The sequence below is a fragment of the Pleurodeles waltl genome, chromosome 10 (genome assembly GCF_031143425.1).
Source record: "Pleurodeles waltl isolate 20211129_DDA chromosome 10, aPleWal1.hap1.20221129, whole genome shotgun sequence".
Classification (NCBI taxonomy): Eukaryota; Metazoa; Chordata; class Amphibia; order Caudata; family Salamandridae; genus Pleurodeles; species Pleurodeles waltl.
The window spans coordinates 32,114,446-32,186,340 of NC_090449.1; the positions used below are offsets into that span (position 1 = coordinate 32,114,446).

The 71,895-nt window shown below is 44.7% G+C and overlaps 1 protein-coding gene across 1 annotated transcript; it reads right to left on the reverse strand.

Moving 5' to 3' along the window:
* Nucleotides 1-10,353: 10,353 nt before the first annotated feature.
* LOC138260982 (myosin-4-like) lies at nt 10,354-37,001 on the reverse strand. The gene is made up of 40 exons (XM_069209550.1): nt 36,893-37,001; nt 30,782-31,000; nt 30,553-30,696; nt 28,137-28,293; nt 28,019-28,046; nt 27,801-27,918; nt 27,601-27,693; nt 27,454-27,517; nt 27,186-27,284; nt 25,887-25,990; nt 25,638-25,776; nt 24,278-24,396; nt 24,013-24,162; nt 23,746-23,916; nt 23,355-23,661; nt 23,179-23,258; nt 22,940-23,027; nt 22,730-22,847; nt 22,382-22,505; nt 21,577-21,713; nt 21,238-21,493; nt 20,918-21,160; nt 20,636-20,812; nt 19,868-20,013; nt 19,491-19,581; nt 19,003-19,392; nt 18,790-18,916; nt 17,104-17,222; nt 15,851-16,047; nt 15,580-15,763; nt 15,329-15,494; nt 15,060-15,184; nt 14,659-14,967; nt 14,365-14,568; nt 14,147-14,272; nt 13,797-13,967; nt 13,605-13,709; nt 13,298-13,393; nt 11,195-11,329; nt 10,354-10,481 (listed from the first exon to the last, which is right to left on the reverse strand). The coding sequence occupies exons 2-40, from the start codon at nt 30,983-30,985 to the stop codon at nt 10,461-10,463; spliced, it is 5,832 nt and encodes a 1,943-aa protein (XP_069065651.1). The 5' UTR covers nt 30,986-31,000; nt 36,893-37,001; the 3' UTR covers nt 10,354-10,460.
* Between the last annotated feature and the right edge of the window lie 34,894 nt (nt 37,002-71,895).

Consider the following 71,895-nt stretch of genomic DNA (forward strand, 5'->3'; position numbering starts at 1 on the left):
AGTGTGCTCTCGTTCTTTCGCGAAGGTATGCAGCTGAGTTGTCTTTCACGCTGAATATCAATATCCATTGCTTTTCTCCCAGAAAGGAGAGAATTCAGTCTCCTTGGAAATTGTTAGAAATGGGGTCTTTGGTTGGCAGTCAGGTTACCCCCTGTCCAAGCAAGCACACTCACTCTAGTCAGGGTAAAGGAGAATTACACTCAGTTAACCCCGCTCACCCTCATGGTAGCTTGGCACAAGCAGGTACGCTTAACTTCAAAAGCAATATGTAAAGTATTTGTACTAACACACAGAGTAATACAGTGAAACACTACAAAATGGACCTCACACCAGTTTAGTAAAATAGGTAATCCCCCCGTAAGTGGGTGTTGCGTGTTGTTTCTCTAGCCGTGATGCGTCGATCTCCCAGCCCTGGTGCAGGTGGAGCGTTGATTTCAGCTGCAAAGCCGTCGACGCGCCGTTTATCAGCCTCGTTGCAGAAGATGCATTAAAAATTTACCTGCACTGTGTTCTGTGCGTGGATTTTCAGCTCTTGCCTGCCAGCTTCACCTTTCATGGGCCCAGGGACTCGATAGGGCACCACTTGGCAGGGCATAAGTCTCAGCAGAGAGTCTGGGTGGTGACAAAGGAAGTCTTTGATGGCCCTGAGGCTTCAACAACAGGAGGCAAGCTCAATTCAAGCCCTTGGAGATTCTTCTCAAGCAGGTATACACAAGAAAGTCCAGTCTGTGTCCCCTTTCACAGGCAGAAGCAGCAACCTCAGGATAGCCCAATGAAGCACAGACACAGGCAGGGGCAGCACTTCTCTTCAGCTGTTTTCCGTGGCAGAAGTTCCTCTTGATTCCAGAAGTGATCTAATTTTCAGGGGTTTTGGGTCCACTATTTATAACCCTTTCTGCCTTTGAAGTAGGCAAACTTCAATGGTAAGTCTCTCTTATTTGCAAGATCCTGCCTTGCCCAGGCCACGCTCCAGACACACACCAGGGGGTCGGAGACTGCATTGTGTGAAGGCAGGTACAGCCCTTTCAGGTGTGAGTGACCACTCCTCCCCTCCCTCCCAGCACAGATGGCTCATCAGGATATTCAGGCTACACCCCAGCTTCTTTTGTGTCACTGTCTAGAGGAGAGGTGCAAACAGCCCAACTGTCAAACTGATCCATACAGGGAATCCCAGACAGGGAATCCACACAAAGGCATAGTCACTGAATGGTTTAAGCAAGAAAATGCCTACTTTCTAAAAGTGACATTTTGTAGGAAGTTGGCTCTGTACACATGTAGTATTTTGTGTGTATGGCACCCTGAGGGGGATGCCATGTCGACTTTGCCTTTTTCTCCCCACCAACACACATAATCTGCAATGGCAGTGTGCATGTGTTAGGTGAGGGGTCCCAAAGGGTGGTACAACACATGCTGCAGCCCTTAGAGACCTTCCCTGGTCACAGGGCCCTTGGTACCACTGGTACCTTTTACAAGGGACTTATCTGAGTGCCAGGGGTGTGCCAGTTGTAGAAACAATGGTAAATTTTTAGTAAAAGAACACTGGTGCTGGGGCCTGGTTAGCAGGGTCCCAGCACACTTCAAGTCAAGTCAGCATCAATATCAGGCAAAAAGTGGGGGGTAACTGCAACAGGGAGCCATTTTCCTACATCATTTCAAACACACAATCTACAACAACCTTTACCAAAAGATGTATTTTTATATTGTGAGTTCCGAGACCCTAAACTCCATATTTCTATCTGCTCCCAAAGGGAATCTGCACTTTAATAATTTTTAAAGGCAGCCCCCATGTTAACCTGTGACATAGATAGGCCTTGCACAGTGAAAACCAAATTTGGCAGTGTTTCAATGTTAGGACATGGAAAGTACATTAGTATGTGCCCTACCTTAAACATACACTGCACCCTGCCCATAGGGCTACCTAGGGCCTACCTTAGTGGTGCCTTACAAGTATGAAAAGGGAAGGTTTAGGACTGGCAAATGGATACACTTGCCAAGTCGAATTGGCAGTTTGAAATTGCACACACAGACACTGCAGTGGCAGGTCTGAGCCATGTTTACAGGGCTACTCTTGTGGGTGGCCCAACCATTGTTGCAGGCCCAATAGTAGCATTTGATTAACAGGCCCTGGGCACCTCTAGTGCACTGTACTAGGGACTTAGTTGTAAATCGAGTATGGCAATCATGGAAAGGCAATTACAAATACATTTTACACAGGAGCACTGGTACTTTAACACTGGTTAGCAGTGGTAAAGTGCCTAGAGTATCAAAAACAGCAAAAACAGAGTCCAGCACACATGAAGAACCTGGTAAGCAGAGGCAAAAAGTTACGGGAGACCGCGCCAAGGATGCCAAGTCTAACAGAAATCAAAAGGTTTCATTTAAATGGGGAGGTGGAGTGTTGTTCTTTCCACCCAGAATAGTTTGTCAGCAATATTTTCTGGTTCAAAAGAAAAACAAAAAGTTCAGACCTGTAATAAACCTGAAGGAGTTGATCCACTTTGTAGTGTTTCACCATTTCAAGATGGAAACAGTACTCTTCTTGAGGTTTGTTACAGATAGGGAATTGGGTGCCACACTTAGATCTGAAAGATGTGTACCTGACAGTTCCCATATTTCAGGGGCACAGAAAATATCTTCAGTTTCTTTTGAACGGAAACCTATACAGATTAATATCCCTTTCTTTTGGGCTGTTTTCTGTGTTTGGCTCCTAGTGCTTCACCAATACTCTGAAGCAAGCCTCATCCTTCCTCAGAATAAAGCAGTGACGATTGGTTGTGTACCTGCGCTAAATAATATTCTTCAATCAGGAGAAGGATCTCTTGGTGGATTAGGTGCAGAGGGCAGTGGACCTTATTCAGAATCTAGGGTTCATAGTGAATGTGGAGAAGTCAGATCTGCCTCCTTCCCGAAGAATAGACCTTTTGGGCCCTCCTAGTAGACTCGAAGAAAGGCATATTGATGATGCCAGTGGTAAAATTAAAGGGGATCAGGAAGGAATTAAGATCGGTTCTGGTTCAGTCCCATATATCACTGTGACATTTGGACAGGATAATGGGTCTTATTGGCTTCCGTCATACTGACTTTTCTCTAGATAATGGGACCTTCAAAGTTTAAAAATAAGACATTTGCAGAAAGGGCTAGGATAGTCTTCAATGGTTACTTTAAATGCAGAGTCGAATGAAGAAGTGTCTTTGTGGCTGGCCCATATGGACGACTGAAGCAGGCAGACAGTTTTTCCCTCAAACTCAGATCTTGTATTGGAATCCGATGCAAGTCTACCGGGATGGGGCAGAAGGAGGGGCACCTTTTGAACTTGAGGAAAATTGTCCATGAAGAAGTCATCAATGCACATAATCTGGTTAGAGCTTCTTTCAGGTTCCTTTGCAGTTCAAAGCCTGGTAAAGGGCAGAGTAAAGTGTGCAGTGCTCCTCTGGATGGATAGGATGACTGTAGTCCAGTATCTCAACAAGTGTGGGAGGACAAAATCAAAACCATTAGCAGAGTTAACAAAAGCACTGTAGGAAATCTGCCTCATGCAGGGTATTTTGCTGGTGGCCAAGTACATTCTGGGTTTAGTAAATGGAATGCCAGATTATAACTCCATGAATTTGTTGGACAGCAGCGATTTGAGTTTGAGCTATCAGGTATTCAAAACCTTGGAGGAGAAATGAGGACATTTTTCTATAGATCTCTCTGCATCCAGACTGATGACTCAGTTGGACAGATTTTTAAGTTGGAGACTGGATCCAAATGCCCTGGCGATGGACATGTTTCACCATGAGTGATCAAGGGATGTTCACTACGCTTTCCCTCCCTTTGTCGTGATAGCAAGAAGCCAGGAACAAATTTGCAGACTATGAGCAAGGGTAGTGATGGTGACACCTCTATGGAGGATTCTGCAGTGGTACCCAACTCTATTGGAACTGTCAGTGGAGTGCCCTTCTCTGCTGCCAGTCTTCTAAGGGATATTGAAGAATCATTTACGGTAGGTACATGTGATGGTGTCCTGGAACAAGCTAGTTTTGGTGGCATGGAATCTTTCAAGATGTTTGCAGATGTGCCAGCCATTTTTAATGAGGCTTCATAATACATTGAGGCATAATAGGCCTCAGGCACCAGGGGTTTCATGAGCCCCCTGCTTTTAGCCGCTACGGCTATGTTCTTGAGGGGCCTCTTTTGTCTGCAACTCAACAAAGGCTAATAAATAACTTGAAAGGGCGGGTGCATGAGTGAGTGAAAGTATTCATGGATGGGTGGGTGTGTGAGTGAAGGGGATGGGTGAGTGAAAGGGTAGGTGGATAGATGAGTGAAAGGATGAATGAGTGAAAGAATGGATTGATGAGTGAAAGAGGTTGGATGAATGGATAAGTGAATGGATCAATGGATGAAAAAGTGGACAGGTGGATGAGTGAAAGGGTGAATGGATGATGAGAGAATATGGATGCATGAATGAGTGAAAGAATGGCTGTAAGTTGATGGATGGATTGTGTAACAGGTTGGATGAATGGATGTATGGATAGATGAATTGAGCAACGGGGTGGATGGATGGACAAATTGAAAGGATGGATAGAATGAATTAGTGAAAGGATGGATGGATGATGAGTAAAACGACATATGCTGGGGCCTTATGAACCCCCAACTTTAACAGCTACAGCGGGGTGCAGTTCTTGATGGGCCTCTTCTGTTTGCAACTTGGCAGACAAAGATGAGTGGGTGATAGGATGGATGGATATAGGTGAAAAGGTGAATGGACAGGTGAGTTAAAGGATGGTCGGGTAGATAGATGAATGAATGAAGAAATTGATGTAAGAATGGCTGAGTGAAGAATGGAAGGATGAGTGAAAGGGAAGATATATGGATGAAAGGTTGGATAGATGGCTGTGAGAAAGAATGGATGGATGAGAGAAATTGAGAGAGGAGGGGTGGCTGAAAATATGGATGGATGAATGAAATAATGGATGGGTGAGTAAAAGGGAGGTCAGATGGGTTAAGGGATGAACGGGTAAATGGATGGATAAGTGAAAGGATGGATGAGTGAGTGAAAGGGAGGATGGATGGATGGCATGAAAGGGTGTATGGGATGAGAGAAAGGAAAGATGGATGAGTAAAAGAAATGATGGATGAGAGAAAGAATAGATGAGTGAAAGAATGGCTGAATGAGTGAAAGAGGTGTATGGACAGATGGGTAAAAATATGATGGGATAGTGAAAGAATGCAAAGATAAGAGAAAAGGAGGGTGTATGGATGGATGGAAGGCGGGGTAAAAGGATGCGTGAAATGGAGGGTGAACGGATGGACTGATGCATGAAAGCATGGATGGATGAGAGTCAAAGGATGGATGGGTGAGTGGATGGATGATGGATAATTGAAAAGGTGGCTGGATGGAGTGAAAGGATGGATGGATGGATGAGTGCAAGGATAGAAGGCTGAATGACTGAGAGGATGGAGGAGTCGAAGGGTGGCTGGACAGATGGATAGGTGAAATGGTGGATAAATGATAGGTTTAATGGATAGGTTTGGAGATGGAAGGATAGGTTTTTATATGGATGGGCAGACAGAATGGTGAATGACTGAATGATGGATAAAAGAATGAATGGATGACAGAATGTAAAGGTGTAATGGTAAATATCAGCAGGTGGATGGAAGGACGAATTAATGAATGCTTGAAAGGAAGGGAAAAGAGAGCTGTAATCGGGAAAGTTGTGATGACTTCCTTTTTTTGCTTGGTGCCTTAAGTACTTTGGTTCGAAGTGGAGGGTATTTTCATTCTCTGGCTACTCCCTTGTATGACACCATTAAAGCTTACAGATCAACTAGGAACTTTGAAGTATCTGGTGTCTGGATCCTATTTCAACAACTGTGGTGGGGGTGTGTAGGAGGCTGGCCTGTCTTATAGTGAGTACCTTGTGGTACTTACACCTTGTGCCAGGTCCAGTTATCCCTTATTAGTAGAATAGAGGTGTTCTAGCAGCGTAGGCTATATATATCTATAGCAGAGCAGCTTAGGCTGAACTAGGAGACATGCAAAGCTCCTACTATACCACTTATATCATATAGCACTATATCATAAGAAAACACAATACTCAGAGTTACTAAAAATAAAGGTACTTTATTTTAGTGACAATATGCCAAAAGTATCCCAGAGGATACCCTCACTTAGGAGGTAAGTAATGTACACAAATTATATGTACACAAACAAAAATCAGGTAAGTAACAGCAAGAAAAGTAGTGCAAACAATGTAGAATCACAATAGAATGCAATAGGTAGAAATAGGCCTAGGGGCAACACAAACCATATACTCCAAAAGTGGAATGCGAATCACAAATGGACCCCTGGTCTATGGTAGGTTGTAGAGGGTCGCTGGGACTGTTAGAAAACACTAAGGGTGTCCAAGATACCCAACTCCAAGACCCTGAAAAATAGGAGTAAAGTTACCCTACTACCCCAGAAAGACAGTATAGTCGAGATAGGGGATTCTGCAAGAACAACAACTGCCAGCAAAACACTGAAGACGGATTCTTGGACCTGAGGACCTGCAAAGGAAGGGGACCAAGTCTAAGAGTCACACAAGTGTCCGGGTGGGGGCAGGAGCCCACTAAACCCCGGATGAAGGTGCAGAAAGACCCCAAACAAGCCTTCCTAGCTGCAGTAGTCGCGGTTGAGGATTTTGGGTGCTGCTGGGGACCAGGAAGGACCAGGATGTGGCCCCTTGGAGGAGGAGATAGAGGGGGCGCTCAGCAACTCAGAGAGCCCCCGCAGGAGCAGGCAGCACCCGCAGAAGTTCTGGAACAGGCACTTAGAATATCTGAGGACAGCGGTCGACTCAGAGTCACAAAGGAGGGTCCCACGACGTCGGAGTCCAACTCAGCGAGTTGGGCAATGCAGGACGGAGTGCTGGGCACCTGGGCTAGGCTGTGCACAAAGGAAGTCTTGGAAAAGTGCACAGAAGCCCGAGCAGCTGCAGATCATGCATTACACAGGATTACTGTCTGGCATGGGGAGTCAAGGACTTACCTTCACCAAATTAGGACAGAAGGGCCACTGGACTGCTGTAGACACTTGGACCCAGCTCCTGTGTTCCAGGGACCACCCTCGTCGGGATGAGAGGAGACCCAGAGGACCAGTGATGCAGAAGTTTGGTGCCTGCGTTGGCAGGGGGAAGATTCCATCGACCCACAGGAGATTTCTTCTTGGCTTCCAGTGCAGGGTGAAGGCAGGCAGCCCTCAGAGCATGCACCACCAGGAAACAGTTGAGAAAGCCGTCAGGATGAGGCGCTACAATGTTACTGGTTGTCGTCTTGCTACTTTGTTGTGGTTTTGCAGGCGTCCTGGAGCAGTCAGCGGTCAATCCTTGGCAGAAGTCGAAGAGGGAAGTGCATAGGAACTCTGGTGAGCTCTTGCATTCGTTATCTGAGGAATAGCCCAGAGGAGAGACCCTAAATAGCCCACAGAGGAGGATTGGCTACTGAGAAAGGTAAGCACCTATCAGGAGGGGTCTCTGACGTCACCTGCTGGCACTGGCCACTCAGAGCTGTCCATTGTGCCCTCACACCTCTGCATCCAAGATGGCAGAGGTCTGGGACACTGGAGGAGCTCTGGGCACCTCCCCTGGGAGGTGCTGGTCAGGTGAGTGGTCACTCCCCTTTCCTTTGTCCAGTTTCACGCCAGAGCAGGGCTGGGGGATCCCTGAACCGGTGTAGACTGGCTTATGCAGAGAGGGCACCATCTGTGCCCCTCAAAGCATTTCCATATGCTGGGGGAGGCTACTCCTTCCCAGCCCTTCACACCTATTTCCAAAGGGAGGGGGTGTAACACCCGCTCTCAAAGGAAATCCTTTGTTCTGCCTTCCTGGGACCAGGCTGTCCAGGCCCCAGGGGGGCAGAAACCTGTCTGAGGGGTTGGCAGCAGCAGTAGCTGCAGTGGAGACCCCAGAAAGCAAGTTTTGCAGTACCCTGGCTCTTCTTTTGGAGACCCGGGGATGCATGGAATTGTCCCCCCAATACCAGAATGGTATTGGTGTTGGCAATTCTATGATCCTAGATATGTTACATGGCCATGTTCGGAGTTACCATGGTGACGCTACAAATAGGTATTGACCTATATGTAGTGCACGCGGGTTTTGGTGTCCCCACACTCACAAAGTCCAGGGAAATTGCCCTGAACTATGTGGGGCACCTTGGTTAGTGCCAGGGTGCCCTCACACTAAGGGCCAGATGTAGCAAAGGGTTTTACCCATTCTGTGTCTATGGGAAAATGTGTTTATACATATGGCCCTAAGTAACTTTGCACCTAACCTTCACTAAGTGAGGGTTAGACATATAAGTGACATATAAGTGACTTATAAGTTACTTAAGTGCAGTGTAAAATGGCTGTGAAATAACGTGGACGTTATTTCACTCAGGCTGCAGTGGCAGTCCTGTGTAAGAATTGTCTGAGCTCCCTTTGGGTGTTAAAAGAAATGCTGCAGCCCATAGGGATCTCATGGAACCCCAATACCCTGGGTACCTAGGTACCATATGCAAGGGAATTATAAGGGTGTTCCAGTGTGCCAATGAGAATTGGTAAAATGAGTCACTAGCCTGCAGTGACAATTTTAAAAGCAGAGAGAGCACACACACTGAGGTTCTGGTTAGCAGAGCCTCAGTGATACTGTTAGGCACCACACAGGGAACACATATAGGCCACAAAGTTATGAGCACTGGGGTCCTGGCTAGCAGGATCCCAGTGACACATATCAAACACACTGACAACATAGGGTCTTCACTATGAGCACTGGGCCCTGGCTAGCAGGATCCCGGTGAGACTGTAAAAACACCCTGACGTATACTCACAACCAGGCCAAAAGTGGGAGTAACAAGGCTAGAAAGAGGCTACCTTCCTACAGGGTGTTGAATACCTTAGCTTCTTAGCAGTGAATCAAAAGTCCTACAGGACTATTAATGGTGTGCGATTTCAGTGGGACATCAGGAGATTGATGGAAAAACTGTTGGGGAGCATCCATTAGTATCTACACTGCTTAGAGATATTAGATATATGAACCCCCTAAACCTAGGTACTCAGTCATGTGGGGTGTTAATCTGGTGTTACGTTTTTTGACTAATGGGACGATAATGAGGTTTAATCAATGTAATGGTTATCGACTTGGTGACTGTTGTGTTTATTTTCTTTTAAAAGTGTCTCTGATGTTAGAGCTTTATACAGTATTGGTTTGTTGTTCAGTCCAGATGGAGTATGCTTCCACATTACGAGGAGAACTAAGAATTCTTCCTCATTTGTGGAATTTCTAAGCTTCGGGTGCATCCTAAGCTTTGTGTGGTAAGGTGCTTTTCAGCGATATATTTATTTGAGCAAATGAGTAGGGAGCGCTGCTCCCCAGGTATTAATAGCCTTAAGAAGATCTTTTCCTCCAGTGCCTTCTACTACTCTGAGTAGATTGGTCAATGCATTATAGACCAGGTAGGGTAGATACGTGTTCTTTTGGTGCTTATCCAGTTAGAGGGGACATGGCTTTGTAGGCTTTCTAAGCAGGAGCTAGACTGGATGACATCTTGAAGCTTGCAGATTGCTCCAGGGTATCCAAATTAAAAACTCCCTAGTGCAAACCAGTTGGTCATGCTGTTATGTTTGTTATTAATGTACGTTGAACATCATAATAGGAAGTCTCCTTTGTATGTGATAAAATTGCAGATTACCCTATCCAGTACGGAAGGAGAGTCCTAATTTTATTAAGGCAGCGGAGGTGAGTATTATCCCACATGTTTGTTTTCCCTCCCAGGGAATGCCTGATTAATAGAGACGCTATTTTTGATTGTTTTCAGTAGTCCCTAGAATGCCTAATCACCCAACAATCTGAAGGCCTGGCTCTGGTGGGAACTGCCCAGAAGGACTAAATGGACTCTGTCTCCTGAAGTCTGGAGGGAATGCGTAAAAACCAAGATGTGTTTATGTGGTTTGTGCTGGGTTTCCTTTTGATGTTTTTGATTTTGCGTTTTACTCATGGACTATGAAAACTTTCCTTTGGGTACATGTCGACAAAAGAGGAATCCATCATATGTAGACCACTATTCATACCATGTGGGGCTGATTGTATATTTATTTGTAATTTCCTGTATTTTTCTTGAGGCGGGCAATAGTAGCACACTCAGCAGGGCAATGTATATTTCTCAGGGACTCCTGCTAGTATTCTTTACTTTGAGTTTTCTCTTCCAGCGAGCAGAACTGATTCAGATACCAAACTAAATTGTAGGTAGCATTTCAGTTGTGGCCTCCTTGAATTGACTTGCCCCTCCAACAGTACGTGGTGTGACAATTACCATTCAGAGAAAAGCGAGAGACAGTCAGTGAGACAGTAATGTTGTAAAAAATAGCTTTATGGTTACAGAGGGAGACAAAAAATTACAGGGAAGATTTTTATTCACATTTTGCAAATTTCGGAGTCCTCCCTGGAGCATACTCTTGTTCATTCCTCACTTTCGGTTTTCTAGAGAAAAAATAATAGGTTGTTTTAATATAGAGAAAAGCGCTAAAATTTCATTAACTATATTACCATTATCCATTTTGTGCCAAGTGCGGCGTGCACGCCACAAATCAACAAGCATAACAATGAACAATCTCGAATACGGAGGCAGTTTTACAAAGCCATTTTGCGATCTTAAACAGTGTGATGCACGAAATCATAGGGCTTGTAACTGCAAAGGTGTTTTTACAAACACAAGAGGTGTGCTGTCCCTTGCAGAATTTTCAGCCAAATACAGTGTTTGCAAACTGCGACCAGCCTAATTATTATTTATTAGACAGACTGTGATGGATTCCCTTCCCCTTCTCCCTGTCACCACAGCGAACAGTCAACTGGCTATGCGACCTAATAGTACCTAGTGCGCCACCCATTCTGCATTCACATTGAGAAACTAGTTGGCATGCAAAGTGCACATCCCTAGTTTGTGAATAGTGTTTTGTAGATTTGACCTCTATGTCCGAAAACATCTCCAGGCTTTTTACACAAGTGGTCCAACTTATTAAACGGGAACAATTGCTGGAGTTGCCACCTCCTCACCTAGTGAAACGTTTCCGTGGCACTCAGTTGTTTTTTGCCTCTCGTTTTATTGTGGAAATCTTAGGCTGGATTAAATGTTATTTAGTAAGAGAGACAAATCACGGAAGAAACCAGGACCATTTCTGTCGGGTGTACCTCACCTTGCCTCCAACGTCACGGCTCTTGGTCCTGAGTTTATTGACCTGGGATTCGGCAATGTCGGCCCTTTCCTCGGCTTCTTCAAGCTCGTGCTGCACCTTTCTGAACCGAGTCAGATGCGCGTTTACTTGCTCTTCCTAATGTTAGGAGAAAAACATATTAAGATAGTTTTAATGCATTGAATTAGCTTCATTTTTTGTTTTCTTTTTTATGTTTAAATGTGTGAAATGCGAACTAGGTAGTATTCAGTTTTAAGTTTTTTTTCCCTATTTTATCAGTAGATCGAATTAAAACAAACTGGGACATCCCCTTCTGCTGCCTAATAAAGAGATAAGGACAAAACGCAGAAAACCCTCCAAACTAGTTTTTACTTCTTTTATTCAAGTTTGTCTTTCAGTGGAGTACACGCAAATGCCCAAAAGAGTCACATTTCACTTTCACTATCCACTTGTGCCTTAAATATGTCTTTGGACGCTATCCAAGGTAAAGTACACAAATATAAACATGGCCGGCGTCAGCCGTTGACTTGTGATCACTCGGAAGTCCAAATCTGAACATCACTGTCATCGGACCTCTTCCTCTCCTGGTTTGTCAATTGCCGACAGTCTCTGAGAACTACCTTAGATTTCCCCCTGCATTTACCTCGTTGTGCTATGGGATTCCTTATTCGTGACCATAGTGTGGTTCTTATCACTCAGGGAGACTGTCCTTGGATTTCTTAGTGAATGGAAAGCCCTCCAAACTTAGAAGCAACCTTTGGTGACTGATCTTTGCATAGCCCAGAACTGGGAGTGACAGTCTGTCTAGAGTACTTCTAACCATGTGTTTTGGTTCTCTAAAAAAACATGACCTAATAACAACAGAAGTGCTGATGTAAAATAGAAACATACAGGGCCATTGCATCTACTGCTAGAAGATTGTACGAAAAATGACTTCAGTAGCTGTGGGCAACACATAAGCATATGCTCAAGTAGGGGGTTGGAGGCAGAGAGTGTTTCAAATGCAACCATCCCTCACAGGAGAGATCAGATTGACGCCAGGCACAAAACCGATTGATGAATTACTAACGGCAGTCATTTACAACGGAGAATCAATCACCAACTCTTCAGTTAACTGTTGAATGACCAATGCCACATAACTGTTGTTTTAACTATTTCCCAAAATGTGGATGGAGGTCAGTGTTTCTCTCCATGCTGTAGCGCTCTCTCTGTATCACACTTTTGAGCAAGTACACAGAAAACACCATGATTCTGTTCATTATGTAAAACATCCCCACCAACAGTTTTTGGCTCATTAAGAGAGGATTAACTCTGTCCAGGTCTTCTTCTATTAGCCATTTTTTTTTAGAAAATAACTTCCTCAACCTACACAAACGAATATGCAGGACAACTAACTCGCAAATGCCCCGTTTCTCTTTCAATACACCTGTGTAGAAATGTGCTTAGTAATCTTTTGCCTAGGATGCATTTTGCAAAGGATGACCTCGAGTCTCCCTTCAATGATAACATTAAGTGGAAACATCTCTATTTAGTATTTGAATGATTCTTAAAGGCAATCCCCATGAGTTCCCACCTGCAGGTACTACATTTTAACATGGCTGCCAGTTTTGTAAAGCATGATATTATATTTCCCTCTCTCTCAGACATTAAAATAGCCTATGTTCTATTTGGCTAATCTAAGAGATTGAAGGTGAACCATTTCCTGTCATATTCCAGTTATATATTGTCTGGAGTCCATCAAGACTCACACCTGTGTCCCTTGCTTTTTATTATCTACCGTCCTTCCTAAAGGCATCTAATACTTGCCTGCCCACTAAAGAATAGTAGATGGCCATGAGCTTTGTCGTACCGGATGCTCGAAAACATAAATACTGTAACTCATCATTAAAATCACTGGGATGTGTTTTGTTTAAAGTCACTTACATCGAAGCCATAGTGAGGTGTTTCTAACTGAATGCCCCTTCAAGTTAAAAGAAAGGGTTCTGTAGTTTGGACAGTGTCTCACAAGATGACTCTGTCTCATTCCGTTCATTCAAAACTGGGCAAAGAGTACAATGTTTTTCTCACAATGATATATGTTTGAGGAAAGTATTATGCACAACTCACAGACTCTTCTGCCTGCCTCTTGTAGGCTTTAACTTTCAACTGCAGTTTGTCAGCCAGATCCTGAAGTCTCAGAACATTCTTCTTATCTTCTTCGGACTAAAAGTAAAAACACATAAATATGAGAAAATACATTTAAGGTGCTATTGCCATATTTTCAAGCGAGTGTATACAAAAATGAAAAGTGAAGAAATATTTTCTTTAGTTTACTGTGTAAAATACACGCACACACACACCTCATTGTTTGCCTCTGCATACTCCCGTTAATTGCTCAATAAACCATGCATATTGAGTGAAATTAAACACATACCTGATATGTTAGTTCTTTAACTCTTCTCTCATACTTTCGAACACCCTTAATGGCTTCTACTCCACGTTTCTGTTCAGCTTCCAGCTCGTTTTCCAGTTCATGGACCTAAGTGGAGAGTTAACATAATTATATTATACTGTCACGGCTCCTACCAGACAACCCTGTTAATGTGAGCAGTAGGGTGTAACTCACTCTGCTCTCCAGTTTCTGGAGTTGCTTCTTTCCTCCCTTCATTGCGAGCTGTTCGGCCTCATCCAGGCGATGTTGCAGATCCTTCACAGTCTGCTCCAGGTTCTTCTTCATCCTCTCAAGATGGGCACTTGTGTCCTGCTCCTTCTTGAGCTCCTCAGCCATCAAAGCAGCCTTCATGAAAGCATGCACATTAAAGACGTTTTATCTAGAGTGTCATACCACTTACGTTAAGTGTTAACATGGAATACAACGTCATACTTAAATATTATGGATATGTCTTTTACATTTCATTAAGGGGTGTGAAAATGCACTGAATATTTAGACTTCTGCAACTTCAACAAGAGCCTTACATCGGTGATTGCCTTCTTGGCTTTTTCTTCTGCATTCCTGGCTTCCTGGATGACTTCTTCTACTTCATTCTGAAGCTGGCTGTTGTCACTCTCAAGCTTCTTCTTGGTGTTGATTAGGCTTGTGTTCTTAAGTAGAGATAGAAACAGATTCCACAATGTAACAAGTTCCTTATCTTGTATTCATATATAATGAATGATTTCCCAATAGAGAGTAGTACCTGAGAATGCAGAAGCTGTAGACGTTCGCTGGCATCAAGGAGTTCCTGCTCAGCAACTTTGCGAGATCTTTCTGTCTGTTCCAGTGCAGCCCTCATCTCTTCAATTTCAGCCTGTTGTAGGTTGTTTCTGCGTTCAGTGACAGCCACCTGTTCTTTCAAGTCGTCTTGTCCTCTAGTAGCGTCATCAAGATGAAGCTGGGCATCCTGTGGGGCACATAGCATTTTTTGGGATACAATGTAAATGTTTTGTATAAAGAAACATAAAAGTGCAGTCTAAGCTTGCATCAACTGTACCTTAAGTTGAGCTTGTACATTCCTGAGTTGCTTCTGTGCTTCTGCAGCTTGGCGATTGGCATGGCTTAGCTGAATCTCTATTTCATTCAGATCTCCTTCCATTTTTTTCTTCAGCCTCAGAGCATCATTCCTGCTTCTGATCTCAGAGTCTAATGTACCCTGTAGAGAATCTACAGCTCTCTGGTTGTTCCTCTTCAGCTGTTCAATTTCCTCATCTTTCTCTGCCACCTTCCTGTCTACCTCTCCCTTGATCTGGTTCAGCTCAAGCTGGATTCGCAGGATCTTGGCCTCTTCATGTTCCAGGGATCCCTATTATAGAAGAAGGGTAAGAAAAACATTGTATTAAAACTAACCAAACACAGTGCACAGCAGAACATATTTAACATTGCCTTTTTACATACTTCAGCTTCCTCCAAGGCAGCGTGGAATTCACTCTTTTCTTGCTCAACTTGTTTCTTTGCCTTTTCCAGCTCATGAATGGCCTTTCCGGTTTCCCCAATCTGTTCAGTAAGATCTGAGATCTCCTCTGCCAGAGATATATAAAGGATGGCATAAAGTTTCTAAAATATGTTTTCTGACACCAGATTAAGTGGCAATCGTTCTATGTATCTATTGTGCTTCACTAATATGGGTACTTTTTTTACTTGAACCACGTTGAACAGATACTTACGTTGCAGGTTCTTGTTTTCACGTTTTAAGGTTTCAAGATGATCCAGAGATTCCTCATAAGCATTTTTCATCTTGAAGATTTCAGTACTCAAGGAGCGGGCATCCTTCTGAGATGCTTCTAATTCTGCCTGAGCTTCCTCAAACTTCTGTTTCCAATCTGCCAGAACCTGTTGAAGAGAGTTTACATTTTCAACACAAAACATAATTCCAGGAAACACGGATAATTTGGTAAGAAGATTTGTGTCAATGTACCTTATCAAAGTTCCTTTGCTTCTTATCGAGAGCTGCAGCAGCACTGTTGGCTCTCTCCACATCAACCATGAGGTCCTCCACTTCAGACTGTAGTCTGTGCTTGGTCTTTTCCAGAGATGCACACTTGGAATTCACAGCCTCAACCTGTTCTTCAGCATCCTGCAATCTTTGAGCCAGCTTCTTCCTTTAATTAAGCAAGAAAGCAGAAGTATTATTGACAATTTCCATCCATTTCACAACAGCAAGTATCGCCTCCCCCAACGCAACATACTTGGCCTCTTCCAGTTCTTCTGTGCGCTGGATGGCATCTGTTTCATATTTGGTCCTCCACTGAGCAACTTCTCCATTGGCTTTGGACAATGCACGCTGGAGTTCAGCCTTGGCTTCTTGTTCTTCTTCAAATTGCTCACGGAGCAAATCACAGTCATGTCGAGCAGATTGCAAGGCATGTGCCAAGGCATTCTTGGCCTATAAACAGAAAGCTTTGTTAGCGTGTCTCATCATTATTTAATTTGTGTTTTATCAATAACTTCACTGAATAGGCACTCTGTGGTCAAACTGTGACTCTGTCAGTTTGTCACCATCCACCAGCTAGGCCAGGAGCTCCTTGTGTGTAGCGTTGAACAGACTTGTGTGAAACCGTTCGATGTTTAGTATCTGTCTAAGCAGTGAGGATTTTGCTTGCTAGTGCAAGGACTGTACTGGGAGTGCATTGAGGTTTTTGGACAAAATGCTATGAAGAGGGTCGAATAGAAATGTTTTACAAATTTAAAAAATGAGGACAACAGTGAGTGGTGTAATATTTACAAGAGTTGACAAGTCAGGCACTGTTAGAATAATTCTTGTTCTGTGTCTCTTTCACCAGTATAGTTTCACAGCAACTGGAAAGTGAATTGTGCCCTTTCAGTGAAGTAATAACTGTGAGGAAGTGACAAAATGACAAGGACTTTAAAAGCAGTCGACAAAGACTTGCATTTTTGGCTCAGAATTTGTGAGGAGAAGCATATGTTGAAGGAGGAGTGTTTACAGTGACCAAGTGGAAATAATTATTTTTCTCTCTGATTAGTCAAAGAATGTGACAAGTTCATGTATATGTGTGAAGAGATAGACAGAGCTAGAATGAAGAACATCTATTATACACACACACCAAATGTAAAGCGTCATAGGAAGTAATGTCATAGTTTGAACCACATCTCAATATCTACCTAGACCTATCAAACTCTATTGTAATATATTGTACTGATCTATGTTGATTAATAAAGTGCTCGGTCTCACTGATTTGACTTTTGCTCAAGCTCATGCATAATCTTCATTCTTTGCAAACATTGTTGAGTTAACAGCTCATTTCGGAGCTGGTCGAGTAGTTTTGGGGAACTTATTAGGTACTTTGCTTCCAGTTTTTATCTGCGTATATTCCCATAATATGAGATGCTACAAACACCTTTAGTATTCTGATACTACTCTCAGCTGTACAACATGATGTCTGTTCCCAGAAAAGTGCAGACAAAATAAAGAACAAGATACCTTGGTTTCTTCTTCCAGTTGTCTCTTCAGTTCCTCAGTCTGCTGAGTGAAGGCCTGTTTACCTCTTGTCAGCTGAGAAATCAAAGACTCTTTTTCTTCTAGCTGGCGAGAGAGTTCACCTGATCGGAAACAAAGTGCCATATTATGGAACTGTCCTTATTGTTCATGAACGTAGAATGATCGTGAGCCAAGGCAGTAAAATTGTGTAGAAAGTGACGTGCATTTTGAGACAGAAGGCAAAAGTGACATAAAAAGCCATTGTTTTGTTTCCTTTAAAAAATTGTGTTAATATTAGTTTAGTCTATATTTAACAGTTATTTGCTATTTTTTGTCTGAGCAAGAGGAAGGCAATCACACAATCATGTGATTTTGAATAAGTTTGTCTAGGAAACGCAGGTACAGGGCCAGATGAATGGGTCTGGCAGCAATTATCTGCAATGAAGTTCTGTATTTCATTGTTAAACAGCTAATTGTGCTTTGGGTTTGAGTGAAATGTGTATAATATTAAGGTGGACATTCTGTACATTTTGTAAAATTTGTCATAAGTGTAGCTTCTCACCATTTCATTGATTTTCTCAGCATTACATCAACACATTTATTATCTATAATTTTTCATGAAGGGCCAGATGTACTAAAATTAGTAATAGCAATTACCCAATAGCAACCTTTTGCAAATCACTGGTAGGTGGTCATTAGTATTAATGTACTAAAGTTATAGCTGGCCCTTATTTCCTGAGTAAAAATTCATAGTGGGTCGCTAATAAACTTACCTTATGAATATTAATCAAGTAGTTCACAATTTGTTACCTACTAGGGGGTCACTGCCATCATGGGGATGGTGGCCTAATTGGGTCAGCAGACCACAATGTCTGTGATTGCTTTCAAATAATGAAATCTTTTTTTGAAATGCAGCTCATTGTCTTTAGAGGAAAACGGGATGCGTTAAAAAAAAAGGAAATGTTTCATTTTTATTTTTTAAAAGTAGGCAGTGGTCCGTGGCACAGCAGCCTTCTCTTAAAGAATACTTTTTTAAACATTATTGAATGGGAAAGTCATCCTAAGGGGATTCCTCCCCATTTTCGAATGGGTTACCACCAACTTTCAGTTAGTGGTAAAGGATGCATGTTTTACAACAGCATTTCGGTCGCAACATGTTAGTTCATACTGTTCAGTTTCCTATTTAGAAGAGATGCCCTGAACACGTGTTTTCCATATAGATAATCTGCTTTTGGTCGCAAACCCAAACTGTGATTCTCTAGAATCACAGTTTGGTGTGTGTACATTTAAAAAACTAATTTTTCAGTGGCAAACGGCCCGATTCTGTAAATCGACCCATTTACGACTGAACAAATGCTTTGTACATCTGGCCCTAAGACCCTTCATTACCATTTTAAAGCCATGAAAATCATTTTAAACATAAAAAGGAGTTAAACATCTACTGGGTGTCGCCCAGATATTTGGGTCACTTTTATTTTCTAATTAATGAACCGAACTGAATGGATATTAAAATTGAAGCAATACTTGTGTGAAGTCTACTTTAAATTAAGAGACTCTTTTAGATAGGTGTTCCTGAAAGTAGCACTGTATTTAGCAGGATTCTTATTCACATACTCCTGTCTTTTATTATTGTAAATGTTTATAGAAATTGTAGTTTCCTCCTTCAAACTTTGCAACTGTAATTCATACCATTTTCTGTCTGAAAGCGTGCCTTCTGGGTAGTTAGGTCATTAATTATGCGTTGATGCTCATCATCTTTTGTTTTAACTTCGCTGAGTTGGTCTTCCAATAGGCGGCTCAGCTTTTCAAGGTTGGCCTGTGGATCAAAGATGCTATTAGTGGTAGAGTCTGTAATCAACTTGTTGCACAACATGTTGCTTCTTACTGAATGAAATTGCTTACCTTGGACTTGGAAACATTCTCCATGTTGCTGGCAAGGTCATCGATTTCCATCTTGAATTCGCTCTTTTCTTTCTCCAGCTTTTGTTTGACCCGCTGCAGATTGTCGATCTGTTCCCCAAGTTCTGCAACACTGTCAGCATGCTTCTTGCGAAGGGCAGCAGCAGTAGCTTCATGCTGAAGAGTAGACTCTTCCAGGTCTCTCCTCAGTTTCTGGAATTCTGCTTCACGTTTTTTGTTCATTTCAATCTGGGCTGAAGTGGCTCCACCAGCTTCTTCTAGTCTTTCACTGATTTCTTCAAGTTCCCTGGAGAGATCAGACCTCTGTTTCTCAACCTTTGCCCGAGCTGCTCGCTCAGCTTCAATTTCCTCCTCAAGTTCTTCAATACGGGCCTATAAAGTAATAGTATTTCATTTGTTATTTGACAGTTTTAACCACTACTGGTCACTGTAATAGCAAGTCAAATGGTACTTTCAACAAAAATGTGTACCTGAAGCTCTTTGATTTTTTTCTGTAGCTGTGCACCCAATGATTGTTCATCTTCAATCTTGCCCTGCAATTGGCTCAAATCGAAGTCTTTCCTATTGTATTATAAAAATGTTTATTAGGATTTCAAGTGATGCAATTATCCTGCCATGTTAACACATATAACACATTTGATTAGTCTTCAGGGTTGAATATGCTGTTTAATAGAACAAAGCAGAGAAATGAGTCAGCTTATACATTATCTTCAACTGTTTCTTTTCCAATTAACATTTCCAAATGTACCTAAATATAACTCCTAAAATATAGTATAGCCACATGGAGCAGACACAATTCCTTTTTCTTTACATCATATTTCATCAAATTGGTCTCCTAAATACGTACTTCTTCAGTTTTTCTTCACTTTGCTGTTTATCATTCTCAAGATCCATCACAGTTTCCTGAGACAGCTTCAGGTCACCTTCAAGCTTTCTTTTGGCCCTCTCAAGGTCCATGCGAAGTTTCTTCTCTTGTTCCAAAGAGCCTTCAAGCTGAGGATTTTAAAACAAAGGATATATCACAGAATTTCGACTCACACTGACAAGTAAAATGTTCTCCAGATTGCACAATCCACAGCAATAATAATTCATTGAGTGATGTTGTTTCCCAGTAAATCTTATTCAAATGCATATTTGGGACACTGCATGTTTGCTGAGGCGATTCCACTTGAAATATGCATTTGTAATAGAATGCGACCGTTTTGTCTGCTGCTTTGTGAAGCTGTATAATTTTATAATGTGACATAAATCAGTGTCTTTTTCATGCAGCTCAGTCAGAGAACACTAAAACGTAAGCTTGGTCGGATTCCAACAATAGAGTATTTTGGAGGAAACCAAGAATTCAAATAGACCATAATTTTAGTTGCAAAGTAAGTACATTTATGTGTTTCATCATGAAGAATTCAATTGTTTGTGGAAAGCCAATATTTTCACCTACAACTTTGCCAGCGTTAAAAGGTCATTTCTATTCTATGGTTTTGTGACTGATGTCTCTGTTGTACACTTTCTTTCCTGTTAAATGTGCTAGACCCATTCACAGAATTTAGCGTTATGTGGCCAGGGACATGTCACAATTTCCTCACATGTAAGCTTAATAATTTTTGTTAACACTTACATCATCCACTTGCTGTTCAAGCTTTGTTTTGGATTTGGTCAGAGAGCTGACTTTGTCTTCTTCTGCCTGAAGGTCATCCAGGGTTTGCTGATGGGCCTCCTGGAGAGCTTTCTTCTCCTTGGAAACCTTTGAGATGTTTTCATCAAGAGCTGCCATTTCCTCTGTGAGGTTTTTAACCTGGAAACAGATAGATATATAGTTGTTATCTAGAGGGACCTTAAATAGTCCACTGCATTTATGTACTTGTAAAATATACCTTTAATTGAATTGTTACAAAGTTACCTTATTCTCCGTGGCATGTTTTTCCTTCTCTACTTTGGCCAGCGTGAGCTCAAGGTCATCAATATCTTTCTTCAGCTCAGAACATTCATCCTCCAGTTTCCTCTTCTTGGCTGTCAGCTCAGCATTACTTTCTTCTTCATCTTCAAGTCTTTCTGTCAGCTCTTTCACTTTAGCTTCCAGTTGGATTTTATTTTTAATCAGACCTTCACATCTTTCCTCTGCATCTGCTATGTTTTCACTTTCCTGAATAGTTATGGAAAATGTTTAGTTTCAAATATTTCATGGAAATGTAAGACTTTTAAGTATTCCATTTTACGTACCGACTGAACTTGTAATGCCAGATCATTCTTCTCCTGCAGAAGGGAAACCATTTTCTCCTCCAGTTCTTTCTTTCTTGCTTCAGATTTTACCAGAGCTTCTTTTGTCTTTTCAAATTCTTCTTTCATGTTTGCCATCTCCTTTTCGGTCTCAGCGCTCTGCAGAAGTGGCTTAATCTTAAAGTAAAGCTTCATCCATGGCCAGGTTTTGACATTCATGAATGATCTGACGTTGTATTGGATGACCAATATGGCTTCTCTGTTAATGGCAAAGAAATTATATTGTTAGGCACAGTGCATCTCATGAACCGGTCTTTATTTATTTACAAAGACTACTAATACCTTCTTTCCATCATTTTCTTGAATTCGACTCTCATAAGGTACCCTCTGCAGGCCGCCTGGGTGCGAGTGATGAGGTCAGCCAGCTTTTCATCTCTCATCTCCTCTAGGGTACCCAGGAGACCGGCTTTGAAGAACACCTTAAAGTAACAAGAATATTATTGATAACTGACTTCCTCTTAGTAAAAGACACACAATCTCTGTATTTTAATAATGTTTTAACCAGGGGGTGAAAATGTTGAGGTTTCTTTTCTAGCTGATTTGTTTAATTGATATATCTAATCACTTATTCTACAATTTGGAAAGGAACCAATAAAGTAACAACAATTACATTATTATAATAGGAGCAATGACAACACTGTTTGATGATATTTTTTCTCACCTGTCATACATCCCAGACAGAAGACTAATGGCCTGATTTAGTTTTCAGCGGATAAGTTACTCCATCCCAACAGGGATGGATAGCCCATCCCCTCAAATACAAATCCCTTTATATACTATGGGATTTATAGACTGCTGGCTTCACAATACCAAGTGTGTTTGTCTACTGAAGATGGAACATATTGCCCTGACCCAATACAAAATGTTCCAGCTCATCGGATGGAGCAAGATTCTCATATATGACAGATTTTCAGATTAATAACTCTACTGCTGTCCTCCAAGAATTGGAATGTCTGACGTCTACTGCTTTGTTTTTGCCACACCTTCCCTCTGACAGCAGTCACCACCCATGCAAGAAATATTAGCCCCTAAAGTATTTTGGAATTCTCTTCGGTTAATATTTTTATTTAGCTGCGTCATTTTGTACCTTAGTATGTCCAAATCTGTACTGTGTATGGTCAATATCGATGGAGCCCAACAGTTTCTCGCAAGCCTTCTTGCTATCAATAAACGCACCATCTGGACAAGCACTTGCATTGAGGACTTTGTACCTTAAGAAGAAAATAGTTAAGATCAATTATTTTATAGAGCATGCAATACTTAAAAGTAGCATTGAGAAAACTGATAATATTATTGCCTTGAGTAACCATTCCTGAAAGTGGGATACAGAATTCTTGCAAGCTTACATTACTTTAATTTGCCTTTTGGTTAGAACCTCAGTTTGTGTACTTATATTTAACGGATGTGTTTATACATTTTGTAACATTATAAGTACCTCTGTTTGAAATCACCGTAGAGGATTCTACTTGGAAATCCCTTTCGGCAAATCCTGATGCCTTCCAATACACCATTACATCTCAGCTGGTGGATCAGGAGATGATTGTCCATAACACCTAGAGGGAAAGACTAAATCACATTAGTTGACCATGTTCTCACTAGAGCAACAGCTGTTCCAGAATTCAATATTAATGTTGAAGCTCTGTACCTGGAGTTTTTGTTTCATTAGGAATGAGGCAACGCACAAAGTGTGGGTGAGTGCTTCTTAAGTTGGTCATCAGCTTGCCTAAGTTCTCCTATTGTAGTAAAATGTAATATCTTTTAAATCATAGTTTTATATAGGATTGAATACATGAACATTTGGCAAATAGCAATGGTGATGGTATGGATTAATATAACATAAATACAATAGGGTTCTATTTCTGTAAATTCATCATTTTCACTTACCCTGAACAAAGCTGACACTGTCTGGAAAGACCCTCCCTTCTTCTTCTTTCCACCTTTTCCAGCAGAAGCAGCTGCAGCTTCTAAGATTTGAAAGTAACAAAAAATACATGCATCAAAAACACTTTAAATGTTGTGCCATTATTTACTATTTGCATGCATTGTAGTGGGGTACTCACCAGCCTCTGCTGCAGTAGCGCTGTAAAGCATGGACAGCACTTTCATGGGGGACTTCTGGTAAAGCTGGATAACAGATTCATTCAGTGGATCCTTGTTCTTCTCCAGCCAGCCGGTGATGTTGTAATCCACAGTACCCGCGTAATGCACCAGGGAGAAGTGAGCTTCAGCCTTTCCTTTGCCTGGCTTGGGTTTCTCAAAGTTCTTGCACTTGCCCAAATGCTGGTCGTACAGCTTGTTCTTAAAGGAGGTGTCTGTAGACTTGGGGAACATGCACTCCTCCTCAAGGATGGAGAAGATTCCCATGGGCTGAAATAAACATATCCGAGTGAGACTTGGGTATATTTGTAAGTGATATTAAAACAACCATATGCCGTTTGGAAAGTCACTCACCTTCTCAATAAGCTCAATGCAGGCAGCCAGATCCATACCAAAGTCAATGAATTCCCAGTCAATGCCTTCCTTCTTGTATTCCTCTTGTTCCAAGACGAACATGTGGTGGTTGAAGAACTGTTGCAGCTTCTCATTGGTGAAGTTGATACACAGCTGTTCTAAGGTGTTGAACTAAAACACACAGAGTTGTTGTGTGATTAGATATTTACTGTCATCGTAGCATTAGCATCCATCAGTAAATCACATACTGTAAGATCTTAAACTTACATCAAAAATCTCAAATCCTGCAATATCCAGGACACCAATGAAGTACTGCCTGGCTTGCTTGGTGTCCAGCTGTTGGTTGATACGGATCACCATCCACAAGAAGAGCTTTTCATAAACAGACTTGCAGAGTGCACCGATGGAGTTATAGACCTGGTGGGTAATTAATTGCATTTGTAAACCAAATGTAGCTTGTTTTTTTCGTTTTTTTTTTTAATCAGCTGTAGTTTTCTCAGTGGAAGTTTGACTAGTGACAATGTAGATTTACCTGGTTAACAGTCTGTCCCTTAGTGACGAATTCATTGCCGACCTTCACTCTTGGGTAGCACAGTGCTTTCAGCAAGTCAGCCGAGTTCAAACCCATCAAGTATGCAATCTTGTCAGCAACTATAAGTAGAAAACCAGTTCACACATTTGTTATCGCCCTGGCCAACTATACATTTGTAATCTGATTATTAGTGAAGGTGTAGTAGACTCAGCATATTTTATATTTTTATAGATAGGAACCCTAAAGGATGGTATATCTCTTTTGTGTATACCTATATATGCATATATTATTTCTATACTGGAAGCCTAGCCAAAAGCATCATTCACCCAAAGAGAAGACTGTAGGTGGTCTAGCAATATGGTATAGTTTGTTCTTACTGCCCATTTGTTGTTTGTGTGGGTGATATCTGAATAGTTGATTTCAGTGCTCCGGAGCAGTTTGAGCAGTATTAACAAAGCCTCTTTTATCCCCTTCCTGAGAGTGTTCTGTACTGCCTTTCTGTTGCTCCTTTGCTATAAATAAGCCACAGCAAATTTTGAAAATATACATTTTGTAGAATCATGCCTGCATATTTCTCCTACTGCACGCTGAATTATACCCTGAATCACATGAGGATGGTGTCTATTTCCTAGTCTTCCCCTGAAAATGTATTTATCACACACAGAATTAGATCTAACTGTTAGAAATATCAAAAATATGGTGTGTAAAGTTTGAAAACCACGAATTTGAAGGGAAAACCCTAGACATTTACAGTATGGTTAATTTTAGTTGGAACAACGATAAGCATTTGATTAGTGTGTATTTCGGGGATAGGATAAGGATTAGGGTAAACGTTACCTTTAGAATTAAGTTAATATTAACTTTAGGATAACATAAAGGCTAGAAAAATGGTAAGCAGTAACGAGGTTTAGAGCCTTGATTTAAGGCATGAGACAAGGTAAAGTTAGGGTTTTGGGTAGAGCTTGTGATATGTTAGACTTATGGCTAGGGAATAGTGATGGTGCAAATGATGGTTAGCATTAGTGTTGGTGGTGTGGAATATGCCTAGAGTACTTCACTGCATTGGATAAATGATGGAGTTGGATTTACTGCTAGGTGGTGGTGGCTGAAGGCCTTGGGATTTTGCAGCATCAGGGAGTATCTTTAACAAACAAACTATCAAAAATATCACAACACTTTCAAGCTTTTGGCTTTAAGACTAATTGGATATTCACGTATACTGCGTTTATTATTCATTGCTTTCACAATTTTATAGTGCTGGCAATCCATCTCTGTCTACAAATGCTGTCCCTTTGAAATTATACACTTTTATCTTCTTAGTTAGTTTTTTTCAGAGAATAGGGTGCATGGTATTGCTTACCCTCTGTGCCATCGGGCTCGGCCTGCTCCTCACGCTGTTTCTGCTTGAATTTCATGTTTCCGTGGTGCATGACCGCTCCTGTCAGCTTGTAGATGGCGAGCTTCTCATCTTGGTTGAACCCCAGGATATCGATGGCACTCTGACAAGCAAAAGAGAAAACAAGTATTTATGTTGAAGCCAAAATGAAAGTTTTTATGAAACTAAAGTGTATTCGGAATTTTTAAGGATAGTTGTTGAAGAATGACTCACATCAGTAGCCAGCAGCTCCTCTACATCATCAATGCTCTTCACCACAATCTCACCCTGGCTGATGGATGGGAAGTCATATGGGTTGGTGGTAATCAGGAGCATTTCTTGGAAACATAACAGTTCAAGGTTAGCGGTGTCCCAGAAAATGCTTATAGGAATATGCTGAGATTGGCAGGCAGAGTAGCACATTCATAAAACGTTATTTATTTTTTTTTTTTAATTGATCTGTTCCATTTCAACATCAGATTGCTAAATTATTTGCACTAGCTCTGGACGTGTGAGACAAAGTTCAGGCGATAGTTCTGTAATTGAAACTATTGCCGCAGTTCCCCACCTGATCAGTTCATGTCCTATAATAGAAAGGGCTCCTAGACAGCCAAACTGTCTTCGGAATATCTTGCCCCTCTTCACATCTGGCACGCTCACATGATTGCTGTCCTTTTATTGTTTGTATTGTTTTTAAGCTAACACAAGTCTCTAAATGTAAGCAGTGCCATAAGAAAACATGAGCATTTCTGTCAACTGGTGACAAACTTCTGAGAGCAAAGTGGGTCAGACTCAGAAGTCTGCAGTGAATTCTGCGATTAGATTTATTTTAAGAGTACTTAGTGTAGTACTAATTTTCCTGCTAGAGGTTTTCGAGCACAACAAAAGTGTTCTCCGGTCTGCACCAGGGTGTCAACAGCCAGGCACTACAAAACGCGCTGCTTCAAAGAAGGAATCTAGGAACTAAGTATACTGAGATTCTTTTTCAGGCTGTTTCACTCCCTTAGTAATTATTCTTTCTCGTTGGCAAGCCCTCTTAAGCCTCCCTATTTACTCACTCCTCTTTTATAAATTCCTCACTTACAGAATCCAAATACGAAAAATATGATGTTTCAACATGGACTAGCGTAGATTATGTGGCATTGCATAGCAATGGGAATGTCAGTGAGTTATGGAGTTCAACAAACTGTAAAAATCCCCTGCATTATTGATCTAAGTACTTTTGTAAATACCACTCATTGGATGCTGGTTCCAATAATCATTGCTGTTTTACCTCACTTCCTTCTGCACCTTTTGTGCTTAAAACCTTACACCATACTATGATTTGTGCACATGGACAACCGACATGCAACTCCTGATCATGCATAAGATCAGCTGAAGTTACTAGGATCCTAATCACTGCACCCCTTCTTCTTGCAAGTGTCCTGTGGCTCTCCTATCAAAAAGCCACATTATCCTCTCACTTTTAGGTCTGGTTTTAAATCATTGCTCCTCTTCTGAGTAGAGAACTGCAAATAACTAATCAAAACCTACCAACAAGCTCTGGCTTCTTGTTGGTCATGATCTGGTAGAAGATGTGGTAGCTCCTCTCAGCTGAGAGCTGGAATGTCACTCTGGACTTTTCTAGCAGGTCTGTAAAAGAGACAAAACGAAAATCAACGTGTTTGTACAATTTATTGATTTACTTTGATTGCTTAGAGACCAATTCAAGAATAAACTCATAAGTCTAAGGAAGAGGAAATGTGAATCGGGCTCTCCAAAACACACTGGTGTATTCAAATGCTTTAAAGGCAGGTCTTACATGTTTCAATATCTGCAGAAGCCAATTTTCCTGTGGTTCCGAAATGGATTCTGATGAATTTACCCTAAACAATAAATAGACAGTTTAGTGAGTTTCCCAAGGAAGCAATGGACAAGTGAACTGGGAAAAGAAATAAACTGTGCTTACAAAACGGGATGAGTTGTCATTCCTCACGGTTTTGGCATTACCAAAGGCTTCCAGCAGAGGGTTAGCCTGGATGATTTGATCTTCCAGAGTTCCCTGTAAAAATCAAGGTTTCAATTGGAATGAGCTCATATAACAAGTAATAATAAACACACTAATTACACAGTGTACAACGTATGCAAAAAATAATTAAATCTACAAACCTGCATTTTATTGGCCATGGCAGGCGCGTCTTTTTTCTTGTCCCCAGCGACTGCAATTGTTGCAAAGTACTGGATGACACGCTTGGTGTTCACAGTCTTTCCTGCGCCAGATTCTCCACTGTAGATGGAATCAGGACAGTGAGTGACAGTATACCTCAACGATAGTGTGTTATGAACTTCATGCATTTTGCTAATTCACTAATATGTTTTGTACTCACGTAATCAAGACAGACTGGTTTTCACGATCTGTTAGAAGTATTTGAAGAAATAATGTTAAACGTGGTTAGAGATTACAATTAAAAATATTAAAGAGCCTATTAGATATGAATGCTTTACCTGTCAACATGAACTGATAGGCGTTATCAGAGATGGAGAAGATGTGAGGTGGGGCTTCCTGGCGCTTCTTGCCTCTGTAGGCATTGACCACCTCTTGATTGTACACCGGCAGCCACTTGTAGGGGTTCACAGTGGCACAGAAGAGACCGGAGTAGGTCTGAAAAGAAAGAGCATGATTAAACAAAATTCCGTGTGTTTTTAACTACATACGCTGTACTGTTTAAGTAAGTATTAAAAACATTTCTATAAGCTGTTGCTCTTTATTGATTTCCCTTGTGCTTTGTATCCTTGGTTTGTGTAGTTCTACATAAGCATATAATTCTGTGACTATTAATACAGTGTGCGGTGGAATTAGTCTCCATTTATTACGACAGCCTAAACATGTAATATGCCGTCGGAATGTGTTTTACTAATGACCATCCTTAGGGCCTTGTTCACAAAAGTAACTTGTGTAAGTTTACATTTACGAGTGCGGAGACACCGCAATCGGGGTGAAGAACTCTGCACAAAAAAGTAAAACAGTCTCCGTACTCGTAAACTTAGTATTAGATTGTGAATTCCAAAACAAACGTAAAATGACATAAAACTGTAAGTTCACCTTTGTATCTCAGGTCCGTAGTTCGCGTTAATACCTTTTAGTAAAATCCAATAAGAGGAACTCAGTCTGAGTGGTGAATCTCCAATTTGGTCAGTGTCCAAAATGGTAAATTCCAAATTGACTAAAATGTGTCCATTTTTCCAATGAAAACAAGAAGTGTCAGATTCTATTTATGCCTCCATCAGAAGAAGAATACAGTGGCTCTCATGCTGCAATTGAGCATCACGTCCATAGCTTTTGAACGCAAACAAGTTCATTTTGCAGCAGAGGTATGCAGTTTATTTAGTGCAAAAGTAGAGTCCAGAATCACGGTGGGGAGAACTGAGTTTAAGTATGTACCTGGGGAACAAACTGAGTTCCCAAAATATCGACAGTGCACAACAGAGAGACTATTCCGATTGCGAGTAAAGGTTGAGTTGCTGAGGAATAACATAAGAGAGCCCAACTTTAGCCTGGGTTTTCCCACTGCTACCTGCAATAATGTATTAAGAGCTTTTATGGAGATCCACATAAATGCTGACACCATGATCAGTGTGCAGGGATATAAGCCAACTTGAAGCAAGCTTTTCAGTTATCGTGGAGTCCTCAGAAGATTTAGGAATTCATAGTGCAGCACGGTTATTGTACTGAGAGACCCTGAACTGGTGAATGACATTCTGTGAAGAAAGCACAACATTTTTCTGCTCACGTGAGCCATGAAAGCTTGCAGCGGTGTTAAGAGCTGCTGTCCTTCGTTGCTCAGACATTCGTGTGGCATCTAGTCAGCCTCAGAGCAGTAGATCAGGTGGAAAAAATTGTGTCCATACGTGATTGTCACACAGGAGTCCTGGTAGCATCTAAAATAGGTTCGTATCTTTGAAAGGGGTAGTACATGTTTGATATGAAGTTTACCGAGATTAGGGGGATTATTTTCAGGACTACTGGTTGTCTGATGCTCTGTGTCTGCTAAATTGATGGCACTAAGCCATATCCACAATCCTTGGAGTCACACCTCCACCTCGCTCGCACGTGCCTTCTGCTAGCCTCTTCTAATATTTTAAATATAAGAGTATGTGGACCTGCATAACTAAAGTGAACAGAGGAGAAAGGGGTGTAGATAGTATCATAAGTATCACCGATGGCATGTGTGTGTGTGTATGTGATAGTAGTGTCATAGACTAAACTAAGGTGAAACAAAATGGATGCCATTTGTGATATTAGCAGATGTAGCTGTAGGGATGGTTGTCTCTTTAAGAGCTGTGGCTAGCATAAATCTTGAAAGTGGAAGGACGACTCTGTCCTTGTTATCCACTATAGCCACTAGTGGTTTTACATGCACCGGCCCAGGTTTTGACTGCAGAATGGGTATTCACAGGCTTGTAAGAAAGAATGCTTATCCACCAGGGATGTGGGCCGCCTACTTGACGGTCAAATAAAGTTGGAGGGAAGGGGGAAAGGAAGAAGGTAGTAGATCGGTGTATGGCATAGGCGAGAGCGATCGTAGTGTGGACGATAATGCACAATGGAACAGTAAGAATGAAGGGAAAGCAGTGATTGTGAGAGGTTGGTTATTTATACTCGTATGCATAACAGAGAAAGGATAGTGTTTGTAGGAGTCGAAACATCATACAGAAATGCCCAAATCACGCTCGTGAAGTGTAAACCCTGCACATAGAAGAGTGCTTGAAGGTTTCTCGGGGCCCTTTTGTATCGTGTCCCCTTCTACACGTGGTAGGACCGGGTGGCTAAGTTCAGGCGTTTGTCAGTTGCCATACAGTCCTAGAGTAGATCCTGGGCTCTCCCAGAGTATCATGGGTTTCTCAGTTTGATTGTACTTACGTAGATCATCCAGGCTGCGTATCGCTCGGCGAGGTTATACAGCACGGAGGCTTCATTCAGATGGGTCATTATGACCATGTCTTCAATCTTGTCGTACTTGGGAGGATTCTGAGGGTAGACTTGAGTGTCTTTGACAGTCACAGTCTGTAGGAGAGGAAAAGAGGAAGCATTAACACTAAAGTACGGCTGAGCCTGGACAGCTGCACTGGATCACATTTATTTTTCTTACTCTTCCATCATCTGTCTTGACAGTGACTTTTCCATTCTCTCTGGCTGTGATGAATCCTTTAACGTAAAGCTCTTTTTCGTCATCTACGTAGCAGGTGTTCTTGGCATCAAATGGCTTGTTTTGGGCTTCAAGTCTTTCCTTTTCACTCTTCCGCAGGAATTGTGCGGCCTCCCCAAACACAGCCATTTCTGCATCCGAAGCCATGGCTGCAGGCAGTTACTAGAAAGAAAATGTTTGTAACATTACAAATGCGGAAGATCACTATTACATTTGCACAGAGGTATGTATTAATGTGAATTACATCTATTAAAGCATGAGTAACGAAAAGCTCCCCTTCTTCACCCCGCCTTTCTTTGTCTTCCCTAACAAAAACATTCTTGGTGCACCTGCAGCAGGTAAAATCTTTTGGTGTATAGTACACAAATAGGCAGGAAAGCAGGTGCTCAAGTGTCTCTGTGATCATAAGAAATCCAGCGATTGAACTGCTGGTTACCTTTAATGTGTGGATCACCATGGAGGAGAAATCTTTTTAAAATATATTTGGTCTTGTGGCCAGTACCCTGCTGCTACAACATCCAAACGGTGGAAGGAACTCCCACAATGAGCGCATGCTCCATTTACCAGAGCCAAGACACCATCTGCAGGTTTCACATTGTGAGTACCTATCATCTGTAAGGAAGTTGTGTGTGCTTCTTCCAGTGGCAGGACTTGAGGGGTACCAAGCATGTAGCATGCCTTCCAGTGAATTAGGACCAGGATTTTTTCAAACCTCCATTCGCAAAGAGCAGGTCCACACACTGGGCTCGATGTACTAAAGAACTTTTGTTTGAACTAACAGATTACATAGAAAAATCTCCTGTCTAAGGGGGTTGCAGAATGAGTCACCTAATGAATATTAATTTGGCAGTGTAATATTTGTGACTCTCTGCTATTGGCTACAGATAGAAGGATGGTGGCCTGCAGGAAACGGATAAACAACACCCCTGTATTTGCTCTCCCAAATTGAATTTCTTTTTTAAAGCACTCGTGTTCCTTAAAAGAACCGGTGCTGCTTTCAAAAACGTGTTTTTCTTTGCTTAGGAATACGTGGTGAGGAGCCAGTAGTGGTCCACAGTATCACTATCTGCTTCCCCCCACGGTTGTCTGGCACATTTCCCCCTTTGTAAATTACTTACCATCGCCTTTAAGATGTCGGTATCTAATCATGCATTTGCAACCGCAGTGTAACTGACACTAGCATTTACGAGGGCAGGGCTGACTTTAGCACTGGTGGCCCTGGTGTGCAGTGTTTGTTGGCACCCCCACCAGTGACCACCTCTGCCACGGATTCCCTCACTACCACCCATTATCAGTGCCCCTCAAGTCTCCATAACCACTCTCTTTCAGATGCATTTAATTCGTTTTTAGTGCCACTCATGCCAGTGTAGAGTGGCAGAACACGTTACATCACACACAGAGACAATCATACCTAAATCAGTGTATATGAAATGTTACCTAAGACGGACGACTACAAGGTGTAGGAGTCATGTCATCCATACTGGTAGTCAGTATAATTGAAGAGTGCTTGGTCTGGAGAAGCAGGAACTCATAATTTAAACCATAATACTATGGTTGAGAGTTCTCTTTCATAATAGGAATTGATTTCTACACACATAAACCCTTTTTGCAACATTAGGATAATGAGAGTCTGGGAAAAAGTCATAATGGTCTCTATGTGCATTTTGTGATCTTCATGGTACACGTTCTTTGCAGCAGGTATACTAACCCTCTGTGCCATCTTATCATGAGTCAAAACGTCCAACAGCCAGAACTCAGTCTTTCTCAAGAAGAACATTAATGACCTGAGTTATACATTTTTATTGTTGTCTAAAAATTGCTGCAGCAGGTGCTTTTAAAACCATAATATACTTGCGAACACGGTGCCCCTTGCCTAAATCTGCGCCTGCTGCCGTAGACCCCCTGGCACTGCCCTAGAGCCGGCGCTGTAGGAGGGTGGTCCCCTTTGGTGCCTTTTCGTAATTACCGTCTGCCTTGAATCAGAAAACTCATTGGTGAGTCAGAAGAGCGTTTCCACCTCGCAAAATGAGTTTAATACATTGCACATAACACTTTTGCGTTTGCAAATCCTGTGATTTTGTGAATCGCAGGTTTTCGAGAGCAAAAATATTTTGGACTTAGGGACCACTGTCCTTAACGAGTGCACAATTAATGCTAACACAAGTTGCAAAATGTTACCAGCTGTTCCTGCAGGAGTCCATGTCCACTGCCTGCCTGCTGGAAAGCAACTGCGGAGTTGAGTTCTCTGTAGTATTAGAATAGCAACCCGTGTGTCGTTTCATACTTGCTACAAGCCTGAAAACATACTAAGGTTTTTAAACGTCCGTAGCCTAATGTGCTTACGAATGTACAGATTTCACGTTCATGTTTAAATAAATCCTCTCGGTAGGACACCCATCTCCCTCTGTAAAGTTGCCTTTCACTCCTACAGTGTTTTTGGGCCAATAAAAGTGGCCTCATACTAACAATTGCACCTTCTGCTACTCAGTTTCAGAACAAACCATTGGAGCAGGAGCACCAGTTCTCCATTAAAATTATTCCTTAAATGGGTAGTTTTGACCAATGTGACCGACTACTCAACAGTGCTTACTAATTCATAATTTGCGTTGCGTTTTCCCCAGCTCCTGCTCGCAGTCACCAAGCGCTATCATCCGCTCAAAACACGCCAAGACTGTCAATACGGCACTCCAGGGCCCTGGTTGTGTATTCGTCTGTCCCATAACCCGTGAAGAACCCAAACACTTCGAGTACCGGAGCTACTGATTTAGAAACGGGTTTCGACGGTCCAGCCAGGATTCCCAGGGGTGTGTGTGCCTGAAAACCTGCAGATTTCCAGACATTAACTGAAAGTATAGCAGGGCCCATAAAGGAGAACATTTCTTTATTTGTGCATTTTACGTTTGGGCAAGAACATAATAAATAACTTTATGATTTACAATATCCTAACTGACAGGGGCCCATGAAGTTCCGATAAGGAGAGCCCGAGAATAGAAGCTCTGTGCAATCTGAAAAGGTCTGATACATCTTTTCAGGGAATAGGTGGCCTGAAGGATCTGGAAGACTTGATAGAAGCTACATCACTATGAGCGAGGACCGTTTTATTTTCGAAATATTAATGTTTTAAGTGGGTTTGCCACATTTACAAAGCTAGCAGCACGAATCTTCTTGGCCATAAAATGCCTTGCATGTGACCTACTGGACGACATCTGAGGCACCCCCTTTGATTCTGTAAATGTTTTTTCTATACGAACCCGTATTTATTACAGTGTATCCCTTTACAGTACGAGGCCTGTTGTGTCTGCTCTGCTCATGGAGACACGCAGATGGACACGGTATAGATGCACCAGTGACAGCAAGCAGAGGAAAGCTGCCATGATACTCTCTGGAAGCCACAACCAATTCCCCTCAGAACTCTACTGGGCTTATTGTGCAGCCGTTTTTTAAAGCCCCCTATGTTTGGTGCTTCCTACGGTAAACTTTCTAACCCAGTGAAGCAGGCCCCCTTGCGTCGGTATTTACGTCTTGGGGGTCTCACACTGTCTGGCTATATGATTCCTTAATTTCGAACTGAGAGAAGCTTGGAGTCTGGGGGTTGGGGAGAAGGGAACCCATTTGGTCAAAATTTCTCAGATCCAACCCTCGTTTCCCGTTGTGATCTTACTTCGACTTGTCCCTCAGTAACTTCTACCGCCTAAATCTGATAGTCATCTGCTCTTCTTTTTTATTTATAGGTTGTACTGTAAGCTACATTGTGCTGTTTCCCCATCAGTTTAACAATTACAACAAAAAAGGAAGCATGATATGAACTTGATTTTTTCAAGTAACAGCGGTAAATTATATTACGATTACCGCAGCCAATCAGCTGGCTCTCCACTTCTTAATCAGCTTAAATAGAGATCAACGACTGTGCCAGCTCCTTCTTTTCTACCTCTTCCTACTTGCACTCAGGCTCAATGGCCTGGTTCCTGATGCTCAGCGCACACTTATCTCCCCACTCAGGTCTGGCTTTATCGCTGGTGGCGCCCTGTGCCATGATCTTTTTTGGCACCCCTGCCCATGACCACCTTCTCGAATTCTCTCACTACCACACAGCAAATGTGCCCCTCATCTCTCCATAGCCCCTTTCACATATTCATTTGTTTTAAAATACTGGCTTTACTAATCCATTCAGCTATCCACATAAAATATAACTGTGTTGTTTGCAGCAGGCACGTTACCTCTGTAGGCTGCGCGATGGTGAGTCTAGGTTGCCACTGAACAAAACTGCAATCTCGCTCCCTAGCAGGAACATTAATCACAAGAGGTAGCTTGATATTTTAATTGCTTCCTGGAGGCTGGACGCACAAGAAACCTTTCAAGAGGTGCTTGTAAATCGCAAGCTTCTAAGTTATTGCTAAAGACAGCGCCTCCCTGAGGTCAGCACCGCTCGCACCGCCTTAAAGCCGGCCCTGTCCCCACTACACAGAAGGGCAGAGCCTTGTATCAGCTGTTCTGTGCGTGCTTCACCTGTTGGGCAGATCGTAGTCTGTAGCGGGCAGGCAGGCTTTCTCATTACCGATCACCCAGTGCTTGCAGCGCTTTTCTTTGCAGTTCCGTGTTGACCCTTCAGCTGGCATTTTTCGGGAATTAGTTAACCATGTTTGGGCTCAGTTTTGCTGCAGCCGAGGGTCTCGCATAAACAGCTCTAAATTAATCTCAGTCCGCCTCTCTCCTGCACTTCATGTTCCTCTCAGACTCAATGTTTCCAGCATCCCACTCTCTCTTTTTCAAACTCTTGAGACTGGTAATGAGCTGCGGTTCGTGTCTCACTAGCCCAGACAGCCCTTTCTCAAGTGTCTGGAAGATCGGGATGTATCAGCTATTGGGCAGTTTTCGTGTGTGTTATGGTAGGAATACCTCTTTATCAATTCACAAACACATCTACCAGTGCATTTCAAAGGAGTGGGTGCCCTCCCCTTCTAACTCCAGAACTCGCTTGGACTTACACACAGCTCCACTAGCGTTGCACCCCACCCTCACTGTCTTTACCCATGCGTTTTCATTGTTGGGTTCCAGGCACAGGGGTCAGTGTTGGGATGTCACAGGGCGTGACTGAAGCCTAGCACTGGCGCGTAGGAATACTAGGATGTAGTAAACATTTTTACTACAGCCATTGCTGTTGTTCGGGGACGTACTTTGGACAGGCAAGATTTTGTGGTAGAAGTGAGGACCAGAAGAACAGGACTTGAGAACGGTAGAGACGAGAGGGGCAGTGGCCATTTAAGAAGTAATACATGTATGTATGACTTCAGTAGGGGGTGGAAGGTCACGTGCTGTGCAGGGACGTTGCTTGGTCACTATGATTGGGTTGGGGGGGAGTACGAGTTTCAGATTTAACACAATCAGGCAGGCACACAGGGTTAAAATAAATCACGACAAACACGGAATGAGGGAGTTTAAGGGCAGTGAAAGGGAGAGGAGTGGGACTTGTTAGGGGTAATTAAAAGTAATTATTTTGTAAAGTAACAACACGTTTTAAGATATTACAAACAATGTGTGCATGTGTGTATTTTTGTCAGAGTGTGTATGTAAAAATCTCAGGAGAGCTCCAACAGACACATCACCATACCCGACTGAAAGATCCTGTACCCAACAATGTATTAAAGCTGCACCCATGGTGCTATGTGCATATTATCGGATTGCGGAGCAGTGGGGAGACTAGATATGCCTTTGTGACTGTGGCTTGCTATCACATCCTTGTGATTGTGCCTCTGAGTAGGAGAAATTACGCCATGCACAGGGTCCTAGCGCCCTGACAGGTGTATGTCTCATCAGTCCAGTGCGTCACTACCACAGTGACTCGGCTTTCAAGCTTTATGCATGACTAGGCTAGTGTTTGCCATACAAATGTTTAAGCATTTCGGTGCTAATTATCCTATGAAACGCAAACGTAGATAGCTTCCAGGTTGAGTAAAAGAAACAATACATGTACTGCCGCCCAATGCATGTTCATGTCAGCTATACATTTTCTCCTTGTTTTGATCATTTTGTAAAGCAAAAAATAACATGCCTTACCTTCGATGTTTCTCAAGGAAATACTGCAGTTCCCTGGCCACTGGAAAGACAAGAACATGATTTGGATAACTTTGCCTCTGTAATGTTGCTATTAAGTATTGCCCTTGCATGCTGTTAACCATAAAATCCATACCCCGTGCTCTCACAGTAAGAATCTAAAAATAAAATTACTTTAGGGTTTCTCGCGTTTAGGGGGGGGCGTACATTTTTACCCTCATTACAATTGTGATTTTTAGCCACAATACAATTGTGATTTTTTTAGCCAAGTGCACATTGCAGCACACATTTGAGTGCTATTTGTACGCTGATGATAAAGAAGAGCACCTTTTTACCCACAATACAAGAATTTTTTTTAGCCAAGTTCACATTGTAACAGACTTTTGAATGCTATTTGTACGCTCATGATAAAAAAAAAAAAACAGCACATTTCTTGTATCAGTGGTACATGCACGTAATGTTGCTAAGGTAAAACACGCAACCCTAAGTACCTAACAGAGTTTACTCACCACAAACTGACACCGATGGAACAAAGAGTCCTGCTTATATAGGAAACCCTTTGCTTATTCAGCATGCTCGCCTCTCCAGTTATGGTTGGCGGAACAGCGTACGGACAGAGCATGTGTAGTGATCTGAAACCCAATGCTACTGTGTGTGTGCGGATAACACTAAAAATAACTACCATAGACGAGCGTGGCTCGCTGTTCAAACAACTTAACAGCGTTATAGGTGCACCTTTTTAAATGATAAACACACACAGAATGTGAACATTGAACACATCAATTACACACCCCACGAACTAAAACACAAGTAGTAGTTAAATAAAGGCTCAGTTGAAATTCAGATAATCTGTGGACACTTTTGAAATCTCGACAGACCTGATTCATAGTCAACCAAATCCTATAACTAATAGAAACTAATAAATATCGAAGCATTTAATACTATTGTGGATGTTTTCTCCTCGCAGAGTAATTTATCAGTGATTGTCGAGTAGGGCCCTTGTAATACTTTACATGTTTAAGAGTAGGTACATGGAATGCTAATGCTTCCTTATCTACTGTACTCTGGTCTGTTTAAACTCATTGGACCCAGTCAATCAAACCTGGGTTTATCAAACTTTGTTAGGGATGTGTGAAATTACCTGTTTTTGTGTGAAATGTATTGGGGTTTTATGGCGGGTTTGCAAAACTGCGCTTTTGACAAAAAACGTGGTTTGCCTGTTTGATTCATGGATTTTTCCCCATAAGAGTTTACCTTTCGTAAAAAAGTCACATGAGATACTGATAGGAGACTGTTTCTCAGCCATTTGTTTTCTATGCAAAACAGTCTTTCCGGAGGTGGAAAAACCCCACAGAATCGTATAATGTAAAGATTCAGGAAATCTGCAAATTTGGCATGCATAATTTACATTTACAGAATATCAAAACCCTTAATTAGGCCCTCAATTAGAGTTTGGCAGAGTGAATGCCCCACCGTAATTTGGTGGGACTTCTGACTCGCCAGACCTGTGTTACCTCGTTTAGCTACGTTTCAGAGACGGCATATCATCAGCTGAATCTGCTGTTGGAAACCTAGGTCCTGGCAGCCCATCAAGCACTTAGCTATCTTATCTGATCATGGCGCCAGAGGATTAACCATATTTAGGGATGGCCATCTGATGCATATTTTGCATGCCCAGCAGGGCGATGCCCAGATATTTGTTAATGAAGTACAAAACAAATGTCAACTGACATTGCAGTTACGACAAAAGTTCTCCTGCTGGTCATCAGTATTTTGCTCTAAACGTTCACGTCACCTTGCCCAAACCGAAGGGATATCCATATTCGACAGTCAATCTCTGCAAGGCAGGCCACCAGTTCAACTTATATTTAACAAACTCTGCAAATTTAAAGTAATTTCACATATAGAGTGAACAAAACATGGAGAAAATATGGCAGAAGTTGCAGAATTCGTTTGCCAACTGAGACCTAAGTTCCGCCAATATAAATCATTTGCATGACTACGAACCTCCAAAGGAAGGAAAAAGTGCAATTGAATAAGAAAAGAGTACAGAAACAAAATCAAGCATTTGCAAGGCAATGGGTCTCACATTTGCTTGAGTTAGAGCTATTGATGTCGCATTTGCTTGAGTTAGAGCTATTGATGTCGTAAATTGCTAACTGAACTTTTCTTGCCACATAAAATGGACTCTGCAGTGTCTAGCTAGATGAAAAACACATAAGCGAGGAGGGAATATTACCAATAAGCAACACACTTAAACATAGCAGTGTAGGCTTTTTTTGCAGTAAGAATCAGTAGAAGACATGGCAAGTATGCTTTCCGCCAAGTACCCCACTGGTGAGGCACATGGTGGAAACAACTCTCGTACAGCTTTCTCAACCAGAAAATGAAAAGTAAAACATTAGTTGGCATAAGCGAGCTGATTCAAAGCGCCATGGCTGCCATAAATGCAAAGGAGAGACACAAAAGGAAAAAGTATTTTGCTCACAATCAAAGATATCTGCAGTTGCGCAATAATCCATGTAACAAGGTCAGTCTGCAAGGTGATAACAAAACCTCCCCAAGGCGGGACAGAGGTAAAACATTTACCAATTATATCAAAGCATTTTTAAAGGGCAAGCCCACAAACGAGTGAAAGTGATGGGGGTGAGGTGGGCGTGGTAACATCCCACAATACTTGCAACAGGTCAAAATGCTTGCATGCTCGACTTGAAAAAAACAGCCCCTTTGCATAACCTCTAATAGATATTCAACCTTTAAATATGTAAAATCCATATAAAGATTGTTAACAGACCTGCCCACCAAAAAGAAACAACTAGCAAGCAATTCACATTGAAAAAATAACGACACATGCAAAAAAATGTTGGTTTAACACGCATGGCAAGCAACATAAGGAAGAAGAGAACACTGGAAATAGGAAGTAACACAGATCAAGGAAGTGGCAGATGGCTAAATGGATCTATTTGTAGAATAACTATGATCACTACTGAAGCCACTAGTTTTGAAAGTACTTCTTCCCACAGATTCCCCATCTTATGATTATCCCTAGGAGCCAGAGAGTGGACCCACAAAGGTTTTTGCATAGCAATAGCTTTCTAGCATCTCCAAATAACGCCACACAACTGCAGTTGTGGCTCAACAGGTAACACTTGCCTGTATCAGGTGCCACTTGCTGCTCTGCTGTAAGTTTCCTTTGGAACTTTCTTGGGATTTTCCAAACCCTCTCCAATCTCTTCTTCTCAACCAGGATCAGATACTACATCAGATGGTACTAGAGGGAATCCTGCACCTGATGGCGTTGTGGATTACTGGAGTCAATGGTCTGTCCTGGGCCTTTCGAGACAGGCTGAGGCTCTCTTATCCCGGTCTTTGGCTGACAGCACAGTCAGGTGGAACAGATCTTCTTGGACTCTATGGTTTCATTGGTGTTTGTAATGGGGTTTCAATCCTGTGGGCGCAGATGTAGTGCAAGTACTTAATTTGTTGGCCAGGCTGGCGCAGAAGAGACTGACCGATTGACCTGTCAACAGTTTTGCTCTGCTATATCTGCCAAACATCTTCCTGGTCGTGAGCATCCCTTTGTGTATAGGCTCATGCCGGGGATTAGATTGTCCCTTCCCCCGCAACCACTGTACTAGGAGCCTTCTTTTATCCTGGCAACCCAACTGATTCTTGTCAAGGAAAGAGCATTCACCAAATTGGCTGTTGGTCTGTTTGGTGTTTTGTAGAAGAGTCTTAGATGTTAGAGCCCTAGACACACTGGGAGGACTTTTTCACCTTCGGGGGTGCCCTTCACAATTAGCAGGCCACAAAATCTAACATGAAGGGCATTGAATACTCAGTGTTTCCGGATTCCTCTAAGCTGTGTGTCATTCAAAGCCTCAAGGCCTATGAAAAAATGTCTTTGGAGTTTTGTCATCCATGCGGACAGATTTTGATTGCTCTCTGGACGCCCCACAAGGCAGTTTCCTCCACTTCCATTGCTCGATGGGTCACACATAGGTTATGAAGGAAGCTGGAGTGGATTAAAAAATCTTTGGAGTGCACTCTGTTAGAGGCGATGTGGCTTTCAAGACATTTTCTTTGGTGGCATGCCTGGAAGATATCATGAATGCAGCAGACTGGTTCTTTGACTCCACCTTTAAATGGTTCTGTTTCAGTGCTGATATGGTTCCAGCCGGTGATCGACCTTTAAACTAGCATAATCCTCGTCTCCAGTTGTGACATAGAATGAAAGATTTCCTAACAGAAAATTTAAATTATATTAAGGACACTGAGGCAAGGATTTTTCCCCCAAGGGGATTTGAAACCCATACAACCCTCCCCGTGACTAGTAAGTATTGCTTTTATGTACTGTTTTGATGTAATGCATGGTAATATTATATTGATATAATGACTTGTGATGTAAATAACATTCTTTTCCACAGATTTTCAATTTGTGAACGCTTTGGTAATAAGTCATTTTCTTCCAGTAACTGAAACAGGAAAACATGATTTGTGAGAATAGAGGAGTTGCATGACTCATGTGACAAAAGGGGCAGTGGAGACAGGAGGCGAACATTGATCCCTGATTGGCTGGACTGAAGCTGTTATTATGACATTCTCTGTTCTTTAGATTAACTTTTTCTCAGTCACTCTTGGTAATTGTAGTTGTTTATAAATCTAATGAATTGGCTTCTGTTGATTAAAGGAAAGGAAGTTTAGACATAATCCTTGCTTCCATGTCCTTAATAGATTCATAACATTTCATTAGGATAGCTAAGATATTTTTCCTTCTCCTTCAGAGGAATTTCCGATTAAATCTTAAGAACAGGAAGCTCCCCGAAGCCCTTCCCCCAGTGAAAGGGACACAAATAGTTAATAGACTCTAGATACGTATCCGTGGTATCTCGAGTTAAAGAACAACTAAGGCGTGTTCAGTTCCTATGATTTTAATGGGGATTCCCCTGAAGAACTAGGATTACAGGCAAGTAACCTTTCCTTTTCTGTCTTCCTTTTCTTTTCATTTCTTTTCTTTTCTTTCCTTTCTTTCCTTCTTTTCTTCCTTTTTTCATTTTTCTTTCTCTTTCTTCATTTTACAGAGCACTCCTACTAAAATAGTTTCCTGGCACCAAGAGGAAAAAGCAATATAAAACAAAGGGAAACTGACACATTAGGCAAAAGTTTAACAGAAAAAAGCTCTTGAGAGCCTTGCTGTATAAGAGGTGGCTTTCTGTCTTGTTTCTGCCTTCAGGTAACGAGTTCTGAAGTCTCACAGTGAGATAGCTAAAGGAGTGCCCTCAGATGAGTTCTTTATATATTCTGGGGATTTCAAGAACGGGACGAGATGCAGAGCACAAATTACGTAAAGTTGTGAAGCACACATTTTATCACATACAACGGAGGCTTCATATTACGCATTTCTTTTCTCATCCTGTTTAATTTCATAGCATTTTAATGCACTACAAGATCTACAGTCCCGGGAATAAAAACAGGATATGACAAAACATACAATGAGCTCAGTGGGATAAATGTAGTTCTCCAGATTGTGGCTTCCTCTTTTCTATTGCTGTGACAGTTAATTTGTTGTCATGGGGTAAATGATTTTGCCTTTTGGCTGCGTCCTTCTGAGACCATTCTTTGTGGTTGATAATTACTGTTGAGCAGACTGTGCTTGTGTCTTAGCGGGGCCTTTTGAATCCAAGCTCAGGGAGCACTGCATGTGGGAAATGCTGGGTTCTCTTTCAGGGGATCCTCATCAATAGTCATAAACACTGGATAGTCCCGGCCCACAACGGGGACCCCAGTGCACTTATGAAATACATGTATCTATACCTACATATATCTAAAAATTATTTACACTCACAGCAATTGCAGCCTATAATCAGACTAAGGAGTCCAAATGTTATTTTCATTTTAAAAAAGAAAACATTTACTTTCATCTAAATCACCATATAGTATAGGTGAACAAAGCAAAACTTTCACAATCTTTCTTCAAAAGGAAAAATAAATAAAGGACAGAATTAGCCAATAGGCTGCAAGTAATACCTTCAGCTAATGCAGCTGGCACCATGCCTTTAAGAACTGCACACTACCCTCAGTATCCCATCATACCCCATAGGTGACAGATAGGTCAGGTCTTTTATCCAGTACTGGATCTTTCCTAAATTCATATGCTTGAATCATCCCCGTCGTCAAAGTGGGAGTCCCACGGTACATGAAAAAGCAGTAAACACAAGAAAATGTCCATAGGCTATAATGCTAATCAAATGGCTTATATAGCCTATCCTTGTCCTTTTGTAAAAAGAACCAAACTTGACTCATTGTCAGAGTCACCAGATCCTCGGGGTCTGTGCACGTTCCCAACACTTCCACCACAATACAGCTCCAATACTATGATTAGATTTGTCACACAGTCTAAGAGAGTCCAAGTGGGGAAAAGGGGATTAGGAAGGGAACAGCTGGGAAGGAGACCTGTAGGAAGCAAAAGGTTAATACACACAACATCAAAATTGCATCTCATGAAATCAGTACTAGGCTATGACTCTAAGCATCGTCATTCTGAAAAAACATGAATAACCTAAGCATAGACTTAAAATGACTAGGCTTCAAAATGACTGGATACCTGTGAGGGAATCAAGAAAGGTTAAATGAAACTTTCAAATTCAAGTACTTTCCTTTGCATGAGAATCAGGAAACAATCTGAATAATTTCTAAACCATCATATGAATCTTTTTCGAGAAAACATATTGGAACACACAACATTACATCTAGAACTCTGGCCTTTTTTGTTCTCTCAAATTGTCGGAACATGAATTGCGCACATTGCAGATTTCCACATAGGTAGTAAACACCATAGAAGGATTGTGCACCATGGATAACACAACGTAGATTCGAGGAATAAATCACGCAACTTGTCAACTCGAAAACTACCACATAAATGCCTTACAATGGTAGCGCATAATGAACACTGTGATTTCAAAACACAGAAAAATGAATCGCACGTCTTGCCGATTCGAGTACCACCATGTAACTGCCAAGGAATGGTAGCGCACAATGAATAACATGAATTAAGCACGAGGAAAGAATCGCGCGTCTTGCCGATTCGAATGCCACCATGTAACTGCCAAGGAATGGTAGCGCACAATGAATAACATGAATTGAGCACGAGAAAAGAATTGCGCGTCATGCCGATTCAAATGCCACCATATAACTGCCCAGGAATGGTAGCGCACGATGAATATCAAGGGTTAAATCACAAGAAAATGAATCGCCCGTCTTGCCGATTCGAATGTGTAAGGAAATGGCTCCCTGTTGCAGTTACCCTCCCACTTTTTGCCTGATACTGATGCTGACTTGACTGAGAAGTGTGCTGGGACCCTGCTAACCAGGCCCCAGCACCAGTGTTCTTTCACCTAAAATGTACCATTGTTTCCACAATTGGCACACCCCTGGCACACAGATAAGTCCCTTGTAAAAGGTGCCAGTGGTACCAAGGGCCCTGTGACCAGGGAAGGTCCCTAAGGGCTGCAGCATATGTTGTGCCACCCTAAGGGACCTAACACATGCACACTGCTATTGCAGATTGTGTGTGTTGGTGGGGAGAAAAAGGCAAAGTCGACATGGCATCCCCCTCAGGATGCCATGCACACAAAATGGTGCCTGTGGCATAGGTAAGTCACCCCTCTAGCAGGCCTTACAGCCCTAGGGCAGGGTGCACTATACCACAGGTGAGGGCATAGCTGCATGAGCAATATGCCCCTACAGTGTTTAAGTCTGTTCTTAGACATTGTAAGTACAGTTGTGGCCATATTAAGTATATGGTCTGGGAGTTTGTCAGAAACTAACTCCACAGCTCCATAATGGCTACACTGAATACTGTGAAGTTTGGTATCAAATGTCTCAGAATAATAAACCCACACTGATGCCAGTGTTGGATTGATAAAAAAATGCACACAGAGGGCATCTTAGAGATGCCCCCTGTATTTTACCCAATCGTTCAGTGCAAAACTGACTGGTCTGTGCCAGCCTGCTGCTGAGAGACGAGTTTCTGACCCCATGTGGTGAGGGCCTTTGTGCTCTCTGAGGACAGAAACAAAAGCCTGCTCTGGGTGGAGGTGCTTCACACCTCCCCCCTGCAGCAACTGTAACACCTAGCAGTGAGCCTCAAAGGCTCAGGCTTCGTGTTACAATGCCCCAGGGCACTCCAGCTAGTGGAGATGCCCGCCCCCTGGTCACAGCCCCCACTTTTGGCGGCAAGTCCAGGGGAGATAATGAGAAAAATAAGGAGGAGTCACCCACCAGTCAGGACAGGCCCTAAGGTGTCCTGAGCTGAGGTGACCACTGCCTTTAGAAATTCTCCATCTTGATTTTGGAGGATTCCCCCAATAGGAATAGGGATGTGCCCCCCTACCCTCAGGGAGGAGGCACAAAGAGGGTGTAGCCACCCTCAAGGACAGTAGCCATTGGCTTACTGCCCGCCCAGACCTAAACACACCCGTAAATTCAGTATTTAGGGGCACCCCAGAACCCAGGAAATCAGATTCCTGCAACCTGAAGACGAAGAAGGACTGCTGACCTGAAGCCCTGCAGAGAAGACGGAGACACCAACTGCTTTGGCCCCAGCCCTACCGGCCTGTCTCCCCACTTCAAGAAAAACTGCAACAGCAACACATCCCCCGGGGTCCAGCAACCTCTGAAGCCTCAGATGACTACCCTGCATCTAAAAGGACCAAGAACTCCTGAGGACAGCGGCCCTTTTCCAAAGAAACTGCAACTTTGCAACAAAGAAGCAACGTTTAAAGACCACACATTTTCCACCGGAAGCGTGAGACTTTTCACTCTGCACCCGACGCCCCTGGCTCGACCTGCGGAGAACCAACACTACAGGGAGGACTCCCCGGCGACTGTGACCCTGTGAGTAGCCAGAGTTGACCCCCCTGACTCCCCCCAGCGACGCCTGCAGAGGGAATCCAGAGGCTCCCCCTGACCACGACTGCCTGCTTCAAAGAACCCGACGCCTGGTAAAGACACTGCAGCCCCCAGGACCTGAAGGATCCGACCTCCAGTGCAGAAGCGACCCCCAGGTGGCCCTCTCCCTTGCCCAGGTGGTGGCTACCCCGAGGAGCCCCCCCCCCCTTGCCTGCCTGCATCGCTGAAGAGACCCCTGGGTCTCCCATTGAAACCTATTGCGAACCTGACGTCTGTTTGTACACTGCACCTGGCCGCCCCCATGCCACTGAGGGTGTACTTTCTGTGCTGACTTGTGTCCCCCCGGTGCCCTACAAAACCCCCCTGGTCTGCCCTCCGAAGTCGCGGGTACTTACCTGCTGGCAGATTGGAACCGGGGCACCCCCTTTTCCATTGAAGCCTATACGTTTTGGGCACCACTTTGCCCTCTGCACCTGACCGGCCCTGAGCTGCTGGTGTGGTAACTTTGGGGTTACCCTGAACCCCCAATGGTGGGCTACCTTGGACCCAACTTTGAACCCTGTAGGTGGTTTACTTACCTGCAAAACTAACAAATACTTACCTCCCCCAGGAACTGTTGAAATGTGCACTGTCTAGTTTTAAAATAGCTTATTGCCATTTTTGCCAAAAATGTACATGCTATTTTGCTGATTCAAAGTTCCTATGATACCTAAGTGAAGTACCTTTCATTTGAAGTATTGATTGTAAATCTTGAACCTGTGTTTCTTAAAATAAACTAAGAAAAGATATTTTTCAATACATAAACCTATTGACCTGGAAATGTCTTTGAGTGTGTTTTCCTCATTTATTGCCTGTGTGTGTACAACAAATGCTTAACACTACCCTCTGATAAGCCTACTGCTCGACCACACTACCACAAAATAGAGCATTAGAAATATCTCTTTTTGCCACTATCTTACCTCTAAGGGGAACCCTTGGACTCTGTGCATGCTATTTCTTACTTTGAAATAGTAAATACAGAGCCAAGTTCCTACAGCATGCCACCATGTAACTGTCAAGGAATGGTAGTGCACAATGAATATCAAGGGTTAAATCACAAGAAAATTAATTGCGCGTCTTGCCGATTCGAATGCCACCATGTAACTGTCAAGGAATAGTAGCGCACAATGAATATCAAGGGTTAAATCACAAGAAAATTAATCACGCATCTTGCCGATTCGAATGCCACCATGTAACTGCCCAGGATTGGTAGCGCACAATGAATATCAAGGGTTAAATGACAAGAAAATGAATTGCGCGTCTTGCCGATTCCAGTGCCACCATGTAACTGTCAATGAATAACATGAATTAAGCGCGGAAAAAGAATTGCGCGTCTTGGCGATTCTAGTATCAGCATTCAAATGCCACGAGACGCCCAAGCGCACATTCACATGCGCAAGAGTAAAATTGTTTGTCATGCAAGAATTAGGCCCAAGAACTTGAGCATCCTCGATAACGGGGTCGGGGGCCCAGCCCAACCTCCGTCTTACCGCCCTGATTAAGGATCACCAATGTAAAATGAAGGGCAGAGGCCTGGAAGTTCAAAGTAGGCCACCGGAACAGGAGCTCAGGAAGTTGCTGCTGCTCTGCACCGGGACCTCTGAATAGTAAGCACGTGGAGCTGGGCTGTCTCCTTATATAGAGTCTTGGCCCAGCCCACAAACCACACCTAGGCATGCCGCAGGGAAAGCTTCTAGAAGGCCCTGGAAAGGGACCACACCCTGACACAGTCTGGAAACCTGCAGCAGTACATAGCATGTGAATAGTATTTATATGCATGCTGAACATAAGTCTTTAAGATTAAACTCTGCAATGCAAAAGGTTAAACAACATCATATCATCACAATGCATAAATTATGTTAGCTTGAAACTGTTGGGGTTTTGCATTCTTGTCGCCTGTAGAGCGCGCACTGCCCTGATGTTGACACTCATGACCAATCAGGGTCCAGCACCCTCTAGAATACTCTCTAGAGAGGCTCCTTCCCTCAGATGTTTTTTTTTGTCCTCTTACACCTCCAAAACTCCTAAATCAGCCACATAGTTGCTCTTTGTACCCTCTCAAGAATGAAGTTGATCATGCCAAGGTGCCCCCAATTCCTCTCATATAGAAATTGAGCGGTAGCTAAGGTAATCATATCAACCAATCTAGCGAGGGGGGGGGAATAATCATTGGACATTGATCTGCGAAAACCTAATCTTAGACCCTTCCTATTCTATTATCTCCTCTCTTGACCTCTTTCCCAATTAATCAAGGGGGCCCACATTTCCTCTTTCCTCTTATTTAAACCTCCCACCTCCAAATTCATTCCTTCAGCATAGAAGAGAGCCTGAAGCCAATACATAAGAAGAGGGGGGGCATTCACCATCTATTTTCAACATATTTCCCTCCTGGCCACCAAAATGGAATAGAAAATCAAATTCTCCAGCATTGGATCTTTCATAGATTCACATGCTTGAATCTTCCCCGTCATCGAGGTGGGAGCCTCACGGTAACTTCAAATACATATAGCAGTAAACATTACACACTAGCCCCTAAAGGCCCAAAAAGGATCTTTTATAGCCTATCCATGTCCTTTTACAAAAAAGACCCAAACTTGAGGCACAGCCAATCAGGCGTCAACACCTTCTAGAATACTTCCAACAGAAGCTCTTTCCCTCAGATTTTCTACCGCACGTCGTGTGAAAGGGAGCCCCCCTGAGCTCTGCTCAGTTTATCTTTCTGAAAGGACTTTTTCTCTCAGAAAACCCAGTTTTCAGGTGACAATATGTCTCAACATACTAAGAAAGGTATTTTCAGAGACTGGCAGTTGTTAGAAGAAGAGACTACACGTGGATGATCCCCACAGGAATTGCATCTACTGCCTGCATCCAGACCACAAGGTGAGAGATTGTAAGATCTGTCGCACCTTTAGTCAGAAAACCCTCAAGTACCGCGAAGGTAGGCTTCTGTTGTGGCTACAAAGACAGAAAGCCATGGAGAACCCATCCTCAGATGAGAGTGAAACATCATCTCATGCTTCTCAATCCTTAAAAAGATCTGGAGAGAAAGAAAGACTGCCTGAAGAACCACCAAAGAAAGTGGCTAAGTAGTCAAAATATGGAGCTGTGGAGAAGCATAGGCGCTTAGAGGCTGCTACATCAGGGTCAGCAAAACTTTTGATAAAGGTTCGCTCAGAGCCTACTACGCCTGTGGGAAAAAAGGCAGCCACTAAAAGTGCTTCCCTTTCCCTGTCGCCAAAAAGGACCCGGTAAGACTCTCCTCAGAGGCTGCCAAAAAGGCCCCATCGACGACGACGCCCCATCGACGACGACCCCATCGACGAAAGAGTAGACGATCACAGCGATGACGGTGACACCGACGTTTACAATGGCGGTATCTCTAATGATAGTCACATCATCACCGCTTTCATCTGCGACGATCATCACTGCCAAAATCTATTGAAAGGCAGTGTTGATGAGAACGTCGTCGACGGAAGCGTCGGTGGTCCATCCGACGACGGGGGCACTACCGTCAACGAAACACCTGTCGTTGAAGTTAAAGAGAACACCGTCGACGAGCACACCGGCTTCAACGAGACAACCGTCGACGAGAGAGGCACCGTCGATGGGAGAGGCATTGTCGATGAGAGAGGCACTGTCAACGAGAGAGACACCGTCGACGAGAGACGCACCGTTGATGAGAGAAGAACTGTTGATGAGAGGACCGTCGACGACTAAGACTGAACTGTCGACTGCAATGTTGGACATGTCGTCGGTGCAAACGTCGGCGATGATACCATCTTCCGGAGAGTTAGGAGTGCAGCAGGATTCAGCGAGATTCCTTCCTCTTTCTTTTATCACCATGGGGAATAAAACATCGCTGATTTGCCCAAGACATACTTCTCCGAGTAAGATGTTGCCATATCCTCCACAGCACTTTCTAGATGATGACAAGGACATTTATTCTCAAGATGATGGAATGTTTGGCGCAGCCAGTAGTCCATCAGAGCTGCATGTAAAATGTCAAGACTTGGATGAGGAGAATCAAGGACAGGAACAGCCCAATTATTCCTCAACTACGTTCCAACATGATTCATCATACCCAGTAGGGGAGGCAGAACCTTCCTTTCCCATGCCTAGATCATTAGTCGAAGATCTCCAGGGTATGTTGAAGGACTACTATCGAAGGTTTCCTCCGTCGACGCCTGTAACACCATCCAGGCAGTACAGCCAGCGGACGTCTCTGCAAACTCCTATGACCAGTCACCCGGGAACACCACAGAGAAGCGTCCCATTTGTTTACCAATCACAGGAGGATCATCACTCTACAGATGACGAGAGGGAAGAAGGTGAAATAATGGAGGCACCTCCTAGTGAATGGGATGACTACCTCATCCCCACACCTTCACCACTGCCAGCAGGGCCGGTTGATTTACCTCCGGAGGACATACAAGGCTTTCATAATTTAATGGACAGAGCGGCAGAGATTTGATTTGCCCATTATTACACAGGAAACAGATTGTTTCTTATATGACTTCAAAGAGCCAGCAAAGAGATCAGTGAGGGCTATCCTGATAGTGGATTTCCTAGGGCAGGAGGGGTTGAAGGCAATGAAAAATCCAGCAACAGTGCCTTCTCAGATGCCGAGGCTGGAAAAGAAGTACAAAGCCCCAGATAATACTCTAGCCTGCTTAGTGTCCCAACCGAAACCGGATTAGGTAATATCTCAAGCGGCGCAGCGTAGATCTAAGAACCCTTCAGCGCTTATTATATCACCTCCAGATAAGGACGGAAGGAGGCTGGACAATATTGGTAAGATATTTTCCTCAGTGGCGGCGATCACAGTGAAGGCGGCTAACTCCTTGACCATTCTAGGAAGGTATGGATGTGGGCAGACATGTCTGCTTATTTAGACCTCTTGCCGGAGGATGCGAAGGGGGAAGCAAGGAAGGTTCTGCAGGAGGGCGAGCGGATTGCGGCTGAAGTCATAGACTGCTCAATCGACATTTCCTTGACAGGATTCCGACAACTGGCATAGCAGCGGTCTTAAGTAGACAGGGATGGCTGAAGTCGACTTCCTTCAGTCCGGAAGTTCAGAGCCGGATTCTGGACGTGGCGTTTGATGGAGAAAGCCTGTTTGGGAAGCATGTAGATTACAAACCATCAAAACGGATACGTACACTGCTAAATCACTAGGTACGTTTCAGTACAGGAAACAGCCTTTTGCGTGGAGCAATGGGTAGAGGAAGTTACTTCTTTCAGGGTGGCTTCCACCAGTATAGACCCCAGTACCAGTCCTCCTCGGCAGGACCCTGATAGCAATACAGTCAGCAACAGCAGCATTAACGATTGTAACCTACCGCTGCTTACAGGCACCCAGCGAAAGGAAGAGCGACTGCCTGTAGAAGAGATACTGACAGAATGCAATGACCAACCGAACATACCAGCTTCCTCTGCTACCAGAGCCATGAATATTGGGGGTCGCATCACTTCTCACCTCCTTCGATAGTCAGAGATAACATCTGACAGGTGGGTGCTAGATATAGCGGCCAGGGGACATACTCTGGAGTTCATACAGAGACCACCGAACATCCTTCCGTCAGGCCCACCACCTCCACGACTAAAGCAACTCCTCGGGGAGGTGTATGTGATGCTGCGCAAAGGGGCAATAGAATTAGTCCCTACTCCTCACGGGAACAAGGGGTTCTATTCACGCTTCTTTCTGGTAAAAAAAACCTTTAGGACACTGGCGCCCCATTCTGGACTTAAGATCACTGAACAATTTCCTAAAGAAGCAGTTGTTCAGGATGGCAACGCTGCAGGACATCTTGCGCCTCTTAAATACAGGAGACCACATTGCATCCCTAGACCTCCAGGATGCGTATTTTCATATTCCAATACACCACAACCATCGCAAATTCCTCAGGTTCAAGGTGGCTGGTATGCATCTACAGTTTCGTGTCCTTCCCTTCGGTTTGAAGTCAGCCCCCAGGATTTTTACAAAGATGCTAGCTCCAGTGGCAGCGCACCTCCGCCAGTCGGGCATACAGGTGTTTCCCTATCTCGACGACTGGCTTATCAAGGCACCTTCAAGAGCCTAGGTGGTACGCCACACCACCCCTTGCCTCCAGTTGTTCGAAGACCTCAGACTTACCATCAGTTACCAGAAGTCGCTGCTTCGACCACACACAGAAATTACATTTCTTAGGAGCGGTACTAGACACTGTCCACAGCAAGGTGTACCCGTCTCAAGAGAGGAAACAAAAGCTGAACACCTTAGCACGCAAGCTCTCAGTAAAAAAGTGCATTCCAGTTCACACCTACAAATCATTACTGGGAATGATCTTGTCATGCATCCCGCTGGTCCCAGATTGCAGACTACACATGAGACCTGTAGGAAGTTGTCTCTGTGTATACTATTTCAAACTAAGAAATATTGTGCACAGAGTCCAAGGGATCCCCTTAAGAGGTAAGGTAGTGGCAAAATTAGATAATACTAATGATCTATTTTGTGGTAGTGTGGTCGAGCAGTAGGCTTATCAGAGGGTAGTGTTAAGCATTTTTTGTACACACACCGGCACTAAATGAGGAACACACACTCAAAGACTAACTCCAGGCCAATAGGTTTTTATATAGAAAAATATATTTTCTTAGTTTATTTTAAGGACCACAGGTTCAGGATTTGCAGTAAACACTTTAAATGCAAGGTATTTCACTTAGCTACTTTAGGAACTTTGAATAAAAGCAATATATACAGTCTTTGTTAAAATGGCAATAAGCTATTTTAAAAGTGGACACTGCAAAAATCAACAGTTCCTGGGGGAAGTAAGTAATGGTTAGATTCTAAGGTAAGTAAAACACTTACAAGTCTCAGTTCCTGGGCATAGGCATCCCACCGTTAGGGGTTCAAAGCAGTCCAAAAGTTACCACACCAGCAGCTCAGGGTTGGTCAGGTGCCAAGGTCAAAGTGGTGCCCAAAACACATAGGCGCCTATGGAGAACAAGGGTGCTCTGGTTCCAGTCTGCCAGCAGGTAAGTACCCGTGTCTTCGGGGGCAGACCAGGGGGGTTTTGTAGAGCATTGGGGGGGGCACAAGTAGGCACACAAAACACACCCACAGCTGCACATGGGCGGCCGGGTGCAGTGTGCAAAGCAGGCGTCCGGTTTTAAATAGGAAACAATGGAGGGACCCGGGGGTCACTCTAGCGGTGCAGGCAGGCACAGGGGGGGCTTCTCGGGACAGCCACCACCTGGGCTAGGCAGAGGGTCGCCTGGGGGTCACTCTTGCACTGAGGTTTGGTTCCTTCAGGTTCTGGGGGCTGCGGGTGCAGTGCTTGGTCCAGGTGTTGGGTCCCTTGTTACAGGCAGTCACGGTCAGGGGGAGCCTCTGGATTCTCTCTGCAGGCGTCGCTGTGAGGGTCCAGGGGGTCGTCTCGGGCTACTCACAGGGTCGCAGTCGCCAGGTAGTCCTCCTTGTGGTGTTGGTTCTCTGGATCTCGAGCCGGGGGCGTCCGGTGCAGAGGGTGAAGTCTCACGCATCCGGCGGGAAGAGTGAGTTCTTTGAAAGTTGCTTCTTTGTTGCAAGATGTCGCTGCTCACGGGAGTTTCTTGGTCCTGTGGGTCAGGACAGTCCTCGGAGGCTTCAGAGGTCGCTTGTCCCTGTTGAATGCGTCGCTGGTTGCAGGTTTTCGACTCTGGAGACAGGCCGGTAGGGCTGGGGCCAAAGCAGTTGTCGCCGTCCGTCGTCTCTGCAGGCTTGTAGGTCAGCAGTCCTTCTTTGTATTTCAGGTTGCGGGAATCTGATTTCCTGGGTTCTGGGCTGCCCCTAAATACTAGATGTAGGGGGGTGTTTAGGTCTGGGAGGGCATTAGCCAATGATTACTGTTCTTTGTGCCTCCTCCCTGTGGGGAGGGGGACACATCCCTAATCCTATTGGGGGAATCCTCCAAAACTAAGATGGCGGATTTCTAATGGCAGGGGTCACCTCAGCTGAGGGCACCTTAGGGGCTGTCCTGACTGGTTGGTGACTCCTCCTTGTCTTCCTAATTATCTTCACTAGCCTTGCCGCCAAAAGTGGGGGCAGTGACCGGAGGGGCGGGTATCTCCACTAGCTGGGATGCCCTGTGGCGCTGTAACAAAGGGGGTAGTAGGCTTATTAGAGGGTAGTGTTAAGCATTTGTTGTACACACACAGGCAATAAATGAGGAACACACACTCAAAGACTTACTCCAGGCCAATAGGTTTTTATATGGAAAAATATATTTTTTTAGTTTATTTTAAGAACCACAGGTTCACGATTTACAAGTAATACATCAAATAAAAGGTATTTCACTTAGGTAACTTAGGAACTTTGAATAATCACAATAGCATGTACAGTTTTGGCAGAAATGGCAATAAGCTATTTTAAAAGTGGACACAGTGCAAAAATCAACAGTTCCTGGGGGTGGTACGTAGAGGTTAATTTCACAGGTAAGTAAAACATTTACAGGGTTCAAAGTTGGGTCCAAGGTAGCCCACCGTTGGGGGTTCAAGGCAACCCCAAAGTTACCACACCAGCAGCTCAGGGCCAGTCAGGTGCAGAGGTCAAAGAGGTGCCCAAAACACCTAGGCTTCAATGGAGAACAGGGGTGCCCCGGTTCCAGTCTGCCAGCAGGTAAGTACCCGCGTCCTCAGGGGGCAGGCCAGGGGGGATTTGTAGGGCACCGGGGGGGACACAAGCAGACACAGAAAGTACACCCTCAGCGGCACAGGGGTGGCCGGGTGCAGAGTGCAAACAGGCATCGGGTTTTGTATAGAAAGCAATGGGGAGACCCGGGGGTCTTTTCAACGATGCAGGCAGGCACAGGGGGGGCTCCTCGGGGTAGTCACCACCTGGACTAGGCAGAGGGCTGCCTGGGAGTCTCTCCTGCACTGGAGTTCGGTTCCTTCAGGTCCTGGGGGCTGCGGATGCAGTGTTGGTTCCACGCGGGTCGCTTGTTACAGGCAGTCGCGGTCAGGGGGAGCCTCTGGATTTCCGCTGCAGGCGTCGCTGTGGGGACTCAAGGGGGTCGTCTCTGGCTACTCACGGGCTCGCAGTTGCCGGGGAGTCCTCCCTGTAGTGTTGGTTTTCCGCAGGTCGAGCCGGGGGCGTCGGGTGCAGAGTGGAAAGTCTCTCACTTACGGCGGGAAACATGAAGTCCTTAGAGTTGTTTCTTTGTTGCAAGAAAGTTGCAGATTGTTGAACAGGGCCGCTGCTCACGGGAGTTTCTTGGTCCTTGGTTGCAGGGCAGTCCTCTGAGGCTTCAGAGGTCGCTGGTCCCTGTTGGATGCGTCGCTGGTGCAGTTTTCTTCGAAGTTGGGAGACAGGCCTGTAGGGCTGGGGCCGAAGCAGTTGTTGCCTCCGTCTTCACTACAGGGCTTCAGGTCAGCAGTCCTTCTTCTTGTTAAGATTGCAGGAATCTTGTTTCCTAGGTTCTGGGGGCCCCTAAATACTGAATTTAGGGGTTTGCTTATGTCTGGGAGGACAGTAGCCAATGGCTACTGTCCTGGAGGGTGGGTATACCCTCTTTGTGCATCCTCCCTGAGGGGACGGGGGCCTATCCCTAATCCTATTGGGGGAATCCTCCATCCACAAGATGGAGGATTTCTAAAAGTAAGTGTCACCTCAGCTCAGGACACCTTAGGAGCTGTCCTGGCTGGTGGGTGACTCCTCCTTGTTTTTCTCATTATCTCCTCCAGCCTTGCCGCCAAAAGTTGGGGCAGAGGCCGGAGGGGCGGGCATCTCCTCTAGCTGGGATGCCCTGTGGCGCTGTAACAAAGGCGGTGATCCTTTGAGGCTCACCGCCAGGTGTTACAGCTCCTGCAGGGGGAGGTGAGAAGCACCTCCACCCAGTACAGGCTTTTGTTCCTGGCCACAGAGTGACAAAGGCACTCTCCCCTTGTGGCCAGCAACATGTCTGGTGGGTGGCAGGTTGGCAACAACTAGTCAGCTTACACTGGAAGTCGGGTATGTTTTCAGGGGGCATCTCTAAGATGCCCTCTGGGTGTATTTTACAATAAATTGCACACTGGCATCAGTGTGCATTTATTGTGCTGAGAAGTTTGATACTAAACTTCCCAGTGTAGCCATTATGGTGCTGTGGAGTTCGTGTTTGACAAACTCCCAGACCATATACTCTTATGTCTACCCTGCACTTACAATGTCTAAGGTTTTGCTTAGACACTGTAGGTGCATAGTGCTCATGCACATATGCCCTCACCTGTGGTATAGTGCACCCTGCCTTAGGGATGTAAGGCCTGCTAGAGGGGTGACTTACCTATGCCACAGGCAGTGTGAGGTTGGCATGGCACTCTGAGGCGAGTGCCATGTCGACTTAGTCATTTTCTCCCCACCAGCAAACACAAGCTGTAAGGCAGTGTGCATGTGCTGAGTGAAGGGTCCCTAGGGTGGCATAAAACATGCTGCAGCCCTTAGAGACCTTCCCTAGCATCAGGGCCCTTGGTACCAGGGGTACCAGTTACAAGGGATTTACCTGAGTGCCGGGGTTCTTCCAATTGTGGAAACAAAGGTACAGTTTAGGGAAAGAACACTGGTGGTGGGGCCTGGTTAGCAGGGTCCCAGCACATTTCAAATCATAACTTAGCATCAGCAAAGACAACAAAATCAGGGGGTAACCATGCCAAGGAGGCATTTCCTTACACAACCCCCCCCCCCCCCCCCCCCCCCCCCAACGAAAGAGGATGAGACTAACCTTTCCCAAGAGAGTCTCCATTTTCTAAGTGGAAGAACCTGGAAAGGCCATCTGCATTGGCATAGGCAGTCCCAGGTCTTTGTTCCACTATAAAGTCCATTCCCTGTAGGGATATGGACCACCTCAACAGTTTAGGGTTTTCTCCTTTCATTTGCATGAGCCATCTGAGAGGCCTGTGGTCAGTCTGAACTACAAAGTGAGTACCAAAGAGGTGTGGTCTCAACTTCTTCAGGGACCAGATCACAGCAAAGGCCTCCCTCTCAATGGCACTCCAACGCTGCTCCCTGGGGAGTAACCTCCTGCTAATGAAAGCAACAGGCTGGTCAAGGCCATCATCATTTGTTTGGGACAGGACTGCTCCTATCCCATGTTCAGAGGCATCTGTCTGCACAATGAACTGCTTAAATTAATCTGGAGCTTTTAGAACTGGTGCTGTGCACATAGCTGATTCCAGGGTGTCAAAGGCCTGTTGGCATCCTACAGTCCAGTTTACCTTCTTGGGAATTTTCTTGGAGGTAAGTTCTGTGAGGGGTGTCTCTGTGGATCCATATCCCTTCACAAACCTCCTATAGTAACCAGTCAAGCCAAGGAATGCCCTGACTTGAGTCTGGGTTTTTGGAGCTACCCAGTCCAGAATAGTCTGGATCTTGCGTTGGAGTGGCTGAACTTGGCCTCCACCTACAAGGTGTCCCAAGTAAACCACAGTACCCTGCCCTATCTGACATTTAGATGCCTTGATAGAGACCCTTGCTGCTTGCAGGGCCTGCAAATCCTTCTTCAGGTGGGCCAGGTGATCCTGCCAGCTGGAGCTAAAGACAGCAATATCATAAAGATAAGCTGCACTAAAGGACTCCAAGCCATCAAGGACTTGATTCACCAACCTTTAGAAGGTGGCAGGGGCATTCTTTAAGCCAAAGGGCATTACAGTAAACTGGTAGTGCCCATCAGGTGTAGAGAATGTTGTTTTCTCTTTTGGTCCTGGTGCCATTCTTATTTGCCAGTACCCTGCTGTCAAGTCAAAGGTACTTAAGTATTTGGCAGCACCCAATTTGTCAATTAACTCATCTGCCCTTGGAATGGGGTGGGCATCTGTCTTGGTGACAGAATTAATCCCTCTGTAGTCCACACAGAAACTCATCTCTCTCTTGCCATCCTTTGTGTGAGGTTTGGGGACTAGGACCACTGGGCTAGCCCAGGGTCAGTGAGAGTGCTCAATCACTCCCAATTCCAGCATCTTGTGGACTTCCACTTTGATGCTTTCCTTAACTTGATCAGACTGTCTAATCATTTTGTTTTTGTCAGGCATGCTGTTTCCTGTGTCCACATCATGGGTACATAGGTGTGTCTGAGCAGGGGTTAGGGAAAAGAGCTCAGCAAACTGCTGGAGGACTTGCCTGCAGTCAGCTTGCTGTTGGCCAGAGAGGGCGTCTGAGTAGATCATTCCAACTACTGTGCCATCCTTAGGGTCAGTGGAGAGGAGATCAGGGAGAGGTTCACTCTCTGCTTCCTGGTCCTCATTTGTAACCATTAACATGTTTACATCTGCCCTATCATGGAAGAGTTTGAGGCGATTAACATGGATCACCCTTTTGGGGGTCCTGCTAGTGCCTAGGTCCACCAGGTAGGTGACTTGACTCTTCTTCTCTAGTACTGGGTAAGAGCCACACCATTTGTCCTGAAGTGCCCTGGGAGTCACAGGCTACAGAACCCAGAATTTCTGCCCTGGCTGAAACTCAACCATAGCAGCCTTTTGGTCATACAACATCTTCTGGAGTTGTTGGCTGGCCTCAAAGTTTTTGCTTGCCTTTTCCATGTACTCTGCCATCCTTGAACGTAGGCCTAGTACATAGTCCACTATATCTTGCTTAGGCTCATGAAGAGGTCTCTCCCAGCCTTCCTTTACAAGAGCTAGTGGTCCCCTAACAGGATGGCCAAACAGAAGTTTAAAGGGGGAAAACCCTACTCCCTTCTGAGGCACTTCTCTGTAGGCGAAAGGCAGGCATGGCAAGAGGACATCCCATCTCCTTTTGAGCTTTTCAGGGAGCCCAATGATCATGCCCTTCAATGTCTTGTTAAACCTTTCAACAAGACCATTGGTTTGTGGATGGTATGGTGTGGTGAATTTGTAAGTCACCCCACACTCATTCCACATATGTTTCAGGTAAGCTGACATAAAGTTGGTACCTCTGTCAGAAACCACCTCCTTAGGAAAACCCACTCTGGTAAAGATACCAATGAGTGTTTTGGCTACTGCAGGGGCAGTAGTGGACCTCAGAGGAATTGCTTCAGGGTATCTAGTAGCATGATCCACTACTACTAGGATATACTGATTCCCTGAGGCTGTGGGAGGTTCAAGTGGACCCACTATATCCACTCCCACTCTTTCAAAGGGGACCCCACCACTGGAAGTGGAATGAGGGGGGCCTTTGGATGGCCACCTGTCTTACCACTGGCTTGACAGGTGGCACAGGAGGCACAAAACTCTTTTAGTTTCTGGGACATATTGGGCCAATAGAAATGGTTGACTAACCTCTTCCATGTCTTGGTTTGTCCCAAATGCCCAGCAAGTGGAAAGTCATGGGCTAAGGTCAGAATGAACTCCCTAAACTCCTGAGGCACTACCACTCTCCTAGTGGCACCAGGTTTTGGATCTCTTGCCTCAGTGTAGAGGAGTCCATCTTCCCAGAAGACCCTGTGGGTTCCACTGACATTTACTTTTGTTTCCTCAGCAGGTTGCTGCCTAAGGCCTTCAAGAGAGGGACATGTTTCTTGCCCCTTGCACAGTTGTTCCCTTGTGGGCCCCCCTGGGCCCAAGAGCTCAACCTGATAAGGTTCCAACTCTATAGGCTCAGTACCCTCAGGGGACAGAACTTCTTCCTGAGAAGAGAGGTTCTTTTTCTTTTTCTGTGCTGAAGCTGGATCCTCAGTCTTCTTTCCTTTTCTCTTGGAGGGTTGGGCCTTTATTCTAGACTCCAACACCTCTTTTTCACCCTGAGCCTTGCACTGTGCCCTTGTCTTGACACACACCAGTTCAGGGATACCCAGCATGGCTGCATGGGTTTTGAGTTCTAGGACTCCAGATCATTTCCAAGCAGACATTCAACTGGTATAGCAGAAGAGACTACAACCTGTTTCAGGCCAGTGACCCGTCCCCATTCTAAAGTTACCATAGCCATGGGATGTACTTTAGTCTGATTGTCAGCGCTGTTGACTGGATACGTTTGTCCAGTCAGGTATTGTCCTGGGGAAACCAGTTTGTATGTCACCATTGTGACACTGGCACCCTACACTAGTCCCATTAATAAAGAGCTGCTGCATGTATTTCTTCATGTTAGGAGGCCAGGCAGCTAGTGTGGATAGGTCCACCACACCCTCAGAATCTAATATAGCTTCAGTGTGGACCCTGATTTGCTCTGGACACACTGTTGATCCCACCTGGAGACTGGTTATTCCAGTGCTAACTGGAGTAGTAGTGGAAGTGGAACCTTTATTGGGACAGGCCTTGTCTCCAGTTTGGTGTCCCTGCTGATTACAGCTACGACACCAGGCCTTTTTGGGATCAACGTTTTTACCCTTGTACCCAAATGAGGATTGTGAAGAGGCTTTGGACCCTCCCTCCTGAGCAGGTTTTTGGGGCCCTATAGAAGACTCTTTACTTTTTCTCTTGGATGTCTCAACACTCTTCCCCTCAGGAGTCTTTGTGACCCCTTTCTTTTGGTCACCCCCTGTGGAAGTCTTGGTCACCGTAGTCTTGACCCAATGGTCTGCCTTCTTTCCCAATTCTTGGGGAGAAATTGGGCCTAGGTCTACCAGATGCTGATGCAGTTTATCATTGAAACAATTACTTAAAAGGTGTTCTTTCATAAACAGATTTTACAGCCCATCATAATCATTTACACCACTGCCATTAATCCAACCATCCAGTGTTTTGACTGAGAAGTCAACAAAATCAACCCAGGTATGGCTTGGGGATTTTTGAGCCCCCCTGAACCTAATCCTGTACTCCTCAGTTGAGAATCGAAGGCCCTCAATGAGGGTAGCCTTCATGAGGTCATAGGATTCTGCATCTTTTCTAGAGAGTGCGTGGAGTCTATCCCTACACTTTCCAGTGAACATTTCCCAAAGGAGAGCACCCCAGTGAGATTTGTTTACTTTTCTGGTTGCACAAGCCCTCTCAAAAGCTGTGAACCATTTAGTGATATCATCACCATCTTCATATTTTGTTACAATCCCTTTGGGGATTTCTAGCATGTCAGTATTTTCTCTGACCCTATTTAAATTGCTGCCACCATTGATGGGAGCTAAGCCCATCTCTTGTCTTTCCCTTTCTATTGCTAGGAGCTGTCTCTCCAAAGCCAATCTTTTCACCATCCTGGCTAACAGGAGGTCATCTTCATTGAGGCTGCCCTCAATGCTTCCAGAGCTGTTGGACTCCCCTGTGGGAGAAGCAGCATCTTTGACTATCACTTGTGGAGTCAGGGTTTGAGAAACCCTGGGCTCCCTAACTAGGACAGGAGGGGGGAAATGATCTTCCTGGTCACTAGTTTCCCCCTCTGTAAGGTTGTCTTCAGAGGGGTTGTCTCTAGCAAACTCTGCCAAGAGCTCCTGGAGCTGTACTTTGGTAGGGGTTGATCCAGTTTTTATCTTTTTAATTTTACAGAGAGTCCTTACCTCTGACATCCTAAGATGCAGGTAAGGGGTGAGGTTGAGCTCCACCACCTTCTCATCTGTAGTAGACATTATTTCTCTAAAAGTTGGGATCCTTTTTAAGAATCTAAAACTGTCTCTAGAACTTAACCCAAACTTTTACAAAACTTTTTAAACCCTAAAAGAAATGCTAACAAGGACTAACAGAAGGTCCTAGCAGGACTTTTAACAATTTAGAAAAATAGCTCAAATTTCAAAAATCAGTTTCTAATGACAATTTTTGGAATTGAGTTGTGTATTCAGGTATTGGCTGAGTAGTCCAGCAAATGCAAAGTCTTAGACCCCACCGCTGATCCACCAATGTAGGAAGTTGGCTCTGTATATACTATTTCAAAGTAAGAAATAGTGTGCACAGAGTCCAAGGGTTCCCGTTAGAGGTAAGATAGTGACAAAAAGATAATTCTAATGCTCTATTTTTGTGGTAGTGTGGTCGAGCAGTAGGCTTATCAGAGGGTAGTGTTAAGCATTTGTTGTACACACACAGGCAGTAAATGAGGAACACACACTCAAAGACTTACTCCAGGCCAATAGGTTTTTATATATAAAAATATATTTTCTTAGTTTATTTTAAGAACCACAGGTTCAAGATTTACAAGTAATACTTCAAATGAAAGGTATTCCACTTAGGTACTTTAGGAACTTTGAATAATCACAATAGCATGTACAGTTGTGGCAAAAATGGCAATAAGCTATTTTAAAAGTGGACACAGTGCAAAAATCAACAGTTCCTGGGGGAGGTAAGTAGAGGTTAAGTTCACAGGTAAGTAAAATACTTACAGGGTTCAAAGTGGGGTCCAAGGTAGCCCACCGTCGGGGGTTCAAGGCAACCCCAAGGTTACCACACCAGCAGCTCAGGGCCGGTCAGGTGCAGAGGTCAAAGAGGTGCCCAAAACACCTAGGCTTCAATGGAGAACAGGGGTGCCCCGGTTCCAGTCTGCCAGCAGGTAAGTACCCGCGACCTCAGGGGGCAGACCAGGGGGGTTTTGTAGGGCACCGGGGGGGACACAAGCAGGCACAGAAATTACACAGGGGCGGCCGGGTGCAGAGTGCAAACTGGCGTCTGGTTTTGTATAGAAAGCAATGGGGAGACCAGGCACGGGGGGCTCCTCGGGGTAGTCACCACCTGGGCTAGGCAGAGGGTTGCCTGGGGGTCGCTCCTGCACTGGAGTTCGGTTCCTTTAGGTCCTGGGGGCTGTGGGTGCAGTGTTGGTTCCAGGCGTCGGGTCCCTTGTTACAGGCAGTCGCGGTCAGGGGGAGCCACTGGATTTCCTCTGCAGGCGTCGCTGTAGGGACTCGGGGGGGGTCGTCTCTGGCTACTCACGGGCTCGCAGTCGCCGGGGAGTCCTCCCTGCAGTGTTGTTTTTCTGCAGGTCAAGCCGGGGGCATCGGATGCAGAGTGGAAAGTCTCACGCTTCCAGCGGGAAACGTAAAGTCCTTAGAGTTGTTTCTTTGTTGCAATAAAGTTGCAGATTGTTGAACAGGGCCGCTGTTCACGGGAGTTTCTTGGTCCTTGGTTGCAGGGCAGTCCTCTGAGGCTTCAGAGGTCACTGGTCCCTGTTGGATGCGTCGCTGTTGCAGTTTTCTTTGAAGTTGGGAGACAGGCCGGTCTCCGTCGTCACTGCAGGGCTTCAGGTCAGCAGTTCTTCTTCTTGTTAAGGTTGCAGGAATCTAGTTTCCTAGGTTCTGGGGGCCCCTAAATACTGAATTTAGGGGTGTGTTTAGGTCTGGGAGGGCAGTAGCCAATGGCTACTGTCCTTAAGGGTGGCTACACCCTCTTTGTGCCTCCTCCCTGAGGGGAGGGGGGCATATCCCTAATCCTATTGGGGGAATCCTCCATCCACAAGATGGAGGATTTCTAAAGGCAGGGGTCACCTCAGCTCAGGACACCTTAGGGACTGTCCTGACTAGTGGGTGACTCCTCCTTGTTTTTCTCATGATCTCCTCCAGCCTTGCCGCCAAAAGTGGGGGCAGTGGCTGAAGGGGTGGGCATCATGTCCTGTAGCGCTGTAACAAAGGGGGTGAACCTTTAAGGCTCACCGCCAGGTGTTACAGTTCCTGCAGAGGGTGGTGAGAAGCACCTCCACCCATTACAGGCTTTGTTCCTCCCACAGAGTGACAAAGGCACTCTCCCAATGTGGCCAGCAACATGTCTGGTGTGTGGCAGGCTGGCAAAAACTAGTCAGCCTACACTGGAAGTCGGGTATGTTTTCAGGGGGCATCTCTAAGATGCCCTCTGGGTGTATTTTACAATAAATTGCACACTGGTATCAGTGTGCATTTATTGTGCTGAGAAGTTTGATACTAAACTTCCCAGTTTTCAGTGTAGCCATTATGGTGCTGTGGAGTTCGTGTTTGACAAACTCCCAGACCATATACACTTATGGCTACCCTGCACTTACAATGTCTAGGGTTTTGTTTAGACACTGTAGGGGCATAGTGCTCATGCACATATGCCCTCACCTGTGGTATAGTGCACCCTGCCTTAGGGCTGTAAGGCCTGCTAGAGAGGTGACCTACCTATGCCACAGGCAGTGTGAGGTTGGCATGGCACTCTGAGGGGAGTGCCATGTCGACTTAGTCATTTTCTCCCCACCAGCACACACAAGCTGTGAGGCAGTGTGCATGTGCTGAGTGAGGGGTCCCCAGGGTGGCATAAGGCATGCTGCAGCCCTTAGAGACCTTCCCTGGCATCAAGACCCTTGGTACCAGGGGTACCAGTTACAAGGGACTTACCTGAGTGCCAGGGTTGTGCCAGTTGTGGAGACAAAGGTACAGTTTAGGGAACGAACACTGGTGCTGGGGCCTGGTTAGCAGGGCCCCAGCACACTTTCAAATCATAACTTAGCATCAGCAAAGGCAAAATGTCAGGGGGTAACCATGCTAAGGAGACATTTCCTTACAGTGTGCATTTATTGTGCTGAGACGTTTGATACCAAACTTCCCAGATTTCAGTGTAGCCGTTATGGAACTGTGGAGGTCGTGTTTGAAAAACTCCCAGGCCATATACTCTTATGGCTACCCTGCACTTACAATGTCTAAAGTTTTGCTTAGACACTGTAGGGGCATAGTGCTCATGTACATATGCCCTCACCTGTGGTATAGTGCACCCTGCCTTAGGGCTGTAAGGCCTGCTAGAGGGGTTACTTACCTATGCCACAGGCAGTGTGAGGTTGGCATGGCACTCTGAAGGGAGTGCCATGTCGACTTAGTCATTTTCTTCCCAGCAGCACACACAAGCTGTGAGGCAGTGTGCATGTGCTGAGTGAGGGGTCCCCAGGGTGGCATAAGACATGCTGCAGCCCTTAAAGACCTTCCTGGCATCAGGGCCCTTGGTACCAGGGGTACCAGTTACAAGGGACTTACCTGAGTGCCAGGGTTGTGCCAATTGTGGAGACAAAGGTACAGTTTAGGGAACGAACACTGGTGCTGGGACCTGGTTAGCAGGGTCCCAGCACACTTTCAAATCATAACTTAGCATCAGCAAAGGCAAAAAGTCAGGGGGTAACCATGCCAAGGAGCCATTTCCTTACAGTGTGCACTTATTGTGCTGAGACGTTTGATACCAAACTTCCCAGATTTCAGTGTAGCCATTATGGAACTGTGGAGTTCGTGTTTAAAAAACTCCCAGGCCATATACGCTTATGGCTATCCTGCACTTACAATGTCTAAGGTTTTGCTTAGACACTGTAGGGGCATAGTGCTCATGCACATATGCCCTCACCTGTGGTAAAGTGCACCCTGCCTTAGGGCTGTAAGGCCTGCTAGAGGGGTGACTTACCTGTGCCACAGGCAGTGTGAGGTTGGCATGGCACTCTGAAGGGAGTGCCGTGTCGACCTAGTCATTTTCTCCCCACCAGCACACACAAGTTGTGTGGCAGTGTGCATGTGCTGAGTGAGGGGTCCCCAGGGTGCCATAAGGCATGCTGCAGCCCTTAGAGACCTTCCCTGGCATCAGGGCCCTTGGTACCAGGGGTACCAGTTACAAGGGACTTACCTGAGTGCCAGGGTTGTGCCAGTTGTGGAGACAAAGGTACAGTTTAGGGAACAAACACTGGTGCTGGGGCCTGGTTAGCAGTGCCCCAGCACACTCTCAAATCATAACTTAGCATCAGCAACTGCAAAATGTCAGGGGGTAACCATGCCAAGGAGCCATTTCCTTACAGTGTGCATTTATTGTGCTGAGACGTTTGATACCAAACTTCCCAGATTTCAGTGTAGCCATTACGGAACTGTGGAGTTTGTGTTTGAAAAACTCCCAGGCCATATACTCTTATGGCTACCCTGCACTTACAATGTCTAAGATTTTGCTTAGACACTGTAGGGGCATAGTACTGATGTACATATGCCCTCACCTGTGGTATAGTGCACCCTGCCTTAGGGCTGTAAGGTCTGCTAGAGGGGTGACTTACCTATGCCACAGGCAGTGTGAGGTTGGCATGGCACTCTGAAGCGAGTGCCATGTCGACTTAGTCATTTTCTCCCCACCAGCACACACAAACTGTGAGGCAGTGTGCATGTGCTGAGTGAGGGGTCCCCAGGGTGGCATAAGACATGCTGCAGCCCTTAGAGACCTTCCCTGGCATCAGGGCCCTTGGTACCAGGGGTACCAGTTACAAGGGACTTATCTGAGTGCCAGGCTTGTGCCAATTGTGGAAGCAAAGGTACAGTTTAGGGAAAGAACACTGGTGCTGGGGCCTGATTAGCAGGGTCCCAGCACACTTTCAATCAAAACTTGGCAAAAAATTCAGGGGGTAACCATGCCAAGGAGGCATTTCCTTACACAACCCCTAACCCCCAAACGAAAGAGGGTGAGATTAACCTTTCCCAAGAGAGTCTTCATTTTCTAAGTTGAAGAACCTTGAAAGGCCATCAGCATTGTATGGGTAGTCCCAGGTCTGTGTTCCACTACAAAGTCCATTCCCTGTAGGGATATGTGGCACATCAACAGTTTAGGGGTTTCTCCTTTCATTTGCATTAGTCATCTGAGAGGTGTATGGACAGTTTGAACTATGATGTGAGTACCAAAGAGGTGTGGTCTCAACTTCTTCAGGGACCAGACCACAGCAAATGCCTCCCTCTCAAAGCCAGTCCAATGCTGCTTCCTGGGGATTAACCTCCTGCTAATAAAAGCAACAGGCTGGTCAAGGCCATCATCATTTGTTTGGGACAGGACTGCTCCTATCCCATTCTCAGAGGCATCTGTCTGTACAATAAACTGCTTAGAGTAATCTGGAGCTTTCAAAACTGGTGCTGTACACATAGCTTGCTTCAGGGTGTCAAAGGCCTTTTGACAGTCCACGGTCCAGTTCACTTTCTTGGGCATTTTCTTGGAGGTCAGTTCTGTGAGGGGTGTCACTATTGATCCATATCCCTTCACAAACCTCCTATAGTACCTAGTCAAACCAAGGAATGCCCTGACTTGAGTCTGGGTTTTTGGAGCTGCCCAGTCCAGAGTAGTCTGGATCTTGGGTTGGAGTGGCTGAACTTGGCCTCCACCTACAAGGTGACCCAAGTAAACCACAGTACCCTTCCCTATCTGACATTTAAATGCCTTGATAGAGAGGCCTGCTGCTTATAGGGCCTGCAAAACCGTCTTCAGGTGGACCTGGTGATCCTGCCAGTTGAAGCTAAAGACAGCAATATCATCAAGATATTGCCCAGTGACTGTCAGAGTGCTCAATCACTCCCAACTCCAGCATCTTGTGGACTTCCACTTTGATGCTTTCTTTAACTTGATCAGACTGTCTAAATATTTTGTTTTTGACAGGCATGCTGTCTCCCGTGTCCACATCATGGGTACACAGGTGTGTCTGACCAGGGGTTAAAAGAAAAGATCTCAGCAAACTGCTGGTGGACTTGCCTGCAGTCAGCCTGCTGTTGGCCAGAGAGGGCGTCTGAGTAGATCACTCCAACTACTGTGCCATCCTTAGGGTCAGTGGAGAGGAGATCAGGGAGAGGTTCACTCTCTGCTTCCTGGTCCTCATCTGTAACCATTAACATGTTTACATCTGCCCTATCATGGAAGAGTTTGAGGCGATTAACATGGATCACCCTTTTGGGGGTCTTGCTAGTGCCTAGGTCCACCAGGTAGGTGACCTGACTCTTCTTCTCTAGTACTGGGTAAGGGCCAAACCATTTGTCCTGAAGTGCCCTGGGAGTCACAGGCTACAGAACCCAGAATTTCTGCCCTGGCTGAAACTCAACCATAGTAGCCTTTTGGTCATACAACATCTTCTGGAGTTGTTGTCTGGTCTCAAAGTTTTTGCTTGCCTTTTCCATGTACTCTGCCATCCTTGAACGTAGGCCTAGTACATAGTCCACCACATCTTTTTTAGGCTCATGGAGAGGTCTCTCCCAGCCTTCTTTTACAAGAGCTAGTGGTCCCCTAACAGGATGGCCAAACAGAAGTTTAAAGGGGGAAAACCCTACTCCCTTCTGAGGTACCTCTCTGTAGGCGAAAAGCAGGCATGGCAAGAGGACATCCCATCTCCTTTTGAGTTTTCCAGGGAGCCCCATGATCATGCCCTTCAATGTCTTGTTAAATCTCTCAACAAGACCATTGGTTTGTGGATGGTATGGTGTGGTGAATTTGTAAGTCACCCCACACTCATTCCACATATGTTTCAGCTAAGCTGACATGAAGCTGGTACCTCTGTCAGAAAGCACCTCCTTAGGAAATCCCACTCTGGTACAATACCAATGAGTGCCTTGGCTACTGCAGGGGCAGTAGTGGACCTAGGGGGTATTGCTTCAGGGTACCTAGTAGCATGATCCACTAGGTACTAGGTTATACTGATTCCATGATGCTGTGGGAGGTTCAAGTGGACCCACTACATCCACTCACACTCTTTCAAAGGGATCCCCCACCACTGGAAGTGGAATGAGGGGGGCCTTTGGATGGCTACCTGTCTTACCACTGGCCTGACAGGTGACGCAGGAGGTGCAAAACTCCTTCACCTTCTGGGACATATTGGGCCAATAGAAGTGGTTGACTAACCTTTCCCATGTCTTGGTTTGTCCCAAATGCCCAGCAAGGGGAATGTCATGGGCTAAGGTCAGAATGAACTCCCTAAACTCCTGAGGCACTACCACTCTTCTAGTGGCACCAGGTTTGGGATCTCTTGTCTCAGTGGAAAGGAGTCCATCTTCCCAATAGACCCTGTGTGTTCCACTGCCATTTCATTTTACTTGCTCGGCTGCTTGCTGTCTTATGCCTTCAAGAGAGGGACAAGTTTCTTGCCCCTTGTACAGCTGTTCCCTTGAGGGTCACCCTGGGCCCAAAAGCTCAACCTGGTAAGGTTCCAGCTCCATAGACTCAGTTCCCTCAGGGGATAGAACATCTTCCTTGGAAGAGAGGTTCCGTTTCTTGTGCTGTGCTGAAGCTGGTTCCACAGTCTTCTTTCCTTTTCTCTTGGAAGGTTGGGCCATTATTCCAGACTCCAAAACTTCTTTTTCACCCTGAGCCCTGCACTGTGCCCTTGTCTTGACACACACCAGTTCAGGGATACCCAGCATGGCTGCATGGGTTTTGAGTTCTACCTCAGCCCATGCTGAGGACTCCAGATAATTTCCAAGAAGACAGTCTACTGGTATAGCAGAAGAGACTACCACCTGTTTCAGGCCAGTGACCCCTCCTTATTCTAAAGTTGCCATGGGATGGACTTTAGTTTGATTCTTAGCATTGGTGACTGGATATGTATGTGCAGACAGGTATTGTCCTGGGGAAACCAGTTTGTCTGTCACCATAGTGACACTGGCACCTGTATCCCTCAGGACTTCTACTCTAGTCCCATTAATTAGGAGCTGCTGCCTGTATTTTTGCATGTTAGGTGGCCAGGCAGCAAGTTTGGCTAGGTCCACCCCACCCTCTGAGACTAATTTAGATTCAGTGTGAACCCTGATTTGCTCTGGGCACACTGTTGATCCCACCTGGAGACTGGCTATTCCAGTGCTAACTGGAGTAGTAGTTGTTGTAGAACCTTTCCTGGGACATGCCTTATCTCCAGTTTGGTGTCCATGCTGAGTACAGATGCGACACCAGACCTTTTTGGGATTAAAGTTTTTACCCTTACACCCAAATGAGGATTGTGAAGAGGCTTTGGTCCCACCCTTCTGAGAAGGTTTTTGGGGCCCTGTAGAAGACTCTTTACTTTTTCTCTTGGATGTGTCAACACTCTTCCCCTGGGAGGCTTTGTGACCCATTTCGTTTGGTCACCCCCTGTGGAAGTCTTGGTCACTCTTGTCTTGACCCAGTGGTCTGCATTTTTTCCCAATTGTTGCGGAGAAATCGGACCTAGGGCTACCAGTTGCTGATGCAGTTTATCATTGAAACAATTACTTAAAAGATGTTCTTTCATAAACAAGTTATACAGCCCATCATAATAATTTACACCACTGCCATTAATCCAACCATCTAGTGTTTTGCTGAGAAGTCAACAAAATCAACCCAGGTCTGGCTTGAGGATTTTTGAGCCTCCCTGAACCTAATCCTGTACTCCTCAGTTGAGAATCCAAAGCCCTCAAACAGGGTAGTCTTCATGAGGTCATAGGATTCTGCACCTTTACCAGAGAGTGTGAGGAGTCTATCCCTACACTTTCCAGTGAACAGTTCCCAAAGGAGAGCACCCCAGTAAGATTTGTTTACTTTTCTGGTTGCACAAGCCCTCTCAAAAGCTGTGAACCACTTGGTGATATCATCACCATCTTCATATTTTGTTACAATCCCTTTGGGGATTTTTAGCACATCAGTATTTTCTCTGACCCTATTTATGTTGCTGCCACCATTGATGGGAGCTAAGCCCATCTCTTGTCTTTCTCTCTCTATGGCTAGGAGCTGACTCTCCAAAGCCAATCTTTTGGCCATCCTGGCTAACAGGAGGTCCTCTTCATTGAGGCTGCCCTCAATGCTTCCAGAGTTACTGGTCTCCCCTCTGGAAAAAACAGTATCTCTGACTATCACTTGTGGAGTCAGGGTTTGAGAGACCCTGTTCTCCCTAACTAGGACAGGAGGGAGGGAATCATCCTCCTGGTCACTAGCTTCCCCCTCTGTAGAGTTATACTCAGAGGGTTGGTCCTTTGCAAACTCTGCCAAAAGCTCCTGGAGCTTAAGTTTGGTAGGGTTGGACCCAGTTTTTATATTTTTTAGCTTACAGAGAGTCCTTAGCTCTGACAACTCTAGATGCATGTAACGGGTGAGGTTGAGTTCCACCACCATCTCATCTGTGCTAGACATTATTTCTCTAAAAGTTGGGATAACTTTTTAAGAATCTAAAAACTATTTCTAGAACTTAAATCCAAATTTTTACAAACTTTTAAACTATAAAACTAATGCTAACACAACGCCCTAGCAGGACTGTTAAACATTTTGAAAAATAGCTCAAATTTCAAAAATCAGTTTCTAATGACAATTTTTGGAATTTAGTTGTCTGATCAGGTATTGGCTGAGTAGTACAGCAAATGCAAAGTCTTAGACCCCACCACTGACCCGCCAATGTAGGAAGTTGGCTCTGTATATACTATTTCAAAGTAAGAAATAGTGTGCACAGAGTTCAAGGGTTCCCCTTAGAGGTAAGATAATGGCAAAATTAGATAATACTAATGCTCTATTTTGTGGTAGTGTGGTCAAGCTGTAGGCTTATCAGAGGGTAGTGTTAAGCATTTGTTGAACACACACAGGCAATAAATGAGGAACACACACTCAAAGACGAACTCCAGGCCAATAGGTTTTTATGGAGAAAAATATATTTTCTTAATTTATTTTAAGAATCACAAGTTCAAGATTTGAAGTAAAATGCAAGGTACTCCACACAGGTGAGTTAGGAACTTTGAATTAAAGCAATATCATATACAGTATTTGTTAAAATGGCAATAAGCTATTTTAAAAGTGGACACACTGCAAAAATCAACAATTCCCGGGGGAGATAAATAATGGTTAGATTGTGAGGTAAGTAAAACACTTACAAGTCTCAGTTTCTGGGCATAGGCAGCCCACCGTTGGGGGTTCAAAGCAACCCCAAAGTTACCACACCAGCAGCTCAGGGCCGGTCAGGTGCAGAGGTCAAAGAGGTGTTCAAAACGCATAGGCGCCCATGGAGAACAAGGGTGTTCCGGTTCCAGTCTGCCAGCAGGTAAGTACCTGCGTCCTCGGGGGCAGACCAGGGGGGTTTTGTAGAGCACTGGGGGGGGGACAAGTAGGCACACAACACACACCCTCAGCGGCACAGGGGCGTCCGGGTGCAGTGTGCAAAGCAGGCGTCGGGTTTTAAATAGGAAACAATGGAGGGACCCGGGCGTCACTCTAGCGGTGCAGGCAGGCACAGGGGGGGCTTCTCAGGACAGCCACCTCCTGGGCTAGGCAGAGGGTCGCCTGGGTGTCACTATTGCACTGAGGGTTTGGTTCCTTCAGGTCCTGGGGGCTGCGGGTGCAGTGCTTGGTCCAGGTTTCGGGTCCCTTGTTACAGGTAGTCGCGGTCAGGGGGAGCCTCTCGATTCTCTCTGTAGGCGTCGCTGTGAGGGTCCAGGGGGGTCGTCTCGGGCTACTCACAGGGTCGCAGTTGCCGTGGAGTCCTCCCTGTGGTGTTGGTTCTCTGGATCTCGTGCCGGGGCGTCGGGTGCAGAGTGTGAAGCCTCACGCTTCCGGCG

Coding starts and splice junctions, on each gene's coding strand:
- LOC138260982 (XM_069209550.1), bottom strand. CDS start 30,985: ATGGCTTCGGATGCAGAAATGGCTGTGTTTGGGGAGGCCGCACAATTC. Junction 25,777..25,886: donor AGGAGCTGCTGGCTACTGAT/GTGAGTCATTCT, acceptor TTTGCTTGTCAG/AGTGCCATCGATATCCTGGG. Junction 15,495..15,579: donor AGCAAAGGAACTTTGATAAG/GTACATTGACAC, acceptor TCTCTTCAACAG/GTTCTGGCAGATTGGAAACA.